The sequence below is a fragment of the Lotus japonicus genome, chromosome 1 (assembly GCF_012489685.1).
Source record: "Lotus japonicus ecotype B-129 chromosome 1, LjGifu_v1.2".
Classification (NCBI taxonomy): domain Eukaryota; kingdom Viridiplantae; phylum Streptophyta; class Magnoliopsida; order Fabales; family Fabaceae; genus Lotus; species Lotus japonicus.
The window spans coordinates 65,425,492-65,497,580 of record NC_080041.1 but is presented as its reverse complement, the minus strand read 5'-3'; the positions used below and the strand labels follow the sequence as shown (position 1 = coordinate 65,497,580).

The 72,089-nt window shown below is 41.2% G+C and overlaps 2 protein-coding genes, 1 long non-coding RNA gene and 1 pseudogene across 3 annotated transcripts in view; 3 read left to right on the top strand and 1 right to left on the bottom strand.

Annotated features, from left to right (window-relative positions):
• The window catches only part of LOC130739442 (chalcone synthase-like), a 3,710-nt gene extending 1,872 nt beyond the window's left edge, over positions 1-1,838 (top strand). Inside the window, exon 2 of the mRNA XM_057591736.1 lies at positions 712-1,838. Within this exon, the coding sequence (XP_057447719.1) occupies positions 712-1,715 (1,004 nt within the window). The 3' untranslated portion in view covers positions 1,716-1,838. The remainder of the gene's footprint in view (positions 1-711) is intronic.
• A 2,194-nt stretch (positions 1,839-4,032) lies between these two features.
• On the bottom strand, positions 4,033-4,999 carry LOC130739452 (uncharacterized). The gene is made up of 3 exons (XR_009019869.1): positions 4,883-4,999; positions 4,741-4,780; positions 4,033-4,236 (listed from the first exon to the last, which is right to left on the bottom strand). It is a non-coding gene; the product is annotated as an uncharacterized LOC130739452 (long non-coding RNA).
• A 34,181-nt stretch (positions 5,000-39,180) lies between these two features.
• Positions 39,181-59,703, top strand: LOC130742788 (chalcone synthase 6-like; annotated as a pseudogene).
• Positions 59,704-65,926: 6,223 nt separating this feature from the next.
• LOC130739332 (BTB/POZ domain-containing protein At4g08455) lies at positions 65,927-69,808 on the top strand. The gene is made up of 2 exons (XM_057591606.1): positions 65,927-66,306; positions 69,116-69,808. Exons 1-2 carry the CDS (start codon positions 66,058-66,060, stop codon positions 69,578-69,580), a joined length of 714 nt encoding a protein of 237 aa, XP_057447589.1. The 5' UTR covers positions 65,927-66,057; the 3' UTR covers positions 69,581-69,808.
• The last annotated feature ends 2,281 nt before the right edge of the window (positions 69,809-72,089 follow it).

Sequence of the window (72,089 nt, the reverse complement as noted above, 5' to 3'; positions counted from 1 at the left end):
AATTGGCTATTTTGTCATTCCTTAAGAAAAATGATTTTACTTTTGAAAAAATAATTGATTTCATTTTAGATCTCTTCATTTTAAGTGATTTTTTTGAAAAGCTGAAATTTATTTAAGTTTGTCAACAAATATAATAAGTGTGTTTCACTTTAAGAAGTGATTTAAAATATTTGGATATAAAATATTTCAAATATAAAATATTTCAAATATAAAATATAGACATTTTTTCCACATAAATTTTTTAAAAGAGTGTTTCGTTCCGTTTTCTTCCGTTCTATACAAAACTAAAGTGTTTTGTTACAGGAATTTTTTGCCATATTCTGTTCCATCCTAAAACATGACAAACACAGTTTCATTCCCACCATCTACCAAAAGCTGCCTTATCCTTCAAGCCAATCCCACCACATTTAACAAAAGGCCATAAATCCAGCGAACATCACCAAGAAAATAATCACAGCCTTAACCTCTTCACACGTGACATTTCCTTAAAACCACACAACCTACAACCGAAACCACAAAGCCCCATATTATTAAAATCACGCATTTGATTAAGATCTTTTATCTTTAAACACTGATAAAATTACTAAAGTACTTGATAAAATTATATACATGAATAAGGTATCAACATGTATAGAAGCAAATCATAGGTAATTTGGTTTTGAAATTCTTTAGTTACATTGACTATGACTTTTTTCGTGCCCTTAACGACAGGTGACAATTCGATGATAAGGAAACGTTATATACATCTAACTGAAGAATTCCTCCAAGAACATCCTAACATACTAACTTATAAGGAATCATCCTTGGATGCACGCCAAGACATGTTGGTGGAGGAGGTACCAAAGCTTGGAGAGAAAGCAGCATCTAAAGCCATCAAGGAATGGGGAAGGCCCAAGTCAGAGATCACTCATCTCATATTTTGCTCCACCTCAGGCGTAGACATGCCCGGAGCTGATTATCAACTTGTCAAACTCTTAGGCCTCAAACCATCCACAAAAAGATTCATGTTATACAACCTAGGTTGTTACGGTGGAGGCACAGTGCTTCGTTTAGCCAAAGATCTCGCTGAGAATAACTCGGGTGCTCGTGTGCTTGTGGTTTGTACTGAAATCACAGCCGTTGCATTTCGTGGACCCTCCGAGACACACTTGGACTCGTTAGTGGGACAAGCAATCTTTGGTGATGGTGCTTCAGCTGTGATCGTTGGTTCCAACCCTGACACATGCATTGAACGACCATTGTTTTACCTTGTACTAGCCTGCGAGACAATCTTGCCAAACTCCGAAGGTGCCATTGAAGGACACTTGCGTGAGGTGGGGCTCACGTTCCATCTCAACGAAAACGTTCCCCTGTTGATTGGAGAGAACATAGCGAAAAACATTGAAGAAGCCTTTCGCCCACTTGGAATCACTGATTGGAACTCGTTGTTTTGGATAACTCATCCGGGTGGCCCTGCGATCTTGAGGCAAATTGAAGTAACACTAGGGTTGAATCCAGATAAGCTAAGGGCAACAAAACATGTTTTGAGTGAGTATGGGAACATGTCGAGTGCATCTGTTATTTTCGTGTTGGATGAGATGAGAAAGAGGTCCGCAGAGGAAGGGAAAGCCACTACTGGTGGAGGACTGAAGTGGGGTGTTTTACATGGATTTGGCCCTGGCTTGACCATGGAGACAATAGTTTTACACAGCGCCACCATGGACATAGACAACTAGCTTTATATTATGGTCGTGTGGGAATATAATGTCAAACATATATTAACAATATAACAATTCTTGTTGTAATGGGTTATGTTCCCCATTAATAAATATTTTGCATAAATGCATAAATACTTGCTTGTTAAAAATGAAACTGATGAAGGTGTGAAATAAAGATGTGTTTGGTGAATAGGCTAGATTAAAAACTCTGAAGAATGGGATCTGAATCGGGTGGAGAGCAGATTGATGAAAGAACTTGGTGCTTATTTATTGAAAGTCCTAGTGATGAATGAATCCCTAATTAATGTACCAAAATCTAAAATTAAGTAGGTTATGGAAGGCGATGTGAATACTATATTTTTCCACTCTACTGCAAATTGGAGACAAAAGGTAAACTCTATGAAGGAATGAATATAGATGGGGTGTGGGTTGAGGACCTCACTGTTGTGAAAAAGGGAACTAAGGGGTACTTTACTAACGGTTGTCTTTCATTGGTATATGGCAAATATCTTGTAGTGCCAAAGCTATATGGGTCTATTTTGGAGGAATTCCTTGTGATGATAATCCTTCTCTTGCAACCTGTTTTGAACTGAATAAAATAAAAGAGGTTGTATGAAATTATGAAGGGGATAAGAGCTCAGGTTCGGAAGGGTTCAACTTCATGTTCATTAATTCATTCTTGCACCTTCTCCAAAATGATGTTATGAAGGTCATTGATGATTTCCATTCCAATGAAGTGTGAATGAGAGGGTCTAGTGCCTCATTCATTTCAGTAGTACCTAACATTGACTCACCTCATAATTTGAGTGACTATAGACCGATTTCTCTGGTTGGTTAAGCACAAGAAGCTCCCAACTCTAACGTTCAAAGCTGAACTATGAGAAAGCATACCACATAGTGAAGTGGGTGTTTCTATTTTATATGTTGAAGAGACACTACACCAAAAAGCACTATTTCGCGGCGGTTGGAATTTTATATAGCGGCGGTTTAAACCGCCGCAAAAACAATCTCCCGTCGGTTGTCCAACCGTCACAGTTTTTAGCGCCGCGAGTCACCTTAACGTCGTTTTTTAGCAACCGTCGGAATAACCGCCGCTAAATTTTTAGCGGCGGTTTAAACCGCCGCTAAGGATCAACTAAAACATAACGTCGGTTGCAACCGACGTGAGTTAATAAAGCATTTTATCTCATAATTTTTTGGCGGTTTAAACCGCTGCAACTTGTTCTGCATTTATAGCGTCGGTTTAAACCGCCGCGATAACCTCATCATTTTTTTTTTGGAATTTCTACTTTCGACTTTTATTTAATAAAAGCATAATGACTTTTATCTAGTGCCCTAGCATATTTCCTAGACATATGATATATATTTATCAATCCCAAATACATAATAACATTTTCACAAAGGTTTGGACACAAGTAACCAAAGTTTTCACTTTCAAGAAACCAAAGGTGTCTTAGATGTGATCTAAGCAATAGAAAAAATGGCAATCAAGTTTCCAAAATTTCTTATTCTAACTGTGCAAACCATGTGTGCATGTGAATATTGAAAGGGAGAAAAGGGAATAAAGAGAAAAATAAATGTTTTTTTATATAAGAAGTGGCAGTTGGTGGGTTCAGACTATGATTGATCAAGTGCACCATTTTCCCCTATTTCCTTCTGTTTGCGATTCCTTATTAATTATCCTTTCTTATTAACTGGTCCTTAATTTCATCTATTACTAGCTTCTTCATCTAAAAGGACATATATACATTATCCAATTGTATACTATCAATTTTGACTCTCACGTAATAACAAATAGTTGGTGCAAATATTACATGTTTGATTCTAAATTATAAATCAATAGAAGTTCATTTTGACACCACAATTGATAGCTTTTTAAATTATAAATCAAATTTCTTTTAGATTATTAAAAATAGAAGGCATTTTAAAATATGACTACTTTTTAAGAATATACAATAGAGTGTAAAGACAAGCTACTCATTTTATTATATTACTTTTAAGAATTTTTGATAAATTCATACCATGATCACAATATTCAGAACCAAAACCTGTAACCTGCAATAGAACAATTGCAAGAGGAACATCTTATATTACAAATAAGGAAAGCAAAGATAAAAAATACCAAATAAAAAAAAGCAACATGTAGTTGGACAATATTCTCCACTGGTAGGATCATCTTATATTACAAATAAGGAAGCTCTAATCCCAAATCCACATGTTTACTTCATAGTTATTTTTGAGCATTAATGAGTTACTCAAATAAAACTAACTAAGATTCGATGCATTCAATTGGCATGCTCACACGCACTAAATTCAACAATCCACAGCAAACCTACAAGTGATCATGTAAGATAACTGGAAAGGATCACATCATAACAAATATATCAAGCAACATGGTCTCATCCATTGCCCTTGAAGACTACAATTAAACATGAAGCAGAATCTATACACAGACCAAAGTTCACTCAGAGTTTGTGTTTTATTCCCCATGTTTATTTCCTACAAGTGATCTTGACAGCAACTCAGCTCCTCCAGGTTTCTACAAACATAAATAGAAGAATGTGTTAAACTGTGCTAGAATGAATTGGACAGAAATTCTATATTCTATGTTTCTCAAAACTTGGATGAGAATCTAGATGAACTATACAGAAGCAGCTACTGGTGTGGTTAACATTACTATGCCTATGTTTGATTCAGTGTTTCAAATAATTAGAATAACGTATTTTTACTAAAATCTATTAACAGTTACTTCTTCAGCAGAATGTCATTCTAATCTAAATAGATTCAAAAGCTCTAAGGACAACTGAATAGCAATGATCACAGATCTGATCATTGTTCGTCAGAGAAAATAAGCAGGGGAGAAGATTCATTTTCATGAAAAACACCAACACTCATTTTACTTTTCCTATATATTAGTTAAACCAAATCAAAACTTGGAAGAGAATCCAGATGAACTATACAGAAGCATCTACTGGTTGCTCCTACAGACACAAGTCAATAGAATAAGCATTATTAATTGCCACGACAAAGAGCTATGTTATACCTTTTCTTTACTTTGATTGGTGATGACTAGGAGATTGTTGCTGCAAAAAATATAAAAGAGCAGTTTATTAATATTGTAAACACATCAAAGAAAAGTATGAAAGGCATTTATCATAATACATGTATTGACAAGTATAGCTTACAATGTTATCTAGCCCATTGGCTAGATCCGGTGGAATGGAAATTGAAGCATTCGAAAGAACATGAGCAAGTAACATCTCTATTTTGCTCAATTTTTCATCCCTTGCTTTGGATAAAAGTCTTTCTTGTTTGAGTTCATTTTCTAATTGAGTAATACGGTTATGGTCAATTGGATTACTAGAAGAACCATTAAATCGCTGGTATTTAGCCCACATACGACGTTCTGTCACTTCTCCATTCAAATCTGTAAAAATGAAAGTGTTAACTGTTTAATATAAAATGAATCAATTAATACATGAACAAACTTTGTAATGAAATGCAAAAAATTAAATGTCATACTTCTGATTTGGACCAACCAGCCTTGTCGTTTTGGATCATCAGTTGCATCCGATGTCTCATTCTCAGTATCCTCAAAATTCTCACCATCCTCAAACTCATCGTGTAGAAAAGAACCATCATTTTGAAACTCATCCTCAAACATGCCAGACTCCATAGTATAAGGACCTTCTAATCATCCTCAAAATGTCATTTATAGATTCAAAACATAAAGAAACAGCAGCATATTGACTTAAAAAAAGAAGTTAATTACTAACTAACAACATGGAGAAACAAGAACAATTTCTAAGCTCAATCAAATTCCACAAGTACTCCAGGCCTGAATAATTGATCTTCGATGTTATCATCTGACCAATGCATGTCACTTTGTTGATGATATGGCTCACTCTCATAAGTTGTACCCTCAGAAGAACTGTGTTCAAAGGCAAAGTCTAAAAAACCATTTAATCCTCGATGATACTCAAGTGTGTTGCGTGGCTTTTTAATCCATGATTTATCCATCACACCAAGAATCTTCAGATAGAAGAGGAAGGTCAGGAAAGTATCAGAAGCAAAGAAAGCATGAAAATTACTCTTATGTGTGTCAAAACTAATCCAGATTCCACTAACAACACTAAAGCATTCACTAATCCTCATTAGCTTCCTATGTAATTGATAATATAATACTTAATTTACAATCATATTGTATGATTATTAGAAAAATCTGTATAGTCATTGTGTTGACTGGAGAAAAATACAGTCAACACTGATTCAACAATTATAATGCAATTAACATGTGGCTTTGAACTACAACATTTCAGTATTAGCATGTATAGACTCAACCCTATATATTACCTTTATTCATCCTACAAAAACCATAAACACTACAACTATCAACCTATAAAACTATAGACCATGCATCTCAGCATAGCTAAGAGTCGTTAAAACCAGACTACACACAACCCTAGATTTTCAGATTTGAAATCAAAGTGAAGAGATCAATGATTTTCAGATTTGAAATCAAAGTAAAGAGTTATCTCAGATTTGCAATCGAAGAAAACAAAGATGATTGAATAAAACTCGCCTTGCCAAAGAGCGGAGAACAGCGACGGTGGGGAACGATGGCGGAGATCGAATAGATCGGAGGTGGCGGAGAACAATGGTGCCGAGGGAGAGGGACGATTGCCAAAGAGCGGAGAACGGCGACGGCGGAGAACGGTGGCGAAGAACGGTGTCGGGGCACGGTGGTGGAGAACGGTGGTGGAGGACAGTGAGAGAGAATGAACAGAGAGAGAATGAATGAGTGAAGAGTGAGGTTGAGGAGTGAGGTGCGATTTGGATCTGAAATAATAGGTTTAGTTTTTTTAGTTTTTTTTTTTAACTATAAATAATTTTCTGACGGTTTCAACCGCCAGTAAGTTAAAACAACCGACTCCATTTCCCATCGGTTGCCCAACCGCCTCAAAGTAAAACATTTAGCGGCGGTTTCAATAAACCGCCGCTATTCAACCGCCGCTAAATCCCGTGTTTTCTAGTAGTGAGAATGAACTTATTTGATAAATGGATTGGATGGACGAGAGCTTGTTTGGAGTCAACTTCTATGTCGTCTTAGTAAATGGTACCATGTGTGATGAATTTAGGGTGGGTAAGGGATTAAGGAAAGGAGGCCCATTAATTAGCTCCTTTTTTATTCTTAATAATAGGTAAAGGTCTAAACGGTTTTCATAGGAAAGTTGTCCATCTCTAACAATCCCCTTTCAAATTGAGGAAGAATAGAAGCATTCAAATTTCGATGCTTCAGTTCACTAATGGTAAAATGTTTATAGGGGACGCAGTTGTCGAAAACATGTTGTCTTTAAAAGGTATTCATTGGTGTTTTGAGCTAATTTCAGGTTTGAAAGTCAATTTTTTCAAGAGCAAGTTGGCTCATGTAGCTGTGGAGACTGATTTTCTAAGGAGATTGGATGCATTGCTTCAATATTGCAGAACTATGTGTTTACACTGATTTTTGGTAAACAAACAGAATCCAAAAGCAATTTAAGGACCGGATTCGGAGTCCTTTCTGGGTTCTTTAGTGAAGACGTTTTAAATGTCAAAGTTGGGTTTTTGTGAAGAACGGTATGAACAAAAGGGAAAAAAGAGTAGAGGATCGAAAGGAAAAAGGGGAACAAAAAGTAAAAGGAAATCAAAATGGCAAAGGAAATGAAATTGCATTGAAAATTAAAGGTGAGAATCACAGCACACTCTTAGTCTCTTTGTAGCCATATGTCACATGAAACTTGGAGGCATCCATGGAGAGTTTTGAGTAGTTGTGTGAGTCTGAGTAATTTTACAATCACATTTGCTACTTATAGAGCAAGAAATGAAACTGCTACTAGATCCTACGGTAGAGATTACATCTTAGAAAATAACTCCCTATACTAGAGCCATACACTTGGCATAAGTACAAATATAATAACTTGCAGCCACATTTTCCACTACTCCGCTTCAATAGCCAACTTGTAACATCCACTTAATATCACTAATATCTTCCACTAACTGCTCCATACATGATTCCATCTTGTTGAGAAACTGCCACATTATGCTGCCACTAAGATTTGCCACTACTATCGGCCACGTGCCTTTGAATTGATCTCGTGCACATCCATTAACATGTTTAAAATTAAACTGGTCAAATACTAGCAAAAGTTTCCACTTAATACTTTTGCATTTTCTCCTTGTTGAAGTCCTATGGTCGAGAAATATATATACATGGCATTACTTTGGCATTAGAATGGTGCCATCAACATATAATTTGGAACTCAAAACCAAAGCCATATTTTGACTTGGAAATCAAGTTGGTATATGATTTTGACCAAGGAAATGTTGCAATAATCTCGACTCAGTAAGCTAAAATTCGACCAATATATGCAATGGATAATAATTTGGCATTAAAGTAGAAAATACACTGAAATATACCATGCATCCATATACACCATATCTTAATATTTAATTTCCAAACCTGTAAATTTTGGTGTTAACACTATGTCTTTGCTTTTTATCTATTTGGGGATACCAGTGGGCGGTAATCCGTGAAGGCTGGATATGTGGGCTCTGGTATTCAGTCAAAATAGGCACAAGCAATCAAATTAGAGAAGAAGGTCATTATCCTTTGGAGGTTAAATTTGTTTGATTAAAAGTGTGCTCTCAGCTCTACCTCTATACAACCTGTATTTCTTCTAAGTACAACCTAAAATTGTTAAATGTAGCAAGGAAATTATGAAGGATTTTTTGTGGGGATATGGAGGGGAGAGAATAAAATTATGTGGGTGTTAAGCCAAAATTACAAGTACTACAATTCTCGACACCATGGTGCAAAAGTGGTTTCTCGACAGAAAGGGTTTGGCGAAGCCGGCAACTCAGCACACGATGTCCCTCAAAGACAAGTTAGTAAAAGCCATAACTCGACACACTCAGAAGATGAAGAAATCTCGATCATCTTAATGGAAGAGGCAGTTACCGAATAACAAGCAACTACAAGCACGTGCGTACACCCACGATGCCACGAATAGCAACGGTTGCCCACGACTCGGAACCATCCACGTGGCAATAGAGTCACGTGCGCGAAGACCATCGGCTAAGCGTGGGGTATGGCGCCAAATTTCAAAACCCACGAAGCCATCGTGCATCCAAGAAAAACCGCCAAGAACATGGGCAGAAAGAACACTATAAATAGAGGAAGCAGCAGCAGAAGAAGAGGTTCCCAACTAAAAACTCTGAAAATTCACCAAAAGCTCTAAACGTCCGCATCAATGAGACTTCGAGAGCAAAATGTGATGATGGAGGAGTATGTTGCAGAACCAACGCTTTAGTTTCCCTGCATTTCAGTTTGTTGATTTCCAGTTCTTGTGTGTAGCTTGTTTTGTCGAAATTTGCTTTCATGTTATTTTAGTTTGCTTGACTGTTTTGTAATCGACTCGTATTCAATAAAGTCCAGTTTCGTTTGAGTTGTTTATTGTTGTCGAGAATACACTCGTTCACACACTACACTTTGGCAAAGCGTTTTCTCAAAAGGACCCCGAATCTAAACTTCCTTTAGTCGAACTAAGAGGATATTTGTTTACCAAAAATCCGTGTAAACAAATTGGCACGCCCAGTGGGACCGTTTTTGTGAAAACTAAGTTTTACAGAAGCATTTTGTGTGTTTGGGTTTATTGCATGCTATTTGGTATTTGCTACTTGCCTTGATTGTGATTTATATGCACCTGAGAAGTGGTAAGACTTTGAGTATGGCAAGTAATCGAGGAAGAACCTCCCCTCAAGGATCTAACGTGGGTAATCAGAGTAGCCCTGGGGGAAGTAGCGGTAACAATAATGAAGAAGTTTCTACTGGAATGGGGCATGGCACCAGTATGCCAACCCAGAACGTGGCAATTTCTGCAGTTGCAGAAATGCCTGTATCTACATCAGTACAGGCACAAATCGTTCCAACGATTACGAGGGACATGCCTTATGGTATGCCTACATCTATGATGCAAGGCATACAAGGCACGTATTCGACGTTCCCTGAAAATGTTCCCCCATTCAGCATACCCTCTTTTGGGGCAAATGGAACAATGCTAAACTTGGGAAGTCGAGTTAGTCCCCCTATTCCTGGATCTAGTTCACAAATTTATTTGTCTACAGGTATGAATACTGGTTCACTTCAAGTAGATGATAGTAACCATGAAATGGTTAACATGTTATCTCGACAGATAGGTGAGCTAATCAACCCTGTGCTCCAAAATAATAATGCCAATAATCAGCATTTGGCACGACAGATGGATCGTTTGGCGACAGCCCTGGGGGCACCAGTCGAAATCCAACCGGCACCAGGGATTAACCAAATCCCGTTGCCTAACCATGTCCCTGCCCCGGTGCGCTATCAGGCGCCGCAACACCAAGAGATGAGGGCAAACCCTTTGTACGAGGCAGTGCAGCCACCATTGCAAAATGTGTATATGGTAAACAGGGAAGAACACGCTGATGGTGTGCTAGAAAGAATTCGACACCAGAACGCTGGGGGGCAACAAAATGTTGCTGCTGTGGTGGAGCAATTGTTGAACCAACATGGTTTCAACGTGGGTTTCGCGAATAGACCCCATTTTGTGTCAGCCTTTACAGAGGAGGTTCTCGAATCAGAACTTCCTCGAGGCTGGAAGGTCCCCAAATTCACTAAGTTCTCGGGGGATTCAGGAGAGTCCACGGTAGAACACATAGCCAGGTACCAAATCGAAGCAGGAGACTTAGCCATCAATGAAAATTTAAAAATGAAGTACTTCCCGAGTTCTTTAACCAAAAATGCATTTACCTGGTTCACCACCCTCGCTCCTAGGTCAGTCCATACATGGGCCCAGTTGGAAAGAATTTTCCATGAACAGTTCTTTAGGGGAGAGTGCAAAGTAAGTTTGAAGGACCTGGCTAGTGTTAAAAGAAAGCCAGCAGAGCCTATTGATGACTACCTAAACAGGTTTAGGATGCTTAAATCTCGATGTTTCACCCATGTCCCCGAACACGAGCTAGTTGTCTTAGCCGCTGGTGGTCTAGAGTATTCTATTAGAAAGAAGATCGACACTCAGTATATTCGAGATATGTCTTTGCTCGCAGATAGAGTGAGGCACATCGAATTGCTAAAGGCCGAAAAGTCAGAGGAAAGGGCCAAGACTACTAAGTGGCCAAAGAAGGAGAAGGTAGCGTACATAGATGCGGATTCAGTAGGTCAGAGCCCATGTGTCTATCGAGAAGTCCCTGCGGACGTCGATTTGAATGACGTCAATCTGGCTGAACTTCAGCCAGGGGATCCTTATGTTTGTAAAGCATTGAAACCACGTGAAAACAAACTTGGGGAGGAAAACCCCAAGAACACGATTCCTGCTGTGAAAACTTATACTTTTGATGTGGCCAAATGCGATGCAATCTATGATATACTTGTGTCTGATGGTTTGCTTGTGGTCCCTAAAGACCAAAAACTTCCTTCTCCTGAACAAAGGAAAGGGAAGAAATATTGCAAATATCACAACTTTTTTGGTCATTGGACCTCACAATGTGTTCGTTTCAGGGACCTTGTGCAGGGGGCATTGGACTCAGGAAGACTCAAGTATGATGAAAAAGCCAAAAGTCAAATGAAGATCGACTCTGATCCACTGCAGATAGCTGAGGCCAACTATGTAGAGCCTTTCTACATTGGCATGGTCGACATTTCCGAAAAGCTGGGTTTTGGTTTGACGCTGGGAGAAGTAAGAGAAGAAAACATAGCTGTCGAAGAACCAGAGGTTGAGAAAGAAGTGAACTTGGAAGAGGTTTACCCCAAGGCTGGAGAAACCCTTGTCGAGTTTCTATCCCGCAGCAAAAATGGCGAGAAAGAAGTTATGTTGTGCCCTCGATGCAGCGCTGTTTTCGACAAATCCGCAGCCAAGGCCTATCAAGATTCAGAAATGAAAAGGCATTATCAGAGGAAGGCTCCTGTATCCAGGAGACTGAAGTACCCTCACGAGGAGTGGGTCGAGAGAGACCAAGAACTCGATGGCCATAAAGGCTAGAAAGCAAGCAATAAAGACAAAACTTACCTCCCCAATGCTGGATTGCCAAGAAACCAATGGTTCGGGCCAGCGCCTCCAAGGCCAAAACCATACCCTAAGTGGCAGAAAATCGACTTAGGCCAGGGATCCTCTTACATCAACAATTCCCGTGTGTCACGAAGCTACTCCTACGGCTCTGGGAACTACTATGCTCCTGAACAAATGACCAGGACTCAGTTCAGGCGTTTTTTGAGGAAAAGGAAAGCTGAGAGGGAAAGAGGTGGCAAGTTCCGTTCACTATGGGACATAAAGCCAGAAGACAACTCTCGCAATGAACCTAGTGTGGCGTCGATTATCAACCAGCTGGACCACGCCATCAAACAAGGAACAACCGTACCACCAAATCCAGCTAAGGAAAAAGGGAAGGATGTTGTCGAAGATGAGGATGAAGACATGCTCGAAGATTTCGACGACAGCGACGGAGAAGAGCTTAACATCATCTGCATCGTGTCCATCCTACCTGCAGAATTCGATAGAATCTCAGAGGTCACTGAAAGCGAGGAAGACTACTATGTCGACGACGAACCAGATGACAATCCTTTGTGTTATTATGTGATGCAGAGAGGATCTGTCGAAGATGAAAGAGCTATCTTCCAAAGGCCAACCGAGCAAATGAAAAGCCATTTGAAACCGTTATTTGTTTGGGCCAAAGTCGAGGAGAAGGGTGTTAACAAAGTCCTTGTCGACGGGGGAGCTGCAATCAACCTCATGCCCGGATTCATGCTCAGGTAGATAGGTAAAACTGAAGCGGATCTAATCTCACATGACATGGTGCTTTCTGATTATGAAGGAAAGACAGGTTCTTCCCTAGGGGCAATCATGTTGAACATAACCGTAGGAACAGTAGCCCGTTCCACATTGTTCATTGTGGTCCCTTCAAAGGCCAATTACAATTTGCTGCTGGGAAGAGAATGGATTCATGGCGTGGGGGCAGTGCCTTCGACCTTACACCAATGTATATCCATTTGGAAAGCTGATGGAGTTGTCGAAAATGTACAAGTAGATCAAAGCTACTATTTAGCAGAAACAAGCTACGTTGATAAGAAGAATTTCGAGAAGAGTTTAGCCACAATTGCTCCTTTAGACACAGTGGCTAACCAATACTTCAACCCCTACTCAGAGTACTCAGTAACGTTGGATCCCATCCGGGGCCTAAACCTCAATGAAGCATGCAAACCTGATGCCATGAGTGGATGGCACAGTGATGAAGAGAAAGATGCCACTGTTGGGTGGCAAGCCAATGATAAAGATGATTAATTCGAGCATGGCTCGAATTTCGGCTTACGCAGCCGAAAACAAAATAAGAACGGCCTTGGAGGCCGAGAGGATGGCCAAAGAAATGGCTATAGATGAAGCTAGTGTCTCAATCCTGCCCGTCGAATTGACACCCCAGGAGGAGGCAACAACAAATAAGGATGACACGTGCATAGAAGAAAACGAACAAGGTGCCGAGGAATGCGGATTCGAGGACCTTTGCAATCTGAGGCTAGATTGCATCTATGATGACGGCCCATTGGGCTTCGAGAAGCCAGTGGTCGATTTTTCCAAGAAAATGGAAGCGCAAGATCCTTTAGAAGAAGTGGACCTGGGTGATGGCTTAGAAAAGAGGCCAACGTACATCAGTGCTCTCATTGACCCGGAGCTAAAAGACAGGATGGTGAAATTACTCAAGGAATTCAAAGACTGTTTCGCTTGGGATTACGATGAAATGCCTGGCCTCAGTCGAGAAGTGGTGGAATTGAAGTTACCCATCAAAGAAGACAAGAAACCAGTCAAGCAATTGCCCAGGAGGTTCCATCCAGACGTGTTGGTGAAAATCAAGGAAGAAATCGAAAGACTCCTCAGGTGTAAATTTATCAGAACAGCTCGATATGTGGACTGGTTAGCCAACGTGGTTCCAGTAATCAAGAAGAATGGAAAGATGAGAGTTTGCATAGATTTCCGAGATCTTAACGCTGCCACTCCAAAAGACGAGTATCACATGCCTATTGCTGAGATGATGGTGGATTCAGCTGCTGGTCACGAGTACTTAAGCTTGTTGGATGGTTACTCAGGCTACAACCAAATCTTCATAGCAGAAGAGGACGTGTCGAAAACAGCTTTTCGATGTCCTGGTGCCTTGGGGACATACGAGTGGGTGGTCATGCCATTTGGGTTGAAAAACGCTGGCGCGACCTACCAAAGGGTAATGAATACCATTTTTCATGATTTTATAGAAACCTTCATGCAGGTTTATATTGATGACATTGTGGTGAAATCCCCATCAAGGGATGACCATTTGTTGCATCTAAGGAAATCCTTTGAGAGGATGAGAAAATATGGCTTGAAGATGAATCCCCTTAAATGTGCCTTTGGTGTTATTGCAGGTGATTTTTTGGGTTTTGTGGTGCATAAAAAGGGCATCGAGATCAACAAGAACAAAGCTAAAGCCATTCTCGACACTAGTCCACCAACCAGCAAGAAACAACTGCAATCACTATTAGGAAAGATTAACTTCCTAAGGAGATTCATTGCTAACCTCAGTGAGAAGACCAAGTCATTTTCCCCACTTCTTCGACTTAAAAAGGAAGATGCGTTCCGCTGGGAAGCAGAGCATCAAAAAGCGTTCGATGAACTCAAAGTGTACTTGTCTAGCCCACCTATAATGGCACCACCTATAAGAGGAAAGCCAATGAAGCTGTACATCTCTGCCACGGATGGAACCATCGGAAGCATGTTGGCTCAAGAAGATGAAGATAGCAAAGAAAGAGCCATATTTTACTTAAGCAGGGTGTTAAATGATGCAGAAACTCGATACACCATGATCGAGAAATTGTGTTTATGCTTGTACTTCTCTTGTGTAAAGCTGAAATATTATATAAAGCCAATCGATGTAATGGTTTTTTCTCATTATGATATAATAAAGCACATGTTATCCAAACCTATCTTGCATAGTCGAATTGGTAAATGGGCTTTAGCCCTAACCGAGTATTCACTAACTTATGCCCCACTAAAGGCAGTTAAGGGACAAGCAATTGCTGACTTCCTGGCAGACCATACTTTGCCTCAAGAAATCATAACTTACGTAGGCATCCAACCTTGGAAGCTATTTTTCGACGGTTCTAGCCATAAGAATGGCACTGGGATCGGGATGTTCATAGTATCCCCAAGGGGCATCCCCACGAAATTCAAGTTTAGGATTAAGAGTAACTGCTCAAACAATGAGGATGAGTATGAGGCATTAACATCAGGCCTCGAGATCCTGATAGCCCTTGGGGCAAAGAATGTCGTCGTAAAAGGGGACTCTGAGTTGGTAATAAAGCAACTTACCAAGGAATACAAGTGCATCAGTGAAAATCTAGCTAGGTATTACACGAAAGCTAGCAATTTGTTGGCCAAATTCGACGAAGCTAGGCTAGGTCACGTTTCCAGAGTGGACAATCAAGAAGCCAATGAATTGGCACAAATCGCGTCAGGATATATGGTCGATAAATGTAGGTTAAAAGAGCTTATCGAGGTCAAAGAAAAACTAAACCCCTCTGACCTCGACATCCTGGTCATTGACAATATGGCACCTAATGATTGGAGAAAGCCAATTGTCGATTACTTGCAAAATCCTGTGGGTACTACAGATAGAAAGACAAAATACAGGGCAATGAGCTATGTCATCATGGGAAACGAGCTATTCAAGAAAAACGTCGACGGAACACTACTGAAGTGTTTAAGTGAAGACGACGCGTTCATAGCGATCTCGGCCGTTCACGACGGGCTATGTGGTGCCCACCAGGCAGGAATCAAGATGAAATGGATCCTATTTCGACAAGGGATGTATTGGCCTACTATTATGAAAGATTGTATGGAGTATGCCAAGAGGTGCCAAGATTGTCAGAGACACGCGGGGATACAACATGTGCCAGCAAGTGAATTACACTCGATCATTAAGCCTTGGCCATTCAGGGGTTGGGCTTTAGACCTAATTGGCGAAATTAACCCATGTTCTTCTAGGCAGCATAAGTACATCATAGTGGCTATAGATTACTTTACCAAGTGGGTAGAGGCAATTCCTCTACAAAATGTGACCCAGGACACGGTGATCGAGTTCATTCAGAATCACATAGTGTACCGCTTTGGGCTACCTGAGTCACTTACTACAGACCAAGGCACAGTGTTTGTAGGCCAAAAGGTGGCATCATTCGCAGAATCTTGGGGTATAAAACTCCTAACCTCGACCCCCTATTATGCTCAAGCGAATGGTCAAGTAGAAGCGGCCAACAAAACGTTGATCTCCTTGATTAAAAAACATGTTGGTCGAAAACCTAAAAACTGGCATCAAACGTTAGGCCAAGTGCTTTGGGCTTACTGGAATTCACCTAAGGAATCTACCGGAGCAACGCCTTTTCGACTAGCATATGGTCAAGAAGCGGTATTACCAGTAGAAGTATATTTACAGTCATGCAGAATTCAAAGGCAAGAGGAAATTCCAAGTGAAGATTATTGGAATATGATGCTTGACGAATTAGTCAATCTCGACGAAGAAAGACTATTGGTGTTGGATACCTTAACCAGGCAAAAGGATCGCATTGCTAAAGCTTATAACAAAAAGGTTAGAGCTAAATCTTTCATGCTTGGTGATTACGTATGGAAGGTCGTCTTACCAATTGATAAAAAAGATAAACGTTACGGAAAGTGGGCCCCAAACTGGGAAGGCCCTTTTACAGTCGAGAAAGTACTTTTAAACAACGCTTATTCGATTAAGGAATTAGGAGGTAATCGACAAATGACGATAAATGGCAAATATTTAAAAACGTATAAGCCAACATTGCATGAGATAAACATCGAATAAGGAAGTAAAAGAAAATAAATTGCCAAACGCGAGTGTTTTATTGAGTAGAATAGAGCATTACAACTATGGCAAAGAAATTTTAAAAGGGAGGGTTGGCCCTACAACTATTGTATCTGGCCCTAAGAGGCTCTATGCGCCTCAAGACATCCTCTTGTTGGGATTCCAGTCGCGATTTCTCCTGTCGAATATCCAGCTCTTCACGGGCAGTAGAAGAAAGCTTGTCCACCAAGGTTTTCAGAGCTCCCACACTCCCCTCGGGGTCCGCCTGGCTAAGAGCAGCCTTCAACTCTTCAAATTCCTCCATCTTCTCGTCAATCTGGTGTTCAGCAAAGAACACTCGAGCAGTAAGCTCCTGGTGTTCTTCATATAGAGGTACAGCTTCATGCAGGAGGCTCAAGAACTCCTGAAGAGGAATTCTTACCGAGGCAATAATATTCCTCGAAAGAAGTTGGTCAATGAGCCCCGTAAGCTCTTCAGCCAAAGGAAGGAAAGAGTGCAACTCCCAGAATAAGTCTTGATCAAAAGCCAAGTTCCGGATCTGGTTGAGAACACGACGGTTAGCCATGGCTGAAGGGATTTATGAAAGCAGGAAAAGAGTTCTGGAAAAGAAACAAGGGAGAGTTTGGAGAAGTTACTGAAAAGAAGTAACCAAAAACGCTCTATTTATAGGGTAACAACCAAGGAATGCATTAATTAATGGCAATCAGTTGCCAACTCTTCATCTTATGGTTAAAGGCCATGCAAATTACCACCACCATCGTGAATAGCTTTGGCTTTTAATGAACAAAGACTTGCATTGAATCAAGAAAACGTGGTATAAGACTGCAATAAATTGGTTCATTCCCCAGAAACAAAGCGACGACTATGTAAGGGGGCGCAAGGAAGTTTGAACGGTGCAACAGTAAATGAATAGCCGTCAAAATAAATGCGTAGTGGAAACTGAAAAGACTTGGCAAATTAAACGTCAAATTATATGGCTTAGGTGCCAAAACCATTATCGAAATATTACACGCAAATTGGCATCGAAAGCCATGGTTAGAATAGTGCCATCATTACATATTAATAAAAGAAAGTCCTACAACAGGGTTTTAAAAGAGTTCAAACAATCAGCAAAGGTGGCAATCTTGGCATCGAGACCCTTCTTCACAGCCTGATCAATCTCCAATTCCTTGATAACCTCTTTTGTCGAGATGATCAGAGCCTTGGAGTCCTTAGTAAGCACATCCAACTGATCCTTCACAGCAGGGCCTTCCTCGACCAAATCAGCTCGCTTTTTCTCCAGTTTGGTAATCTCTCGATGCAGCTCTTCAAGTTTGATGTCGACTTCAGAGATTTCATCTGCGATCAAAACCTTCCTAGCAGTGAACTTCTTGAAGTCCTCTTTCATTGCTGCAACTTGAGCTTTACCAGCAGAGACTTTTGCTTCCTTAAAGCTGACAGCTTGACCAACGTCCTTGACTTGATGAAAGGTGGCTGAAGCATCCACTAAAAAAGATTGAAGGTTAGCCAAAGCACCAGCCTGTTGAGAATCGAGTTTTTGGCCAAGAAGGAAGACAAGCAATTCCTTAGCAGCATGGCTCGCTTGAGGATCAGCTTGGATCTGGTCGAGAAACCCATTGGCGAAGACAATAGCCTTCAGCCGACCCATACTCTCCTCGATCTGCTGAGAATTGGCTACCCCACTAGATTGAGCAGTCTCAGCAGTGGCATCAGCTTGACGGGGTGGAGAGTCCCATTCCAAGGTGCCATCGAGGAAGCTATCCAAAGCTGCCAGCGGGTCCTCCTCAAATAAAGTGTCGAGCTTTTCACTAGACACATGAGATGAAGAGCCACCCTTGGTTTGAGGCGAAGGTTGCACAGTGGCAGTCGATTTTGGAGGAGGCATAGGGCTGTCATCCTTGCCTGGAAGAGGCTCTGTTTCGCGGATGGGAGAAGTTGCACCCTGAGTTTCCTGCAAGAAAAACCTCTTTAATGCCCTTTCGATAAAGTAAAACGCATATTAGAGGAGTCAACAAAACATGAAAAGTATAAAGATACCTGGCAAGCAGAGTCCTTAGAAGGGCTCGAGTTGGTGGAGCTTCTGGAACGGCGAGGAGACTTATGGCGAGATTTGCTCCTGACCTTCCTCCTTCCCTCAGATGTGGAGGTCTTTTTAGCTGAGGATGCGGCCTTGGGAGGTTTCTCGACACCTTCAGTTTTGGATTTTGCAGGAATGGGAGCTGGGGAATTCTCACGGGATGGAGGATTGGAAGTAGAGTGCTCATGAACATCAGTCTAAAGGAAACAAAACAAACAAGAGATGACTCAGATTAGGAAACCACGGGTTAAAAATGTCACAAGGTACCCTCGAGAATGGAGAACATACCTGAATGGCGGCGCCGCCACCACCCTCTTTGTCATCGACTTCTGTTTGAGCATCAGATGCCAGCTTAGAAGCCCCACTAGGGGTGGAAACACCAACCCCCTTGGCCCTCTTCTGACTGGCCGAAGCAACAGGCTTAGGTTTCCGTTTTCGACTCTGTCGAAAAATACGTCAGCCCATAATCCAAGGAAATCGAAAAAGAAAAGGTAAAAGCATGAGGAAAGTACCTTGAGCTTGTCAGCAAGACTGACATCATCATCCTCATCATCATCATCATCATCCTCAATCACGACTGGCTTGTCCTTGGAAGAATGAGCCACTGGGGAAATAACTTGAGGAGCTGGTCGAATAATGACTTCAGCTGCAAACAAAAGAAAAATTAAGAAGTAAAACAGGAAAACCAAGGCCAAATCGAAGTATTACCTTGACCAATACGCATGTTCAGCGATATGTGGTTGAAGATTTCGACGGGCACATGATACGGAAAGTTCCATAGGTGGTACTTAGTCCAAGTCATTCACTTTCGAGGAGGTAGAGCTTGATTGGCCAACACATTTATGTTTACATGGTCAACCCATTTAGGCAAGACCGGTGGAAAAGCCAATGCAAACTTACTCGTAGGCAAAGACGGGAACCTAAAGCCAGTTTTTCGAATAACAAAAGATAGACCTTCCTCACCAGGAGGAACCACTAACTTGGATTTCTTGGCTTTAAGTTCCCATTTTTGCCTTAATACTTGGGCTGCTTGCGCAACTGTATCTCGAAGGCGAAGAGTTGGGTAATATACCACACCAAAGAACTCTTGAAAAGATCGAATTTCTGCCAGGTGCATACCTTTGGTCTTCTTCGGATCCTGCTTCTGCAAAAGAAAAGCATCTGTCATGCATTGCAGACAATCGACGAGGGGCTTCGAAATTTGAGCCCAATACTCAGACCACCAGGCTTTGAAAGCATTAGTGGCATAATATGAAGGAGCATAAGTGAAGGGGCTCAGGTTGAGGAGTCTCTTGTTATAAAACTGAACAGTCGTGTCGAAAACAGAAGCCCTCTTAATAGTTCCGGGGTACAGGACTAGACTCTTGTCAAATAAAGTGTTGGGTAGAACTTGGCTAAGCCCAAACTGTCGAGAAACCAATTGAGGGTTGTAGCCACATAGAGTGTAGTCACTGCTAGCAAAGCCCACAGTTAAAACCCTAGGAGATAAGAGGGTCCTCCAAAGTGTGATGTGGTGCTCCTTGGGCAATGCAGAATCAGAAGCATTAGGATAAGAATTCCTCAGCCAGAAAGGGCCACGAATAGCCTTGCTGTAAGGAGAGAAACTGGAACGGTAGTGCTTCAGCTCGAGAAACATGGTAAAGTACTTCCTGAAATCAACTTCGAAACTCGACGCATCATAAGCAGGGGTCAGGGTCTCGAGCCTATGGGCATCAATCCTGGTGTTAGAAACAGTTAGAGGATTATCTTGTACCGGCAGAAGAGATTCGAGGACTGCATTCAACCAAAGTTGAAACAGCCAAAGTGGTCCAGCCGCATTCAGAGAGACGGTCTTAGTATTCCGGATATCCTCGACAGCTTCATTCAGCATTTGATACAGGTTGCCAAGGACGAGCCTAGCCATAGCAAGTTGTCGACCCTCGTGAAGCAGATTGGCTAAAGGCAAAAGCTTGGCAGGAATGCGCAAAGATTTGGTGCAAAAGACATAAGCAGACAGCCAATACAGCAAGAAAGCGACATGTTCAGCATCAGACACCTCACCACTCTCGACATAATGGTCCTTAATGAATCGACTAAAAGAAATGTTGTCAGTAGGAATCGAGATGGGTTTAACAGGAGCAGGTGCAGAGTGATAATCATCACCAATGGGCCACAATCCGGTGATAGCAGCAACATCCAAGAGGGTGGGGGTGATCATACCAAAGGGAACATGAAGGCAATTAGTGGACCTCTCCCAGAAATAAAGTGCACTCAACAGCATAGCAGGGTTATACGAGATTGGAGATCTCGACAGCTGAATCAAGTCGAGAATCCCTACATCCTTCCAGTGTTGTCTCTTATCTCCCTCAACCCTATCTAACCATTTGAGGTAGGCCTTGTCGTTAGCAGAAGGGTTAGGAGGGGCTGAACGAAAGGCTCGTTTTGGGTCAGAAAGAAATGGCATACGGTAAGAGGGTTGAAATGCCAAAATGAGCTCCTCTCCCCTAACGCTAGGGTGAAATGATTCATGTTCTTCAGGGAGACTATTGGGCCTATCATGCTTCACTACTTTCAAAGGACCCAAAATGGCGCGTAAAGTACCATTAACAGAGAAAGGAATGAGTACCTGGGATTTCCAGATAGCTCTCTTCTCTGCTTCGTTGGGAGGCTCTGGGATTGCCACGCGCTTGGACTCATCCAGCTTAAGCTCAGTGGCCAACGGAATGGTTTGCTCAGGATTGGAAGCCATTGAAAGACGCAGTAAGTATTTCAGAGAAGACGGAAGAAGATGAAGTGATGAAGTCTGGAAGAAGAAGTTGAAGGTTGGAGGAAAGAGTAAAGCTTGAACAAGGAATACCAAGAGGGTATTTATAAACAGAAGGGAAAACGGAACCCAAGCCGCATTGAGCAGCAATTTATAAAAATTTGGGGTCCAAGCGATTATTTTATTAGTTAATTCATGTTACCTCTCAGCTTTTTGGCATAGGTGAAATCATGGCCCTAAAAAGGCTATAACTGTCAGCTAGTGGAGAAGTCATCAGACGTTATGGCTGCTGATTGGACTTGAAGATCGAATGGTCGAGAGCACAAAGCATTTGAATCGTTGGAATCGAACGGCTGCGATAAAAAATGCTTGGTGTCTTCGAGCTAAAGCAGTCGACAACCAACATTTTTGGGGGGCAACTGTTAAGCCAAAATTACAAGTACTACAATTCTCGACACCATGGTGCAAAAGTGGTTTCTCGACAGAAAGGGTTTGGCGAAGCCGGCAACTCAGCACACGATGTCCCTCAAAGACAAGTTAGTAAAAGCCATAACTCGACACACTCAGAAGATGAAGAAATCTCGATCATCTTAATGGAAGAGGCAGTTACCGAATAACAAGCAACTACAAGCACATGCGTACACCCACGATGCCACGAATAGCAACGGTTGCCCACGACTCGGAACCATCCACGTGGCAATAGAGTCACGTGCGCGAAGACCATCGGCTAAGCGTGGGGTATGGCGCCAAAATTCAAAACCCACGAAGCCATCGTGCATCCAAGAAAAACCGCCAAGAACATGGGCAGAAAGAACACTATAAATAGAGGAAGCAGCAGCAGAAGAAGAGGTTCCCAACTAAAAACTCTGAAAATTCACCAAAAGCTCTAAACGTCCGCATCAATGAGACTTCGAGAGCAAAACGTGATGATGGAGGAGTATGTTGCAGAACCAACGCTTTAGTTTCCCTGCATTTCAGTTTGTTGATTTCCAGTTCTTGTGTGTAGCTTGTTTTGTCGAAATTTGCTTTCATGTTATTTTAGTTTGCTTGACTGTTTTGTAATCGACTCGTATTCAATAAAGTCCAGTTTCGTTTGAGTTGTTTATTGTTGTCGAGAATACACTCATTCACACACTACACTTTGGCAAAGCGTTTTCTCAAAAGGACCCCGAATCTAAACTTCCTTTAGTCAAACTAAGAGGATATTTGTTTACCAAAAATCCGTGTAAACAGTGGGTCAAGTGGGAGAAAGTTTACAGGCCATGCCAAATGAGGTACTGGGCTAGGTGTAAAGGATTGAGAACTATTTAATTAGTCATTGTTAGGAAAGTGGAGGTGGAGAATATTACATGGAAAGGAAACTTTATGGTATAAGCTTCTCCGAGAAAAGTACCTTGATTGAGCAGGATATAAACATTCCATTTTGCAATTGGTGGACACATCTTTAGAATAGTTGCTTTAATGAACCTTTGGGCAGCTAGTTTGATGCTTTCTTGAAGAGGAAAGTGGCGGAAGAGGGTAATGAGGTGCTACTTTGGGAAGATAATTTATTAGGAGAAGGGAATTCGAGTGAGAAATTCAGCCAGATATTTAATTTATCTACTCATAAAAATTACACAGTGCAAAATATGGGAAGATGATCAAATGGTACTTGGAATTGGAAGCTTATTAGGAGAAAAGACCTCTTCGGGAGAATAACAATAATGGTAGATGAATAAATTCTTTCAATTAATTTATTCAGACCATCTATAAGAGAACAAGATCAATGAAAGTCGACCAAAACTAAGGAGGGTTGTTATACAGTTCATTCTGCGAATACTCGCTTACAAGGAGACATAGTAGAAGTAGAGGATGGTGTTTTCAAAAGCATGTGATCGATCCAGACTCCTTCTAATGTGAAGAAGAGACGAGTAGTTAGGGAGAGTTGGAAGTCGCTTGCCTGATTTGCTTGAGAGGGTAGGAATGTGCTGGTCACCTCTTCTTTTATATGACAATCATGAAATGGTTTGATATTTTTTATGTTTTCCACATGGAGAGGGGAAGACACTTGACTCAATTCTCCATACACAGCATATAAATCAATCACAGAGATGAGGTGCTTGGCTGATTTGGGAAAAAGATTCATAGACATATAAATAGTAAAAACACCCCAAACACCCCTTTTTCCTGCGGATTTGGCCAAATAATACACTGAACTAACCACCTAAATACACATGACTAACCATAAATAAGGAATTTCAAGTTTACACGGTTTTGTGCTTTATGGTTAGTCATGTGTATTTAGGTGGTTAGTTCAGTGTATTATTTGGCCAAATTCCTAATTTAGGGAATTTCAACTTTACACGGTTCTGTGCTTTATGGTTAGTCATGTGTATTTAGGTGGTTAGTTCAGTGTATTATTTGGCCAAATCCCTAATTTAGGAATTTCAACTTTACAAGGTTATGTGCTTTATGGTTAGTCATGTGTATTTAGGTGGTTAGTTCAGTGTATTATTTGGCCAAATCCGCAGGAAAAAGGGGTGTTTGGGGTGTTTTTACTGTAGTTATGTCTATGAATCATTATTGGCTGATTTGGGTACCAACAATATGGTGTATTTGGGATTATGGGAAAAACTTAATATTTAGAGATATATTGGAGCAACACCATTCAATATATTGGTGCATATCCAATTCAAATTGTGGTCCTAGCTAATGGCTAAGGTGAGAGGGTTTAGTTTCTCTTTCTATGAGTGGGTGGTAAACCCAACCTTATGAATTAGAGATTTATTGGTGATCTCTGTTTCCAAAATTGTGACTCATTCAAGATAGGTGGCTATGCTAGAAGGTACTGCTACACTTAGATAATATTAAAGTTTCTTTAGAAGTTGGCTACAGATTTGGAAGGGTGAATTATTGTATGATGTCGGGTATTATTTGTTGGATTCCATATGTTATTCCTGAAACAACATTGTCATTTAATTTGTTATCTTGTTGATTCGTTTTTTTAGACATTTTTTTTTAATGAGTAGGGGCACCCCTTGTGCTCTTCATAAATTTAATTTATTTGGTCTATAAAAAAAAATCGTTATGGAATAGAGAACAATAAGGACGAGTCTAAATCCAAAGCCCTAACGGAGGCAAGGCCTTGTAATAATCACCAAAATTAGACCTTCCCTTTTACAGTTGGAGATAAGAAAAAAAGGCTTAATCGCAATTTTTGTCATTCACTTATCACGATTTGACAGTTCGGGTACCTTAAGGAATTTATTAGCCTGCAACGTCCCTCACGTTTACTAAGTGTTGCAGTTTTGATTTTTCGTCAACTTTCATCCAATATTTAATGAAAACATTCACTCCATTGTTTCTACTTTGTCGTCATTCACTCCATTGTTTCTACTTCGTCATCAACTTCCATCCAAAATGTGTTTCTTAATGGAAATAATGTGGAGTCGAATTTATATTACGATGATTGAGCTCTACCCCCTACATGATTAAGCCAAACCTCTTTTCTCCCATGTTCTAAAAAGAACGAAGTGTACAAACTAAAATCAAAATCGAGGAGTTGATTGAACTCTTGATCCACAAGATGCGTCTTATGTCGCTCAATGGACCCATTAGAGATAAAATTTATGCGAAAGAACCACATAGAACGGGCGACGTTGGCATTAGAGGGACGAGGAACTAACACCCATGTATTATTCACAAAGAGTGCAAGGATTTCATTATCCATAGCAATAAGCCATTTTGGTTTCTAGACGCAGATTTGAAACGTTTTGCCTTAGTAGTGGGAACAAGAGTATAGAACATGCCCAAAGAATTGAAAGTGGCAAGATCCACTACATGTTAAGGTCAGAAAATTCCAGCCTTGGCGCGCATCACCATCTGATGGTCGGAGGTTGCTAGAGTCAGATGTACTGCGCTAGCAATTCGAGTTTCCAGAATAGGCGGAGACGCTGCCGTAGTGGAAAGCGTACATCTGAAGCATAATTTAACTCACCATCATTATCAAGACAAAATCCAAAAAGATCGGGTTGGGAAGGCCCAACAAGTGTAGCAACGGACCGAGGAAGATGGGCTGAGTTGACTTGTGCGCATCAGACCCAAAAGATGATGAAGTTGTTGTATTGGGCTCCCATAAATCTGAAATTTCAAAATGAAAATGTATGCTCCATACCATTTTTCAGCATATCTAAATACATGTTCACCAAATTAAATGTGGACGTAACAAGATATGGTTGACATCATTACAAGATTTTGTGCACCACGCCTAAAGAGTGATGTGGGGCGTGGGTGTGTTTTTCTTTATTTTTGGAATAGAATAATCGGTTTAAATAGTATGAGATATTATCATAAAAGGGATTAGATAAATAGATGATAAGGAAAAGATTTAATTAGTTTTCAGATGAAGCAAAAAAAAAGATTTAATTATAAATAGACGATAAGAGCATGTATATTTAACTGTAGATTGATTAGTCCTAAAATATCATATAAATATAACCAAGGAATGAAATTTTAATGGTAGATGATTCATATCTCATCTTATCATGGCCGCGGGCCTGAGGGGAGAGAATGAAAAATTTCTAAGTTGAAAGCTTGGTTTTTGGGTTGATGATTTGTCATAAAATTAATGAAGATTGCAAAACAATTTTTGAGAATAAAACTTTGATGGTCAATGCCTTTTGGTCGAGGGCTTAATTGAAGGGAAAAGATGGGGAAAAAAATTCATTTTTGAAGCTTTAATTATTGTGTGTTTAAATTGTTTAAGGTATGAACAAGTTTTCTTGAATAAAATACGTAAGTGTTTGGTGGAACTTTGAACTTATGTCCTTTTATAACCAAGCCATAGTTTAGTAGAATTTATTTTTGGGGAAATAGATAGATTAGTTTAGTCTTGTCAAAAAATTAATTAAGTTAATGTCCTGGTGAAGGTGTAAGCGAAGCGTGTGAATGAGAACACGTAACTTGGAAAGAAAGCGTCTGAAATAAGGACATATTCGAGTTTTGGATAACATGGGTATGAATATGTATATGTATATAAATATTGCGCGTTGATCTACTTGTTTGATGATTAATGCAAAGTTGCAAGTAATACCTTGAGTGTATATTGATGACTGATTCAATGTTGTAAGTAATTCCATTAGTGTATAATTGATGAAATGTGATGATTTTATCTAGGAAAACATGGTTATTGATTTGCTTTGGTTGCTGAAATTTATGACTACATGTTTTTTATGAGATGTTATATCAACTATTTGTTAAATATGAAAATGTCTTGGAATGAAAGTTTACTTGATATGAGACAACTCGACGCGGTCACTTAGTGGAGGGTGAACACATTTAGATGATGAGCTACACGTCGAGGAAGAATTTCATTTATATGACTAACTTTGGTAACATGTCATGCACTCATTGATTCTCAGCAAGGTCTGGTGATGTTTGTTACCGTCATGACTAGCTAGAGAGTGAACCAACGAGGTCTGGTGACTATTTAGAGTACCAAGCTAGAGATTGGGAATAATTAGGACGACATTGAGGTCGTACCTATAAGTGGCATTCACCAACGAGATTAATGAACGAGGCTACTTAACAAGAGATTGGGTGATATCCCGGCTGTCATTTTGAAGTTGGCGTTATATCTAGATTGTAGATGAAATTACATGAACATTGCATATTGACTGACTTAGTAGGAGATGGATTTTTTTGTTGAATTGATTGTGTTATGATGTGTGATGAATTTTGTTGAATTATATTATGTTATGCTACTTGTATTACCGCCATTATCTTGTGATGAACTCTACTTCGAGACAGTGACCCTTGCACCTTTCTTTCTTTGTGGATGTATCTTGGGCATCTCCACCAGAGTCCGATGCTTCCATGGGCCAAATTCTAACTCGCATGGAGCACCTGTTTTAACCTCTTGGATGAGGTTAATGAAGTGGCATGGTAGGTAGACTGTCTCTCCCGATGCGTATGATATATTGGGCTAGTCATTGAGAATGACATGGATGCGTGTGGCGGGGGTTGATTAACAGATCTTACTATAGGAGGACTATCTAGTGGCCTCTACCTCCCTAAGCTACCTTTGCGATTGCAGAGCTTCTACGTTGGGTATTATGATTGCACCTGAGACTCTTGTAGTTGAGGTGGAGCCTGACACGCCTATGAAGAAGGAGTTGACTACCTCTCCCCTCCTCTTTCTACACACCGTCGTCCCCTTTTGTGTGTTATCATCTAGAGTACCTTATAATGGTTTAGGAGAAGGAGGTGATCGTGATCGATGATTCTGACAGTGAGGAGGAAGATTCGGAGGAGATAACGTTCATGGGTTTGAACGAGTAGTGTCGTGTGAGGATCCATATCCAATGGTGTTCATTGTCGTTGTGTTTATCCTTATTGCTTCTGTTGGTTTTAAGTAGGTCTCTTTTATGTGCTATCGTGTGGTCTTCTTACATGGGACTGCAAAGATTTTTCCCTTGAGTTGTTTGTTACCTAAGAGTTTTGTGAGTATTTGATTCATTATTTTTAGAAAAATTAAATTTATCTACATTTTTTAGAGAAAGGTACATTGTAATCCTTGAAAAACGGGGTATTACTCTCTAAGTGCGGTGTGATTCGGGGGTGGACCAAGCAAAAGTTGGTAGACATGTGACAACCAGGGCCCGAGGGCGGGGAGTGAGATCGCTGATGCAATGAGAAGGAACCGACAAGTTGCGGCTCTTAGCAGATGTTCCGGTCAAGAACATAGAATCAAGGCATGGTGCTTAGAGTGTGTGGAGTGTGATCGGAAATCTTAGAGAGATGAACTCTTAACTGTTTAGAGAGAGAAAATATAACTGAATTTCAATGTTGTTATTGCCAAATGAGCTAAGAGTCCCTTTCAATTGGTACTTCCCCTCTATTTATAGGAGCTGAGTTGGGCCTGTACGCCTTTAATCTGCCTAGATGGGCCAGTTGGGCCTCGGGGTGCGAGGCCCAAAAGACCTGGGTCTGTCTCGTGCTTAAGTGCGAGCATCCTGGGCGAGGGACCATGGGGTCTCACCCAGTCCACAAGACATCGAGCTCGAAGCATGAGAGCTGAGTGTGTCTTTAAACAGGAAAATCCACGGCGAAGACCATAAAAGGCTAAACAATGCCAAAACTTAACAGAATGAAAAAGCAGTTGCCAACATGGCCAAGAGAATAAAGTCGAAAATATACGTATTTCAAACTTTTCGTTGCACCATCTCCTCCTCAAGCAAATTGAGTCCACAAGCAGTCTCACGGCGATGACATCCGACCCACTCGCCTCGCCAGCCCTGTGCACGTGCCTCGAATCATGATACCTTGACAAGTGTCATGCGTTCGCCACGCGTTGCGCCCTGAGGTGATGCTTAAGTCAGCAAATCTACTGAATCTCAACTGTCACTTTTTGAAATGTCTTTTCAGATCATTTCAGAACCTGTCAGTTTGAATTTGAGCCAATCAACGTCCTTGATTACAGCTTTTCTCTTAATGCATCCTTCTCACTCCTCAAAATCTCGCAACCACTCTTACGTCTTTTCCTGATGACATGGGGCACGACACCCCTCTTCATGCCCCTACCCTTGACACGTTACCTCCCGCTTCTAGAACCATTCCTTCATAAATCCTAACCTTCTCAAAAAGCTCAAACCTTTAGTGTTCTACTTTTTCTCCCTTCCAATTGCCACTGTGACCTTCACACTTCACCATCTTCCTGTAAAGATGCCGAAACGTCAGACCAAGAACTCCAATCGTGACGTTACCTTCGCTACTCCCCTTCGATATGTTCCTCCTCCGGGGGGCGCTCCTCTTGAAGAAAAAGACATTGGTTATTTCCGGATAAAAACCTGGGAATCCCTGAAGGCCTATATCCAGGTAGCTCTCCCCGGCGAAACAATGCCCAATCAGCGATCCAGCATAGAGCAGGAATCATCCATTTGGGAGATTTCCTCGAAATCTAGTGGATTCTGCCACGAAAAGCCCCTTGACAGTCTTATGCGCTTTAGCGCTTGTTCGCCCACTGAACGCCCTTGGCTTCACCCCTCGGATCGCTTCGTGGGTGCCCCTCACTTCTTTTATACCTACGAGTATATGTTCACAAGCTTGAGAATCAAATTTCCCTTTTCCCCCTTCATTTGTTCAGTTCTCCAGAGCATCAACGTCGCCCTTAGCCAACTTCACCCCAACAGTTGGGCCTTCTTGCGTTGCTTCGAAATTCTGTGTGACGCAATTCAGCAAGAGGCTGAACCTTCCCAATTCTTCTACTTCTACCACTTGCCTGTCCAGCCCCCTTCCCCGCGTAGTTGGGTTTCTCTGGAAGCCAGGACCGGCCGGCAGCGTTTCAACCCCTTTTGGCCCAACATTCTTGTCGACATGGCTCAAAAGTTCTTCAAAGTTATGGTTTCCCATGAATATCCCGAGGTTTTTACTCATAGAGACAGGGTTGCCCGATTCCCGCTTTACTGGACCCAAGAAGTACACCAGGTGATAGACCCGCCCGAGGACTCCTTGACTTCTGTTAATAAAGCAGTTATCAGCTTCTTAGCCAAACTTCCGGTTTCGGATTGTGCCCGCGTAATTGGTGAACTTTTCTTCCTTTCTTCTACTTTACGTTTTATTTTTTTTTAAAACTGCCTCACCCTCGCTCTTTTTATCCCAGGAGAAATGCACAAAGTCAGTGGGGAGATCTTAGGTTTGTTCAAGAATCAGAAAAAAATTTCCTTTCCTCCCCGAGTAAATATGAACGGTGACAAGGCATCCATGCCGAAAATCCAGGCGGGCGAGAACCGACCTCTTGGCTTGGAATCTCATCGCCCTTCCCTCAAAAAACTACAGCCTTCCATTAGCTTAACCCGCCCTAACGAATCTTCGCGGGTAATGCTAGTTTCCCCTCCAAATTCTCAAAGTATATCTGTGGATAGGGCCTGCTCCCAGCCAACAGTTGTCCCGCCGTCCCATGGTCAAGGCGCGGCATCGGCCGGCGAAACTCCTCCGCCGCCGTCGAATGCTCCCTCTTCGAGCTCTGAGAGTCGAGGGCTGCCACACTCCATATCCCTTACGCCTGCCCAGGTGGCTAAGATGAATGAGAGGGTTCAAGAGCACGGAATAGGCAGAGTGTCCGAAGGCGCGTTGGCGACGGTTCTCCACACTTTTCACTGCTATAGTCGCTCCGCCCGAGACGCCGACGCGTTGCGATCTGAGGTATCTCGCCTCCACACCCTCAACGCCCAACTTGCCAAGGAACGTGAGGCACTCACTGCTCAGCTGTTCGCCAAGGAGACATCCTTTTCCAAAGAGCTAAACGAGCAGTCCTCCCGTGCTGAAGTCAGCTTGGAGTTCCGTGATAGGAATATTTCTGAATTGGAGAGGAAACTTTCCGAACTACAGCAAGAGGTGCGGCTGGAATCAAATGCGAGGGCCGATCTATTAGCTTCGATGGACGCTGACCTTGAGAATCTCCGCTCTGAACTGGCAAGTAAAGACAATGAATTGGCGAGGAAAGGTGATGAGCTGGCGAAGAAGGACGAGGAACTGGCAAAGAAAGACGAGGCCCTGTCCCTGGCGAAGACCTTGGCCCCTTTCGACGCAGAAGCTTTACAGGCAAAAATCAGGTCCAAAGCTGTTACCGCTGCCCTTTTCGAACGCGACCGAGGTTTTTTCCCCGCCAAGGCTCAAATCGAGCATCTCCATCCTCGGATTGATCTAAGCCAGATGGGGGCGTTCAAAAAGGTTACTCCTGCAGGGCTAATTGGGGATCCCGACCCTCCAGGCTTCTCTGCCGAGCATTTCCTATCAAACGAAGATGTAGAACGACCATGAAAATGTTAATAAATTTTGTTGTATTAATGCCTCATCCTCATACTTTTTGAATGGGAATCTTTCGCGCTCTTCTCTCTTCCTTTTTTTTATTTTTACTGCTTTGAACACGTTCCTTAAATCAAACACGTTACTCAAATCCCAACAGTCTATCGCTGACCACCGTCCTTGGGCATTTAAGCCTTTCAACACAAATTGCACCTCCTTCCAAGGCAAACTCCTCGTAAAACTGCTTCATTATTAACTCTCCAGAGATAAAACTGAATCTATAAATGGAGTCTAACCGCCGAGTAAAGCTCATATCTCCTCATCTTCCTGAAACATCAAACTCCATCTTTCTTTCAAACATCAAACGCCACAGGAAATGGCATGTTACATCGCTTGTTTGGAAGAGCTCGGGAAAAAAGCTTTTGATGAAGATCTCTTCATCAACGTCAGACAGCCAAAAGATCCCAATGTCTACGACTTGACCAACAAACTGTTGGGAATGGATCTGAGCCCTGAAATGGACGCCATCCTCCGAGATTTTCTCTCTTTCGTGGAAGAGATTCAAGAGCTCTGCCAGCGAGAGCTGGATCTGCTGGAGGAGAAGGAAACGGTGATAACAGCTCTGGAGGCGCTAGAAGAAGGTCCTGAGAAGGAGGAGTTAAGCCGGAAACTTTGTAACTTGGGGTACAGGCAACACCGGTTGGAGCTCGAGAGAATAGAGCAGTGCAAAGAATGTAGGAGAATGAAGAGAGACCCTCCCTTCTAAATGTACTAAGTCGAGTATTTGAATAAAAGTTTGTGCCCCGAATTGTTTTGTCGTGCACTAATAAGGTCATCCGAGCAAACAAATAATTGAGTTAGGAAATCATAACGACGTAAACAAATCAATGAAGGAAGAAATGAATATTTAAATGAACAAAAAGTAATTATGCGGGCGAGGTGAGCGGCCCGCGACTTATCTCCGCCTTTCGTTTTTGTCGTTTAGCACGTGTTATCAGTGCTCAATTGCGAGCTTTCCGTGAGTAGTCGTTCGAGAGTGTGCTGCATATAACTAGGACTTTCGCTCGGTATTTGACCAAGGCTTTCGTTCACACACATATTTCCCGTAAGATCAGGTGTGGCCCCCCGCTATATTAGGTGGGGACTTACAATTGCTCAGGGCCCAATTGCCATATGAGTTTACCCGAGACTTTCAGCCTAGTTAAAAATGCTTCCCGCGTTTCAGGAAGACTTGACTCGCCCATATTTCGGGGAGGTTCTTTGGATAAGGAGCTTATTCACGCACGCCGCCAACAAGTGGCGACGGGAAGCTCATCCGCACACGTCCCCTGCATGGAGTATTGCTTAGAATATCCTTTTGTACTTGATTTGTTTGAATTTTTACATCGAGGGATGCCTCGTTAAAAAACTCCCGTGACAGAGAAAAAGAGTGCATCTTTATTTTTAGTCCTAGCTTTTTGATTGCCTTCTCATCTTGTTTCCCTCCCAATAGCTATTTCCTTAATCAGAGTATCACCCCCAGCACTTCGCCGTCGCCGCCCATATCAACAATCCTGTAGTAGAAAGGGATTTGAGCATGCTCGCCTTTTGGTCCAGTATAACGGGCTAACTTTGCTGGCCTCTTACCCTCATCCGTTAAGTGTTCGCATTTCCTCTTTCTTTGACGACTCTTCTTCTGTTTGTCCTTTCCCTTAGCTTTCCGAGAGGGCCGGTGAGACGTGAACAGCCCCCTGGAAATTTCCCCACTTAGTTCCCAATTAAAGAGGTCGGCATTTTCCCCTACCAACTCGTTTAAGCGTCGCTCTTGTTCCACGGTGAGCCTGGGCTCGATCGCCAATAGACCTCCGGTGGTTGCACTTGTGTCCCGTTTCTCGCCGCGCCACTCGCTATCTGTTTGAGCAACGGGCACGCTCTTCTTTTCCTCCCGGAGTCCCTCTCCCTGACTCTTTCTTGACTTCGCCCCTTTTCCGCTTTTGCCAACTTGTCCCCCTTGTCCATCCGAGTCACTCTGGCTCCGTGTTGCCAGACGTTCCTGTTTACCTGCAATTATCCTGATCTAATGACACCTGTGTCTATCGCCAGCCCCTCTCCTGCCATACAAGGTACTACAATGATCATGGCATTTCCTCGCCCTCCTTTGGTCTATCTCTATTTTCCCTATTCTTCCGCAGATTAGTGGGTACTTCACCGCGAGGTGGGCCGTAGATATTACGGCTTGCAGGCGATTCAAAGTGCCTCGCCCTATGATGACATTATAAGCTGCTACAACCTGTAGGACTAGGTATCTTATCCTCAAAAGCTTGGCGTCTTCGCCTATCCCAAAGACTGTGTCCAACTCCACATAGCCGCGTACCCGAACTTGCTTTCCCGAAAAGCCTGCCAAGTGTCCTGTGCATGGCTTCAAATCTTTGTCTGTTAACCCTAACTGTTCGAACGCATCCCCGTAGATTATGTTTGTCGAGCTGCCTTGATCCAGGAGCACCCTCTGCACATTGAAACCGTTAATTCTTACCATTACTACCAGCGGATCATCTGCATGAGGCTTGATTCCCTCAAAATCTGCGCTTGATACCACTATATCCGGGTGTGGGCACCCAAATTGCGCTGGGTACACCTGTATCAATGTTGTCTCCCCCGCTTGTCTTCGTCCCATGTGACACCCGGGGCTGACGAGGGCGGGGAGTGATCGCCGGTGTAGTGAGGCACGGACAAGGAGCATCTCCTGGCAGGCTTCTAGGCGGAGGGTCACAGGAATGAGCCGATCTCACACCCGAACAAGAGGTATTCCGAGACTGTGTAGGGATGGACTATACAGTTGAGGAAGGCATAAAAGATTTGATTGGTACTACTCATGACAACAAGTTGCAACTTCTTTTCGGGAGCCCAACTGATAAGAACTTCATGGTTAAGTGTGCTTGCCTTGGAGCAATATCGTGGTGGGTGACCTCCTGGGAAGTTTTCCCCAGAAGTGCGCGAGTGAGGACAAAGTGCACTGAAAAGACTCGTGTTGTTACCGTGAGGCCAGTCGTCAGATCGGGATGTTACATCCCGCTATTGATATGTCGTCGCCATCCTCGCATTCTACAGCAATTACGTTAGCCGTTTCCATCATTCCTTCATCCTTCTCGCTGTCAGACCCCTCAGTCTTTTTCCTCCTCGTCGCCTGCGGTTGCCTCGCCCTGATTAGCTGCTTGATTTGACCCTTAAGCCTAAAACAGTCGGTGGTGTCGTGGCCTTCTAAGTTGTGGTATTCACACCACTTGAACTGATCATCTGCCCTACACTCTGGGTCCATGCTGCGATCATCTTCCCTGTCTAAGTCTTCGATTCCTGCTTTCAAGAGTTGTTCCGTCAATTCCTTATCTGAGCGCCCTCTCGGCCTTGCTCGCCGGCCCACTCTAGCCGTTCGCCAAGAACTCCGGTATCCGACATCTTCTCTCCCCGCACTGGGTTGCCCTTCCTCGCCTTTCCTAACAAGCCAGTCAGCTTTTCTAACCTTCTGCCCGTGGCTCGCTTCCTCACCCTGTATCCGCTTTCTTGCCAGCGTCGCCCTCTCTTGCTTCCTCTTGTGTACTTCAGTTTCTTCTTCCAGGATATAGCCTTCCGCTCGAGCTCAGACTTCCGCCATTGAGCACGCCCACTCCCTACGTAATTCGCAACTAAACTCCGCTTGGGATAAACCGCTTTTGAAAGCGCACACGCACATGCGTGGCTTCAGTTCCTCAAACCTCGCGGATGCGGCACTGTATCGCTTCATATACTGCTTCAAGGTTTCCCGCTCGCGCTGTCGAATATCAAACAAGTCATCAACCGTTCTTGCGGAGAAATGGTTAAGGAATTTTGATGAGAAGTCACGGAACTTGGCTAGGGATCCTTGAGGGAAGAACATAAACCAGTCCATAGCCACTCCTCGTAATGTGGATGAAAACATTTTACATCTCACTGCGTCAGAGACCGCGCTCATCACCATCTCCGCATTAAAATGAAGCAAATGATCTTGTGGATCAGTGTTCCCATCGTACGTTCTCAACGCGACGTGTGTCATACCGTCCGGCACAGTCACCTCTCGCACTGCCGCCGAGAAAGGTTTGACCTCAGCAGCGGCCTCAGCTTCCTCTTCTTCTTGATTCCACTGTCGAAGGTGATAGTACCTCAATTTCTCCTGGAGGCACTCATTTTGCAACTGTAAATCACTGCTTAAGGCACAGCGTGTCTCTGTACGGCGATGCCTATCCAATCTCGCAGTGCGCGGGGAAGAAATGTAGCCTCGCTCCGGCTCCTTACCATGCTGCTGACGAGAAGGCTCCATCAGGCTCCGCTGCCTAACCGAGAATTCAATAGCAAGTACCTGAATCGCTCAAGTTTCCACAGAAAATTGAACTTCTCCCAATCAAATTACGAGTCACGCAGGGTCTATATCATGATCTTCCAAGAAAGCTGAAAAGGAAATCGTAATAGAGTAACGAGCTTCGCGTAACCAAATCGCGATCCATGTGGTCTGGGAATCGAAATCTACCGATCCCCACAGACGGCGGCAATGTTCCGGTCAAGAACATAGAATCAAGGCATGGTGCCTAGAATGTGTGGAGTGTGATCGGAAATCTTAGAGAGATGAACTCTTAACTGTTTAGAGAGAGAAAATATAACTGAATTTCAATGTTGTTATTGCCAAATGAGCTAAGAGTCCCTTACAATTGGTACTTCTCCTCTATTTATAGGAGCTGAGTTGGGCCTATACGCCTTTAATCTGCCTAGATGGGCCAGTTGGGCCTCGGGGTGCGAGGCCCAAAAGACCTGCGTCTGTCTCGTGCTTAAGTGTGAGCATCCAAGGCGAGGGACCATGGGGTCTTGCCCAGTCCAACAGATTTGTAGGCAAAAGGACACTTGAATGAACTCATCTCACACTCGGATGAGAGGTATTATGAGGTTGTATATGTATAAGACAATAAGACTGCGGAGGACATAAAATATTTGAATGATACTACTTATGACAACGTGTGCGCGTGTTTGCGTGTTTAGTGCCTCGCTGATTTTTTTAAAATTTGTCCTCACGATTATAGCAAGTTTGCCCTTGTCCTTGCTTGAGAGCGTTGCTCCAACAAAGTAGCTAAGTAGCAGGCAAACGCTAATGTGGCTTTATCCACGTCATTCTTAATTAAATTTTAACTCCACATATAAAATTAATAATTAAAATTAAAAAAATGAAAAACTAGAAAATCATTAATCACTAAATTAAATAATTCACACCTCAAATGATTGAACTATGGACCAGCGAAGCTTACAGCTCACTGTTTAACTCCATTGCTACAAATTATTGAATCACTAGAGAAAAAGAAACAATAACTATTCTTAAAGTTGTGCTTAAAGGAACTTAAGTTTTCTTCACCTTAGTAATTGTATATGAATAAGTCATCTTGGGTCACTTGGTGAGTTAAGGGAATGAAGGGATTTGCAGTGTGAAGGGCCAAGGTTCGAATCCTGGCGAAGGAACTAATTTACTAACAATTACTCCCTTCGTTCCTTATTAACTGTCCACTTTGAAGAAATTTTTTTGTTCCTATATAACTGTCCACTTAGAGTTTCAAGAGAGCATTAATTGATGTTTTTCCAAGAAATGTCCTTACATAAGCAATAAATGAAGAAAGATAAAATACATTATAAAGGGTGATATTGGAAAACAAATAATACTTTTATGAAAATCAACACAATTGATTGCTTTCCCTAATTTGTGTGAAACTTCTCTTCCTGGACAGAAAAATAGGAACGGAGGAAGTAACAACTAACATTGATCTATAAAAAAAAAAAGTCATCTTCATCTACCAGATTTCCAGAAAACAAAATTTTCAGAACACAAAACTCAATTTCCACCCATCTACAAAACCATCACAAACCACGAAACACAAATCAATTTCCAAAAAACCAAACATTTTTTTTTCAAATATACAAATTAACTTCTACAACAAGCTCAAGATAAATCAACATCAACTTCGAATACAAACACAAAACCAAAAACATTAACCATCTTCTCAGTCACCCTCTCTCCTCAACCCCGCCAAAGACACCACCACTTCAGAAAAACATAACCCTCAAACCCACAGCCACCAAAAACCTTTTGAATCTCGTGAGAGAGAAGCTATACTATCATTGGGTCGTAGATATAGATCTGAATTACGTCGTCGTTCCAGCCCTGAAAATTGACAAATCTCCCAACCAAAAGATACAAAGATTGAAGCTCTTCTGCTTTAGGTGACCTTAGACATTCACCCCAATGTCACAAAGGTCACCTGAAATCGTAGTTTTATGACCATCATCGTCCCCTTCGCACCACCGCTAGCACCCAAAAAAGTTAAATCAGAGCAATGCAACGAAATAGCAACAAACTCGAGACGACGGTCGCGGTGGCATTCTAACTCGAGATTTGAACTAGATGTGGAGAGGTTGGCGTGTTCCCATCATCCTTTCGGGTCGATTTGCGTTTGATAGCTATGGTAGGGTGACAAATTTTGGTTTTTCGCTTTTGATTTTTCTTCTTCTCATCTTCTTGATCTCCATCCTTCTTTTGAGTGGGACTTTTGGGAGTGAAATTTGGGTTTTGGGAGTTGGGGAATGGAATTGGAGGTTGGATTCGGAATCAGTGATCGCTTAAAAAATAGGAACTGAAATCAGACATGAAGATGAAGATGAAATGAAAGATTGGGTTCAAAAATTAGGATAAAGGTTTATTTATAATTTTATTTGTTAATTATTAATTTTAATTATTTATTTGATATTTTTATAAGCCAAAGCATTGCATTCAAAACAACATAAGGGGTGCTAACTCAAATACAATGGGTAGTTGATCACTCAAAGAAGACTAGAACCAACTAGAAGAGAAGAAATAAAATACAGTAAATAACATGAACAAATGACACATACCACCCGCCAGGATTTAACAATAACCAATCCTTTGACAACGATCCTCGCGAGCCCCAAATTTATAAAGCTTTTAAACAGCAATTAGGATTTGTATTCCATTCGAAGATAGATACAGAGAAATCCCTATTATTTGCTTTCAGCCACAACCAAGATATGAACTGAGCCAATGCCACCCCCCTTTCTACCTCCACCACTTCACCCCGAAACACCACACTATTTCGGAAGAACCATATAGAACCAATTACAACAATCCATGTCGAAAAAATAGCTCTTATAAAATCCCTCCCGCCATCAAACAGTGACCAAATTGCATAAAATGGACCCCCGCCTCGTTTGGAAGAACCTAATTTAAGCCAAGCCACGAGCAGATTTTAGACCACACCCTCCAAGCCACATGAAAAACAAAAAACTAAATGAGACCCATTTTCCACCTCCGTTGAGCACAACACACAGTCTACCTCGGAGTTAGGCGGAAATGTGTTCCTGCGAGCCAAATCAGATTTAGATTGGATTTTGTTAAGCAAGACTCGCCATGCTAAGGCTATAAAACTAGAGAGAGCTTTTGTAGGGCAGAACTTACTAAAAATGTTCCCTTCCACTTCCTGAGATTCCCCTAAGAGAAGCTCATAAGCTGATTTAACATTGTATATTCCTGAACGATCATCCAAGCTCAGGAATCACAGACACCAGCTTTAGGTTAAAAGCTTCTGATTAAACCTTTGAGCTCATTCTCACGCATAATCTCTCTATCAAACAGCTCTCGGGTCCAAGAAAAATTCCAGGACCAGCCACCTTCGCCCCACATCCACATATCAGAGATAGAGGCCCTCTTATGAGAAAAGAATAAATAGTCTCAGAAACAGAACCTTCAAAGGCCCAACACCCCACCATTCATCTTCCTAAACAGAAACTCCCTTCCATCCCCAATTATCCTACTTATTGCATCCCCAAACCAACCCTTTGATCTGGCTCTGGGCATACAGACAATAAATCTCGCCAGCTATACAATAGTGATTTATTTGATATGTGGATTTAAAATTTAGTTAAGAATGATGTGGGTAAATCCGGAATGATTGCATCCCAAAAAGAATCTATGTTTCAAGAGATTCAACTTAATCCTCGTTGCTTTTCTATATTACATTAATGAGAAAAATAAAACGACATAAGAGGAGTACATATAATTTGGGGTATGATGTGGAAAAATAAAAAGACCTAAGTCAGAGATCACTCATCTTGTTTTTTTTTTCGACCTCGGGCGTAGACATGCCTGGTACAGACTATCAACTTGTCAAGCTCTTAGGCCTCAAACCATCCACCAAAAGGTTCATGTTATACCACCAGGGTTGCTTTGCTGGGGGCACGGTACTTCGTCATGCCAAATACCTTGCTGAAAACAATGTCGACGCTCGTGTACTTGTGGTTTGTCAGAGATCACAGTAGTCACATTCCATGGACCCTCCGAGACACACTTGGACTCCTTCGTGGGACAAGCACTCTTTGGTGATGGTGCATCATGTAAGACCTCGTTTTAGGGCATATTATTTAAATAATATTATTTAATAATATTTGATGAATTACTTGTGTTATATGTGATGCCTTTATAAAAGATGATTTCTTATTAGAGGAAATATTAGGTCTTAGTAATGTCTGGACATCGATGTACGCGGCATACGAGCGTTTTGACTGTAATATTGCTAGGGTTCTGCGACGGCGGCCTTTAGGTCAAAATCGGCCCGACAAAGGCGATAAGTTGGCGAAACGAGTCGACGAAGACTATTTCGTGGGACACACCTCAAGGGGAGGTGCTGGGCATATTTCTTAAAATATTCCATGAGGGAATATTCCTTTCTTCTATTTTTTGAGGGTTTTATTTAAATAAAAACCTTTTTTATTTAAATAAAATGTATTTAATTATTTTAAACCTATGGTTTATTAAATAAATAATTTTGTAAATATTTTTGGAGCCTTAATGAAGGCTTGCTCGAATTTTTTGAGATGTAAAAGATGAAGAGGTTTTGAAATTCAAATTTGAGGTTTTATGGTGCATTAAGAGGGAAAACATGGTGGTTAATGCACTTAATCACATGTCCTTGACTTGGTTTTGTGTTGAATGAGTTTTTGAGAGAAACATCTGAAGGGAAGAATTGAATGGGCGGCCAATAGGAGTGAGGAAGAAAGGTGAGGTCTTGTTCATGTTTTTAAGGTGATTTATGGTGTTTATGGAGGAGGAGAAAATCAAGGAATGGAGGCTTTCATGGAGGGACTTGTCTTTGAATGTTTTGATTTTAAAATGACTATTTTAAAAATAAAGATTCCTTCATTTAAAGTCAGCAAGGACTTGTTTTTGAATGCCTAAAATTTGAGGCTTTAATTTCAATTAAATGGAGGATTAAAGCATGGTTTTAAAGGGAGTTTTCGACTAGAAAATAATTTGCAAAGAGGCCCTTGGTTTGACCAAGCTTTGGCCGAATTTTTCAAGTGTTTTGGAGGAAAAAATGCATTCAATTACCCCTTCAATGCCTTGTCCCCTCCTCTCTAGTATAAATAGACCCTCTCCCCGTCTCATTTTCCTCACACCAAGCTCACTTGCTCCTCTTTGCTAGCCGAAATTTCCAAGTGTAGACCTAGCTTCAAGGAACAACCCGAGACTTCTAGAAAAGCATACCTTTGAGGTAAGGCACTTCGGCTACGGCCTAGAATTCTTGATTGTGATTGCATGACTATCAAATGTTAAGGACATTAAGCTAGTTGAATATGCTAGTAAGGGCACTTCGGCCTCGGCCTAGATAAATTGTTTGTGGTTGTGAATGTTAGAAAGCATGATGCTAGAACTATCGATGATATATGTGCTAGATATGCAATATGATAATAATGCCATAAATGTTAGATAATGTTATAATGAACATGTCTATATGCCTAGGGTGTTACCTACATTTATTGATATGCATGCAAGTTACTATGTTATGATATTTTGTTCATACAAGATGAACGCACTAGGCTTAGGGTCTAGTGATGATGACTGACTTGCATGACATGCATTGTAGACCAAGTGACCTGGCCCGGGCTAGGTTGGCCACGGCTAGTGACCTGGATTGGGCTAGTCGATGGTAACATTTAGGGGAGGCCCTGAATAAGGACGAACGTGAAACGACAGTGCGTTGGAGAGGTCCAACCTTGATCATCAAGCTGTTGGGCAGCGGTGCGTTGGAGAGGTCCAGCCCCGATCGTGGAGTTGTGTTCGTCCAGCCTTTCCAAGAGGGATTGACTTATGGATTGGACTAGGCGAGACCCTAGGGTCGCTCGCCCAGGCACGCTAGCCTAGGGCGACGTACAAGCTAGGAAATTGGGCCTTCTCCCGGGAGGCCCAACTAGCTCATTAAGAGAAGTTAGGGGCGCCAAGCCCAACCCCCAAATCTATAAATAGGGGACGGTTACCAATTGTAAAGGACTCTTAGCTCATTGGAGAAATAGCAAGATTGAAATTCGGTTACTTTCTCTCTCCAAGCGGTTACGCTCTTACTCTCTCTAGATTCTCACATCACGATCCTTTCACTCTAGGTACTATACCTCATCTCTATGTTCTTGGATAGAACATTTGACGCCGTCTGTGGGGATCGGTAGATTTCGATTCCCGGACTACGTGGATTGTGATTTAGTTGAGAGAAGTTCGATTTTCTGTGTAATTCTCTTCGCTTTTTGGATTTTTGGTTGAATTCTTGGTTCGCTAGTGAAGTCTGATGGAGACACGTCGTCGACGACGCGATGGAGAGTAGGAGCAGCGGCGCGGCTCGCCACCGCGTCGCGTGAGAGGCAGGCCGCGACGCGAACAGGTCCGTCGCGAGGAATCTGAGCAATTGACTCCTCCTCCGCCTCCACCTCCTCCTTCTCCAACACCTCTGCTACCTTCTCCGCCGTCCTCACCGGAGCAACAGAGGTCACTGGCGCACTCGCCGGGAGCCTCAGGGGAAGGAACACTGCCACCGCAGGCTCCAATCACCGGTCGAGATTGGAGGCGTCTGATCCGCAGTGTCGATGATATACGGCAGCGGAACGATTACTTACAGGAGCAGTTAGAGTATTATCGCTTCGAGCAGCAAGACAAAGGGGAGCGTGAAGTAGAGGCTGTGGCGGAGTTTGAGCCGTTCTCAGCGGCGGTGAGGGAGGTGGCTATCCCGGACAACATGAAGAATATCGTTCTTGAAACGTATAGCGGAAAGACTGATCCAAAGGAGCACCTGCTTTATTTCAACACGAAAATGGTAATTAGCGCTGCTTCTGACGCGGTGAAATGCAGGATGTTCCCATCGACGTTTAAAGGCACAGCCATGGCTTGGTTTACGACTCTATCTCGGGGATCTATCACAAATGTTCGCAACTTCTCATCGAAGTTCCTCGTCCAGTTCACCGCGAGCAAAACCAAGCAGATAACGATCGATGATCTATACAATGTCCGCCAATCAGAGGGTGAAACTTTGAAACAGTATGTGAAGCGATTCAGTGCGGCGTCTGTTAAAATTAAGGAGTCAGAACCACATGCTTGCGCGCGCGCTTTCAAGAACGGGCTGCAGCCAGGAAAACTGAACAGTAAGTTGAGCCGTAAGCCGGCTCGGTCGATGGCAGAGATTCGGGCGCGGGCAAACACTTACATCTTGGACAAGGAGGATGATGCTTTCAAAAGAAAGCGTGCAAAAATGGAAAAGGATGGCGATCAGAGGGACGCATCGTCAGAAGGCAAACAAAGTAAAGAAAAAAGAGGAGGCGGTAAGCGGCGAGATAAGAAGGTAAAGTCAGGAGAGAAGGCCGCGAAGGTACCGTTGTACCCTAGGAAGGAAAGCTTCGAGCGCCGTCGCCCGTGGTATCAGGCCGACTCCCGCCGAAGAGAAGAGTCGGGGAAAATTTTAAGTGCGTATTTGATGGAGCTACTTTGGGAGGTCAAGGCGACACATGCGGTTGAGGAAGGCGAGAAGGAGACCGACCCGCCTCGAGTGGCGATGGATAAAACAAAGTGGTGCGAGTACCATCGCTCGGCGGGCCACGACACTGGGGATTGTTTCACCTTAAAGAACAAGATTGAAAGGCTCATCCGGGCGGGACGCTCACAGTTAAATGACCGAGGGGACCGCTGACACGGCGAACGACAGAAAGGAAATCGGTAGAAAGGAGGTCGTCAGCAGGATGATCGCAGGAGGGACGATCGTCGTTGTACGCTGACCACTGACAAGAAGGAAACGCTGGCAACGAGGAAGAAGGGGGCAGAAGAAACCTTCAACAAAGATCTCGAACCACCAGTTGGGACGATAAATACAATCGTCGGTGGCTTTGGTGGAGGCGGCGACACAGCCTCGGCGAGACGAAGGCATGTAAGGGCGGTGACATCAGTGCAAGAGTGTGAAACCCCATTCGGTTTTCATCACCCAGATATCGTGATATCGTCAGCAAATTTCGAGGGAATCAAGACGCATAAAGATGATCCTGTGGTAGTAATGGTAAGGATCAATAGCTTTAACGTGCGAAGAGTTCTTTTGGACCAGGGAAGTTCTGCAGACATTATCTATGGCGATGCGTTCGATCAGTTGGGATTAACAGACAAGGACTTGATGCCATACACTAGGACTCTGGTAGGCTTTTCAGGAGAGCAGGTATGGGTGCGTGGCTACCTGGATTTAGACACGGTTTTTGGTGTTGATGAGAACGCCAAGCTTCTGCGTGTAAGGTATTTGGTATTGCAGGTCGTGGCATCATACAATGTCATCATCGGACGGAACACGCTCAATCGTCTCTGTGCAGTGATTTCAACGGCTCACATATCCACTAATCTGCGGAAATGTGGGAAAAATTGTGGTCGATCAGAGGAGGGCGAGAGAGTGCTATAACAGCTGCCTTAGTTTGTATGGAAAGAAGGGAGTCGGCGAGGGACACGGGCGCCACGAGATTGAGGTCTTAGAAGGTGATCAAGATGGGCAGGGCGTGCAGGATCAGAGGCGAAACGGACCAGGAAGATTGGAGAAAATGATTGATCGAAAGATAGAAAGCTTGAGGAACAGCCAAGGTCAGGGAAGGTTAGATGGCAGAACAGGAAGAGACGGACAATTCACGGATGCACATGCAGAGGAGCGCTGGGAGAACGTAATAGAGGGTTTCGAGATGTATAAATTCAGCAGAGGAGTGCTAGCGATCGAGCCAGGCTCACGACCAGTCAAGAAAGGTGCCTAGAGAAGCTAGTAGAGGACAATTTTGACCTCTTTAGTTGGAGTCAGAAGGATGCGACGCTTTAGGGGCTGCCAAGATTCAGGAAGCCGACTCTCTCGGGTACGGGCCAAGAAGAGAGAAAGGAAAAAGGGGCAGTGGTACAAGGAATGGATCAGCGGAGCCTCCAGCGCGGTGGCGGCAAACGAAGCGGTCACAAGGTACTTGAGCGACCTCGAGACAAGCCAAGGGCAGGGAAAAGGAGCCCAGCGTGCCGCCGCGCAGGTAAGGGAAAAGGAAAGGCAGGATATTGGAAACCAGTGGGGTCGGCAATTTGTAAACCTGGGGCAGCTAGGCGCGGAAAGCAGAGAAGCGAGTTAAGTGAAGTCCCTCGCTACTGTGGGGCGAGTTGGCGAAAGGATCAACCTCGCAACGACAACGAGTGGGAGGCAAGCACATCGGGTTTAAAGGACGAAGTTCTCGGCATGGTGCTCTGATCTAGGGGGCTGAAGACAACAGCAAGGACGCGTCGAGGGAACTGAAGAACTAGGACAAAAATAAAGATGCACTCTTTTTCTCCACCACGGGAGTTTTTTTAACGAGGCATCCCTCGAATGTAAAATCTTTTTATAAATCAAATACAAAAGGATATTCCCAGCAATACTCCTAGCTCGAATAAATTATTACGATCCCCCGGTGGGAAAAATTCCTTGAAGGTGGCGATCCCAACCCGACCTTGATGTCTGGGGATCGCTCCGGAGAGTCTGGCGCGAACCGCCGCTGCTCAATTAGCAACTCAACTAAAATGTCACGGTCGCCTGGTGGGAAAAATTCCCTGAAGGTGGCGATCCCAACACGACCTTGATGTCTGGGGATCGCTCCGGAATTTCCGGCGCGAACCGCTGATTACTCGTTGGCGATGTGTGCGGATAAGTTACTTATCCCAAAAGCCTCCCCGAAATATGGGCGAGCAAAACCTCCCCGAAATATGGGCAAGAACACAAAGCTAGGCTAAGTCTCGGGAAACCCACATGGCCATTGGGACCCCAACAACTGTAAGTCCTCGCTAGGACAAAACTGGCAAGGCCACACCTGATCTTACGAGAAATATGGTGTGAAGAAAGCGGTTCAAAACTGAGCAAAATTCCTAGTTTTCTTTGGCACACATTCAAAATCGCTACACGAAATCTAGACCTAAAGGCGTAAAACGAACACGTGGAGAAAATATGGCAGGGCGGTGAAGAAAAGAAGATGGACGAAACTGCAACAAAATTCTATTCATTAACATAGAGAAATATTAATTACCAAAGGGTAAGGAAAAATCAATACAAAGTAATCAGACTGCATTAACATTTTCTGCTTTCCTTGCGTTTTCAGCAGCCGCAAAGTATGCAGCGTCGAAGCCTGGAGGATAATCAGGGCCGACCAAACCCTCGGGGTGACCTTCTTGAAGGCTCCCATCCCGCTGAGATCTATTCCCTCATAAAGGTATTAGACCTGGGCTTTAGTGAGGAAGAAGCCGCAACCGCACTCTTCCACAGCCTCAGCAACAGCTTCGACCTCCAACCTCGCTCGAAGGGTTTTGGCTTCAGAGGCCGCCCGGGTTTCCGCCTCCGCAACAGCTTTGGTTTTTGCTTCGAGTTGGGTCCTCACCTCGGCGAGAGACTCGTTCGACAATGCCAAATCGCTACGCAGGGACGCAATCTCCTTGTCTTTGGCGATACAAGCTGCCTACTCACGGTAATTGCCTCGGCCCTCATCTCCAACTCCTTCTGCAAGTCGTCCAGCTTGTCCTCCAAGTCCTCCACTCTCTCTTCACAAGCGGATAAGTCAGCCTCGCAACCCTCATCTCGATACCCAGGTTGTTCAGCTTAATTACCTGGGCCGCCACCTGAGTCAACAACTTGTCACGCTCGCCGTACGCTTCATGCGTGGCAAGACGATAACTCTCAGCCTTCTGACGGAGCTCTTCAACTTCAGCGGCAGAGGCCGAATCCTGGGATAACTTGGCGAAGAGACACCCCGCGCGCAGGAGACTCGAGATGGCTTCTTGTGCCACACCATCAAGGTCAGGATTCTCAACTCCTTTCATACTACCAAAGAAAGGATCAGTCAGCATAAAGTCGACAGGAGTGGGTTGCTGGTTTGAAGGAGAACTCTCCTTCTCGTCAGCGTTCAGATGACCGACGGCGGGAGAAGAAGGGCGAGGGGAAGGTGAGACGGCAGGAGCTTGATCCTCATCACTACGACTCGCTGTGTGGACTGGGGAGGCCCTGGTGAGCCTACCCCAGCTTTTTGGGATGGATGGTCAGAAGAGAGGATTGTTTGGGGGACATCAGAAGCAGCGCCCTCAGGAGCACTTTTACCAATAAGAGTCTCCTTGGGAAGGGGCGAGGATCCCGCCTCGCCCTTGGGGTTTGGTTCATCCTCGCCCACCATGCCTTGGCGAGGAACAGATGACTTGCCGGTTTTTGTTCCTTTGGCTTTCTTCTTTTTCTTTTTCAGCGGAGGGATCGCTGCTTTGGTCCCTCCATCCGTGCCAGGATCAGCCTCTTTGGATTTGCGGGATTCCTTCATTAGGGAAGGGAGAGCGGTGTTGTTGGTAGGACCCGGCGCCGGCTCGTCAATCTCCGGAGGAATGACAGCGTCAGGCGTTGGCTCGCTGGAACCAGGAGCAGCAATGTCTGGCGTTGTCCCGCCAACCTCAGGAGAGGCAGTATCGATTGTAGATCCTGACGTAAGCTCAACCGATGTGGACCTTCTGGCCCGTTTCTTTGGGGGAGGGATGGTGGTCTCAGCGTTAGCATCCACAACAACGCGCCTTCTCTTACTTCCGCTAGTATTGAAGACGGGAGGAAACTCGAACCTTTGGCGGCCAGGGCACGCTCCACTTCGACCTTAGTGAAATTCATTCCTCCTAGGAATGAACCGAGGGTGTTCTTGCGAGCGGCTTCGAGCAACTGTGAGCACTCGAGGACCGGAAGCCCAGCAAGAAAGCTAAGGATGATTTTATCTTCATCACTCAGCAACGCATCTGATGGCAACTGAACAACGCGGGGGCTCCTGGTCTAGTAGAAAGGAAACAGGGCAGTCCCATCCCGAAGGGTGAAAGCCTCAGGGTAAGTGGGATGCACGGTTATGCGAAAGTACCGGCGCCCGGCTCCATCTTGACGTTGCTCTTGTAGGGGTAAAGACGTTGTCGGCCCGTGCGCGATTTTAGAGAAACCCACCCTGGGGTTTGGGTTTTTAAAGACTTTGGCTCCACGGCGTAGAAGTAAAAGAAGTGGGCGGTTTTTGGTTCAAGACCAACAGCGTTGCAAAGAATCTCAAAACACCGAATGAAGGCCTATGCATTCTGATGGAGTTGGCATGGGGCCACATTGATTTCCCTCATAACTTGGCAAAGGAAGGGGGAGAAAGGCAGTTTGATTCCCAGGTTGAGGAATAAATACTCGTAGACGTAAAAGAAGTGGGGTCTCTTCACGCCATGATCAACCGCACGGTGCTGCCAGGGCCGGCGAATCTTTGGGCACCTCCCGGTGACAAGAATGTCTTCAAGAGACTTCTCGTAACAAAGCCCACCGGCCTGGCGGGCCGTCTCAGTAACGGACTCATGAGAGGACTGCTCAGAAGGCTGACAAATGGCCTCCTGAACGGGGGTTTTATCTGTGGACTTGGGAAGGGTGGCAAACACCCGGCGCCAGAAGGCGTCGATTTCCCCCTCGCCAAGGGGAAGTCCTCCGGAGGGAGGAAGGTCAACCGGAGGCGGAGATGCGGGAGCAGTGCTTCAGGATTGGGAATATTTTTTAGTACGGCGTGGGGAAGTCATTCTTGCCAAGGTAAAAAGTGAGAACGTAGATGGAAGAAGGTGCTAGGGTGTCAATTTTAGCGGGTTATGAGGATTCCATAAGTGGTGAATGATGGAGCAAGGGGGAATTTAAAATTTAGGGTAAGTAGCAGTTGGGAAATCGTGTCTCATCGTGGCAAGATGAAATGATTACTCAAGGGAGCGTGACGCGGATTTTGGGGAACGGGAATGGCACATTAAATGAAAAGTTACAACGGCAGAAGCTCATTGGATTGAATTCAAATTGACAGGCTTTATTATGATTTGAAGGGATATTTCGGAGAGAGCGGTTGAGATTCTACAGATTCGTTGACCTTTGTGTTATTTCAGTACATTACATGTGGCTTACACGCGTCAAGCCACCATGGTCCATGGCGATTAGGGGTGTCCACCGGTCGGGTTCGGTCGGTTTCGGGCCCAAAAAGCTCCACTGACCGAACCCGCATGGCATAAAACTGGGCCCGTAACCGACCATGAGATGTGTCGGTTTGGATCGGTTTCGGGTTGGTCGGGTAACGGGCGGGTCGGGTCGGTTTCACCGGGTTTTGCAGAGACCCTATTTTCATGAACATAGAACCCTAATTTCAGTAAGATGAACATAGTCAGAACCCTAATTTTTCAGTAAGATGAACATAGAACCCTAATTTTTCAGTAAGATGAACATAAACCAAACCAAGAACAAAATCGATGTCAGATCAGATCCGGAGAGAACGATTCCATTGCTTTCCTCATGCGAAATAGATTGTTCACTTCGTCCTTGCGATTTCACATCAGAATCGATGGTAACGAAGATGAACAGACTATTTCGGATCAGAGAAGCATGGAGGATGAAGCATGCAGGTGCACTGTGGTGGTGGAGTGGCTAGGGTTTGAGATATGTGAGGAGATTCTGAGATGTGTGATGGAGATTTCGAAGTGGCGGCAGAGAGGAGGAGGAGGAGAAGGGTGGTGGCGGGAGGATGAGGAGAAGCGTGGTGGCGGCGCAGTGGATGGCGGCGCAGAGGATGAGGAGAAGGGTGGTGGCGGTGCAGAGGATGAGGTCATGGGGAGAAGGGTGGTGGCGGAGCAGAGGAGCGGCGAGAAGGTAGGGTTTGGAGAGAAGAAGAAGAGGAGAAAGGTGGTGGCGGCGGGGAGAACTAGGGTAAGGGAAGAAGAAGAAATGAAGAAGTGAAGAATGGAGAGTGAAAGAGAGAGGAGCCGGGTTAATACTAGGGTTTGGGTTTGGGGCTTTGCGGTTGGGCTGAATTTTTTTGGGCCGGCTGAATTTTTTTTTTTATATTAGGTTCGGTCGGTTCGGTCAGACTGGGCTCCAAACCGTGACCGACCGAACCAAACCAACCAGAGCCGGTTTTTTTTAATCCTCAACCCGCCACCCGACCCGCCCGAACCGAGGAGGCCTTTTTTTGTAACGGGCCGGTCGGGTTCGGTCGGTTCAAAAAATTTTGGACAGGCCTAATGGCGATCACTGCTGAAGCGGGACGAGGGAGCCGAGCACTGTCACCGCAAGCCCACTTGTGGACTCGTGGGACCGAAGGGACTTGCTAGGGAAACCAAAAAATTAGTCTTAGGCTTTAGTTACCGAGCCATGTTGGCAATTGTCTAAGTCATTAGGCTTTAGCGTTAGTTAGTCTTCTCATGATCGTCGCCTCAGGTTTCTTCTTAAAGATACACTCAACTCTCATGCTTCGAGCTCGGTGTCTTGTGGACTTGTGGACTAGGCGAGACCCTAGGGTCCCTTGCCCAGGCACGCTAGCCTAGGGCGACGTGCAAGCCAGGAAATTGGGCCTTCTCCCGGGAGGCCCAACTGGCCCATTAAGAGAAGTTAGGGGCGCCAAGCCCAACCCCCAAATCTATAAATAGGGGACGGTTACCAATTGTAAATGACTATTAGCTCATTGGAGAAATAACAAGATTCAAAATTCGGTTACTTTCTCTCTCCAAGCGGTTACGCTCTTACTCTCTCTAAATTCTCACATCACGATCCTTTCACTCTAGGTACCGTACCTCATCTCTATGTTCTTGGATAGAACATGGATATCCAAAGCGTCTGCATGCATGTGCACGAGCATTGACTAACAATAACTTAGAACTATGAGATAGTTCCCTATACCTGTGAAACTTAGAACTTAATATAGTTCCCCTACTTGTGAATGTTAGCTTAGGGAAGAACTTGATATTGATAGGGTAGTATACCCTACTTATGATGTGTGTGTGTGTTAGAAGTTGACCCTTGCTTGTTTGTTGTTTGTTGTTTGGGGCGCTTAACGCCTAGACAGCAAGCATGCGTGTGATCAGTCGAGATGCGGCCCTATACCTGCTTGACGTGGACGGCGGCAAGGCTCGAGACAGCGACCGCGCGACTGATGGTTCAGCTATGGGATTGGCGAGAGCAGAGGATGCAAGCGTCGTAGGAGTCCTTGGAGGGCATGCGACCTATTGAGTCTGTACTTGGGGGTGAGCCGAGTTTGTTTATAGGGTTCGAACCTGACCTAGAGACCTTCTTGTTGTGTTGGCTCGGGGGCGATCGAACACTAGTTTAATCATTATGTTTTAATTTGAAAGAATCATTGTACGCTTCCAAAGCTTTTATTAATAAAATGAATTATTTAGTCTATTTCTCCAATTACTATTTCTCTATTTGTAAGCTATGTTCGAAAAGGTTTTTATTTCGGCTAAAATTTACCCACGTTTTCGAAAAAGATTAATAAAGTGACCCCCGAGATTTAGGGATGTTACACATCAGCTGTGATTGTTGGTTCCAACCCTAACACATGCATTGAACGACCATTGTTTTACCTTGTGTCCGCCTCTGAGACAATCCTTTCAAACCTAGAAGGTGTGATTGAGGGACACTTGCGTGAGGTGGGACTCACATTCCACCTCAAGGAAAATGTTCCCCAATTGATTGGAGAGAACATAGAAAAAAGCCTTGAAGAAGCATCTGATTTCACCCACTTGGAATCACTGATTGGAACTCGTTGTTTTGGATAACCCACCCGGGTGGCCCTGCTATCTTGAGGAAAATTGAAGCAACACTGGGGTTGGATTAAAAAAAGTTAAGCGCAAAAAAACGTATTCTAAGTGAGTATGGAAACATGTCGAGTCGGGGGCGGACCCACTGCATAGTGAGGGGTTTAGTTGAACCCCCTGAAAAATAGAAAATTTTCACTTACCCCCTTGTATAGTTTTTATTTTGAACCCCCTGAGAGTTTTAATTTGCACCAAAGACCCCATTTACTCCTCTTTCTTTCTCTCACACACGTACAGACTCACTCATCCTCACCCTCTTTCTCTCGCACTCTCACTTCGCTACCCAGGTCTGCGACTCTTCCTCTCTATCTCTGTTGCAGCGTTTCGATTTCTCATGCTTTGGATTGTTGTTGAGAAAATTTTCCTTTCCCTGCTGTGTTTGATATATACGGCTCAAATTTTGGGGCTAATTCATCAATGTTAATTTTTTGAAATAAAAGATTGAAATTTAAGGTTTAGTTGTTGAACTTGGAACTTGAGTTGCAGTGCTTGGTTGAATTTTGGACTTTGGTGCGTCAATCTACTAGGGCAGTGGACAAAACAACATTTGAATATATTACTTGATACAGAATTTAGGGTTGAGAATTGGGACTTTGATTGTGTGTGTCAATCTAATTGGGGGGAATAGAAAAAAAAAAACAATGCAATAAGGAATTAGGAATATTCTTGATATAGAATTTGGGATTGAAACTTGAAACTTTGATCATTGTGGGTTGTGATTGTGATTGATCAAATACCAAAATGCTTGTGCTTGATCAATAGTAATGAAAATTAGTCAAGTTACATTTTTCTCTATGGATTTAGTTATTTTCAGATCTTGGAACTGGTTACGGTGCAGGGGGAAGGATTTCAAGTATTCAGCATATGAATGGACAAACAATCCTAGTTTGTGCCTGGCTAGAATATTTTAAAGTTTAAACGGTTGCTTTACTGTAGCTGTTTGGACAAGATATTGAGATATTGGTCCAAACTTAAGTGGAACATTTTTTGTGCCTTGGCAGAGAATGTTAGCTAGTGGAGTTGGCCTTGTCTCAGAGAGGAACGATTTTGAACCTGCATCAGGTCATGTGAACCAATTGTTCCATTATTTAGACCATGGCTTTGATTTCTTAATGAAGGGTCTGCTACATTTCATCTAAGGAGAAGTCACTATTGGGACTGTTATAGCTAATAGCTACTTGCTATCTGTGGTGGCTCTAATTTTGCTTTAGAGGGATGATTTAGATTTCATCGTGGCTTAATTGCACTTTTCATCCCTGATGTTAGGCCTTTGTGCAATTTCAATCCCCTTTGTTTAAAAGGAGCAATTTTGGTACACAGAAGATTAATTTGTGACAATTGGGTCCTTCTGTCAGATTCCAGTTAGTTTCAAACGGATTTTACATAGGTGTCACTCATTAATGACGTGGCCTGACACATTTTACCACTTAGATGCCACTGGACTCCATGTAATTAAAAATAAAATAAGTTTTTTTTACGTTAAAAATAAAATAAGTTAAAATTTTAAAAGTACAAAAATTATAATTTATTTAACTTCATTGCTAATCAAATCATTTATCTCTATCTGGAAATAAAATACAGAAGCAACAAAACAACAAAAATAAATTCCATAAACAAAAATCAAGTTTTCTCTTTCCTTCACCTAAATCCAAAACAACAAAAAAGAATAATCCAGAAAGAACAACAAATCTAATATCAATCATGATCTTCATCTTCATCCCCAAAACACCAAAAACCTCTTCCCTTTACCCAGAAACCAACCTGATATACCGCTGCCCTTTACTCAGATGGCAACAACCCAAACAAAACAAGCATAGATGTCCAGTAAGGCAAAGAGGAAAAGAAAAAGAAAAATGCACACGCATGTGCTTAGGGGAGACTAGAAGAACAAATCCAGTTCTACCATTAGGAGAATCATCAAGTTGGAGCCATAAATTACCGCTCCACTCCGCCGTCACAGGACCTTCGAAGCCCTATTCGCATCAATCGCTCTGCATGCAGACCCTTTCCCCTCTTCTTGTTCTCTTTCTTCGATCTAGCTTTCTCTCAATCTGGAGACGCGCCACCGTTCCAGAGACAACATGGATCTGCCTTTCTCTCGATCTGGAGGCGCATCACCGTTCCAAAGATAACCTCGATCTAAAATTCTCTCGATCTGGATTCCTCTCTTCGTGTGTGAAGATGAAGGGGAGGAAGATGATGGTGCTCAAAGGAAAATATCAGTGTGGATTATGGAGAGCATGCGAGGTCATGTCCGGTGTGGCTTGATGTGTTGGGTTGAGGATTCAGGAAAGTTTGGACGGATGGTGGCTGTAGCCTGTAGGCTGCCATGAAGGTTCAGATGTGAGATGTTAAAAATTTGGGATTAGGGTTCAATTGGTTTTAATTTTATTTTTTAATTAAATTGTTTTATTTTTCATTTTTCTTTTATTTATTTATTTACTGATGTGTCATCCATGGTGGTGTAATTAGTAAAAAAGAATCTAAATAAGAATATTCTGTTTGAAATTTAATGGCAACTGACAGAAGGACCTAATTGCCACAAATTGATCTTTTATGTACCAAAATTGCTCCTTTTAAACAAAGGGGATTCAAATTGCACAAGGACCTAACATCAGGGATGAAAAGTGCAATTAAGCCTTTCATATTTTATCCTTCTTCCTTTTGTATTCCTTTATTTTATATAATGTTGATCAATTTGTAACGGTTTGGGGCATCCCATTAATTTATTTTGGCCTTTCAAAAATAAAATAAAAAAATATGTGCTACATTTGAGTGAAATGTGTGTTGATGTGATTTTTTATCTCCCTTGGTATAAGAATTTTGATTATGGTCTGTTTTTAATTTTAAGAAGGTCATGGACTCTGAGCTTATTGTTCAACGATTTCAGAATATGAAATCGCGTAGACAACTATGACTTGTATAATTTCTTATTTATGAACATATTAAAGTTATTTTTTATTATATTTTTATCGATGTGTTCATTTGAAAAATTTGAACCCCCTGATCCTGGGGTCCTGGATTCGCCACTGTGTCGAGTGCATGTGTTATTTTCATTCTAGATGAGATGAGAAGGAGGTCCATGGAGGAAGGAAAAGCCACCACCGGTGAAGGACTGAAATGGGGTGTTTTACATGGATTTAGCCCTGGCTTGACCATGGAGGCAATAGCTTTGCAAAGCGCCACTATAGACATGGATAACTAGTATATACTATATATGGCCGTGTGAGAATACAATATAAAGTATAAAGAATAAAACAAAAAACTATGTATACCTTGTTTGTGTGTGTTCTTAATTACCATAGCTAAGTTCAAAAAAAAAAATTACCATAGCTTGGTGTTTAGTGCTTATTTTTACGTATGATATATAGTAGAAAGTTTGATATTTATACCTGATATTTTATCATTGGTTTTAGTCTAAACAAAGAAGATGAACATGTTAAAATGTATTTCTTTTCTTATTTATTCACAAAATAAGAAGGTAACATGAGAAACATTTGCACTTTATCTGAACAACCAAAAAGGATTTATATTGCTAATCATGAAAATGCGGTCAAAACAAGTTTTAGCTTACATATGAACTTTTATATATTGCTAATATAAGCCCATAAAACCTTCCCTCAATTACAACCCTATTTAATCCTTATTTGGGCATTTCAGTATGGGATTATAGGTGACCAACAGAACCGCTACAATTATCGGTATTACCGATTATAATTATCGGTATAACTTGTATTACCACTATACAATAAATGGAATGCTTAAGGCCTTGAGTATTACTCCCTATGCTCAACAAAGATTGTTTTTAAGATTGTGACACAAAGTGTAAGATGACAATTATTGACGGTATAATGATTTTACTAGTATCATGTGTATCTATTAAATTCTACTTGGATATAAAAGAATGTAGTTAATAGATAAGAGCTGTAGTTGGTTGAAATGAAAGGTATATATGAAAATTATTCGAAAAAAATGTATTGATTTTATAAAACAACAAACATTTTGAAATATTGAAAATAAAAAATACTCAAAACTGACAATTTTTCTGGAACGAAGGAGTATTATCCAAACAACTAATTTAATTTTATTGCAAGTCCAAACACACTGTTTAGGGGTATTGCTCTTCTCATAGTAACAGCGCGCAACTAAACTACTCCCATCTATACCTTTAAAACCTTCAAATTGTTGCAATCACCATAAGCATTGATGAGCTCTTGCCAATGGAGTTCTTTATAAGTTCATTTTACCCAATTCTCTTAGATTAAGAAAAGTAGTTACAAGTAATAAATTTGTAAAAGAATTTATTCACTTTCCTAGATTAACCTTATTTAATTTCTTATAAATTTTTCTCTCCAAGTTATTATTTCAAAATCTCATTATCTCTTTCATATTAAATATGATTATAGTTTTGGGAAAAAATAATTAATGCTTCATTGATATTGTAAATGGACTTATATTTAGGAACAAGAAAAACACTCAAAATTGGTCTTATAATAAGTAACGGAGAGAGTACCTCATAACTATCTGATTTGAGAATCTTCGATATGTAACAGTCACCATATATATGCATTGAGCTCTTGCCTCTTGAGTTCTTTAATGCCTAATAACTCTCTCATTTGAAAAGCATTGATCGTAAAGTAATCAGTCCCTCGGCACCGCTCAACCTGTTTCGAGCGCCTTCTGTGTTAATAAAGCAATCAATAAAGAATAATTATATCTTCACATCTCATTTTTGAGGTGTAGAGAGGTGGAGGAAGAAAGAGATATGAAGAAAAGAAAGAGAAAGTAAAGATGCGATATGTGATTTGATTGATAGAGAAAAGCAAAATAAATAGAAAATGAAGGTGAAATAGGAGTGAAGAAGTGTATATATATCATAACTCATCAATAAAAAATTGTTAAAAAAATGTTAAAGTGAGTTTCCTTTGACACGCACACGCGAGCTTTCTATTTCATGGGCTTCCTTTAGCACATTCCTTAATGGCGAATAAGCATGGCTACTTGCAGGCCCATTAATCAGCAATGCACCGTGTCCCTTTGAAGGGCTTGATGACCATGCACCTCGTCACCTCCTCTTGTTGGTTGGGATAGGTTTCGTTATTTAATTTGGAGCAACTAGTTAATGCAGCCAGCATTACAGCTTATAAATAAGATTTCTTTTGTTCTGAAAATATGAAGGAGAAAGCACTTTAATTAATTTCAGCCTTAAAAAATATAGCAGTGCTATATGACACGACTGATTTCTGTCGTGTCATGCACGAAATACATTTTTTGGCGGTTTCAAACCGCCAGAAACGCATAAGTGCCACAAATTGCGAAAACCCAACTCGCAATTTCTGGCGGTTTTAACACTACAAGCGGCTTATAACCGCCACAAATTGACTTCGTGCATTACACGAGAAATCTGTCTCGTGCACTATGGCATTTTCCTAAAAAATATCTATTTTGGGTAAGAATTAAATTCAACATGAGTAACCAAATGGAGAAGGTAGGAGAAGTACAAAATTCCAAGAGTGTGGGTGTGGCCACTATCCTAGCCATTGGCACAGCAATTCCACCCAATCCCATCCTTCAGGCAGATTATCCTGATTTCTACTTCCGGGTCACCAATGCTGATCATCTACACAGCTTGAAGCTAAAGTTCAAGCGCATATGTATTTTTTCTTACTCGCTATTTTGATAAGGATTTAATTTATAAAAATGGAATTACTCAAATCTAATTCGGTAACTGTAAGACTTTTTTTAAATTTACAGGCTACAGCAGTGCATAACAAATCAGCTCATTTTTTAATTATAATTTTTTTGAAATGTAAATTATAATTAAATGAGATCTACCTGAAGGCGTTAAAAGAAATATATTAATATATGTATCTTTTGTAAATTTTTCATTGAAGTTTTGTAAACAAAATTGATCTCTAAAATAAGTAAGTACAGTGTTTATTTTGGATCTTAACTCGTATATCTATTAGAGTAAAATTGCTTTTTTCCGTATGTAACAAAAAAAAATTGCAATATGTTTAGTACAATTGTACAAATGAATATTGTAGTGTTTTTCTTAGAATATATACACTTTGGATTAGTTCAAAAATATACACTTTTGATTCATTAACTTTGATCTCTTCCTAATTACATCAATTATTATGTCCCTTTCTTCTTTCCCATTTAATCATATCTCTTTAGGTATCAGATGGAAATGGAGTATGATCAAGAGATTATTTTACGTGCATATTCGTTGTCACATGACATGTACGTATACATGCCGGTGAAAACACAAAGATAGAGAAACGGCATATTGTCCTCAAAGAAGAGTTTCTGAAGGAGAACACAGACACGGGAACATACGAGGATCTTCCATTGGAGAAAAGACTACAACAACCAACTGAAGAGGTAATCAAACTCGGCGAAGAAGCTGCAATGAAGGCCATAAATGAATGGAGCCAATCCTCATCAACAATCACACATCTTATCTTCTACACCTCCTCGTGCTATGGCAGCGTTCCAGGTCCGGATTGTCATCTCAGCAAACTTCTTGGTCTCGGGCCTACTGTCAACAGGCTCATGATGTTCGCTCACGGCTGTCATGCTGGCGGCACTGTTTTACGCGTTGCCAAAGACATTGCAGAGAACAACCCTGGTAATAGAATTTGGGGTTAATTAATGGTTAAATTAATCTTTAACTTTGTATGTGAGTTTGATTTTATTCCATCGACGGAAAAATAAATTAGTCATTTTTCTGCCGAATGACTAAAATCAAACTCGTTTACAAAATCAGGTACTAATTTAACCATTAACCCTGGAATTTCTATATAACTCCACAACTAGTTCTTAAGTAAGAGCATTTTTCTTCTAAAATGATTTTAACTGGGATTATAATGTTTGTTTCCTTACCATTTTAATGTAGGGTCACGCGTGCTTGTCGTGTGTGCTGAGACCACATTCGCCTCATTTCAAACTCCTAGTGCTTCCCATGTTGATGGTCTTATAGGGCATGCTCTTTTCGGGGATGGTGCAGCTGCTATGATAATTGGCACAAATCCTAATCCTTCCACTGAACATCCAATCTTTGATCTCGTTTTAGCTTCACAAACAACCATACCTGACACTCAGAATGCAATCAGAGGACATTCACACGATATGGGTCTAGTTTACTATTTAGATAAAGAAATTCCAAATATCATATCTAGCAATGTTAAGAAATGCTTGATTGATGAACTGGGTTCAGCAGGTTTCGTGGACAGTATTGATTTGAACAAGTTTTTTTACGCAATCCATCCAGGTGGACCAGTTGTGCTGAGTAAGGTTGAAGAGGAGCTAGGGTTGAGTAAAGAGAAGTTGTGGGCGAGTTGGCATGTGTTGAGGCATTATGGAAACATGTGGAGCACAACGGTGATTTTTGTATTGGATGAGGTGAGGAAGAGGTCTAAGGCTGAAGGGAAGACCACAACCGGTGAAGGGTTAGAGTGGGGAGTTTTATTAGGTTTTGGTCCTGGTTTGGCAGTGGAGACAGTTGTGTTGCGTAGTGTGTATCTTGAGGAATAGTAACATTATATTAAGGTTAGGATATAATACCCTCGATGAGGTGTACCAACAGAAACTTGTTATGATATAATTAAGTCAGCAGTTCCCTTTTTACTTAAATATTTAGTTTTTGTAAATTAAACCTTATTTTTATTTTCATTAGTTATTAAGTAGTCCCTCAGTTATTGTAGCCAGTGTTTTAAGACTCGGACCGGCCGGTCCGACCGGGACTCGATGACCTGACCGGTCCGAGCCACACTTCAGACCGGTTAAGCAAGCCACTCGGCTGGAACCGCTTTAAACCGGCCGGTTTAATGATCAAACCGGTGACTCGGCCGGTTTTTTGATTGAACCGGCGAGTCACCTTTTTTTTTTTGGTCAATGCCAGTCCCCTTTTCATGTTTTTTTAATTTTTTTTTAAGTTTGTTGACGTTGGGCCATTCAAATTGTTTTTTTGGAAGCCCGTTTACCTAATTATTTAATATATTGGGCCATTCAAATTGTTTTTTTTATCCAGTTGCAAACATTATGTATGTAGTAGACAAAAAACGCAATATTATGTTTAAAACTGCTGCCAAGAGGAATCGAACTCAAGCCATAAAGGAGATATGGAGGAACCTAACCACTGCACCATCACTTTGTTATTGATTAGATACGTGTTTTATTAAATATATATTATATATATATATTGCATTGGATTTTAAAACACTGATTGTAGCTATGTAACTTAACTCAGTAAATATTTTTAATGTTTTGACCATAAATTTTCCTCTTGCTTGAAACTGTATATGCAAGACTATTTCTTCATCTTCCTTGTCAATTCTTCCTCCTTTCCCCTTACCCCATAACACTCATTATAGTAAGAGAGCCCCATGGAGAGGTCCGCTAGCATCTCATCAAGAGGATGAGCCCCATGGAGAGCCCCATGCCCCCTCCAAGGATGCAGCAAACTTAATAAAAAAAGTAGGCATGTAGCCTCTGCCAAGTCTAAGACAGAGAGAAATTCATGATGCATCATCAATCAAAGGATTTAGCTCATACATATGATCACAAATAGATCAAGAGTTGAATTTCAGGCTGCAACCATGTACTATCGCATTATAAACCTTAACTAGCACATTACACACTCCCAAATGAAGCTTCCACAAAATTCCTATGTCAGTAGCAAGGGCAATAATGCAGAACTAGCTTTTAACAGAAATGATAATTAAATGTTGAAAATTCTTAACCACCGGAAAACATTATTCTCTTGATTTTCAAAATAATAGGAATTGATCATTCAAATTGAATGGAATATTGACTTGCAATATACCAACCTGAAATACAATACTCTGCATGAAACTGCCAAAATAGCAGATTATAACTCACGTAAAACACCTCTATATATACTACAGTTTCTGACCTGCTTATGCTTACAGAAAGCACTTACAACAGTTTCTGATGATGCCTTCAGCTTTTTACCCTCTATAGTTGTGTCTTTCTATGTCATGTATACAAAAGTTAGGAAGATATCTACCAGTTTTACAGCCTACCACCACCTAAAAAATGCACCAAATGTGAAATAATTGAGTATTAACAGTAAAAAACTGCAAAGTTAAAGCCATTACTAACACTGGGAGGACCCCAAAGCTCTGTAAACAATTTATGCTCTCTGCAACTCAGTCCCAGTTGTGGCCTTTCAAAACTCAGAGCATTGGCTGCAGTTAATAGCAAGTCCCGGTTGCGGCCATTCAAAATTGGTTGCCACCTCAATGTTAGGATCGGAATGGTCTTCTATTCCAAAATTTAATTTAACATGCACTACGCCAGGAAACAGGACACATGAAAAGCACTTTTTAGTTAAATCATTTTATAAAAAAAACGAAAAGCAAATATATAAATTGCAAACATGAAAAGCAGTCTTGATCCACATAAATAAATAAAGAACCATGTCTTAAATTTAGCTCATATGAATAAAAACGAAAGGAAACAGGACACATGAAAAGCAAATTTAGATGATGAGCTTATAAACAGTATTGGGCAGCAGACAGAAACGAACTCATATATTGAGATCAAGAGAGCACGAAAGGATATCACTCAACATTTAGACAACATTGAGATCAAGAGAGGCAAAGAATTATATGAGAATAGTATCCACGTGAATGATAAAAATCGTACACATGCTTTCAGAATCCAATAATGGATATAGTAGATTTATGCAATAGATCACAGGATTTGTGAATGCAAGGCTTATAAATAAATCTGTAGCATTAATTTTTTATTCAAAGATGATGACGAGAATTTTACGAATATCTCACCATAATCTCATTCTCCACCATAATCTCATTCTCCACCATGAAATCATCAGAGAAACAGTCAAAAAGTTTCTTCCAAAATACAGAAAAAATGAGAAAGACTTACTGGCAAGAAAGATTCAAGTTGGACAACCCCATGGGGAAGCACATGAATAACAGCTACTGTCTGCAAGCAAAAGTACAAAAATGTGATTAAAAATCAGCAATAAATGTTTCATAGCAAATCGTGAAGCATAATGAAAATCACAAACCTGCATTCCAGCTGAAAATTGGTGATGCAACACTGTACATACCTAAAAAGAACACACCAATAAAGAGAAATTAAAATGAAGTTCATCTACTTCAAGCATTGAACCATCCAAAGAATATTTATTCATGTGTCTTCACCCAACAGCTTAAAGATTTTGGAATAATTGGTTCATGACAATATTAATTAGCATTCATTGTGACCACAACAGTCATTACATTATAACAATTTTAATATAAAATAGGTATTATAAATGGAGGCAAGATTTTACAATTATTTCTTTGCCTTACTACCAAAGGTCAAAAAGAAACCATGACACTCATCACAAACAGTTCATGCATTCTTCACAAGAACAGATTATAGAACTCCATATAACACTTGAAGCAAACGATCAACTACATACATCTAGTGGATTTGTTAAAAAGAATCCACTGATGATTTCCTAAAAATGCTGCCCGTCCAACGGTCCAAGTTTCCTGGATAACATAACTAAGTGAGATGAGAATGACAAAGAAAGCGCTGGAAATTAGGACCTGATGAATGAGGAAAAAGAGAAGAAAAGAAAGAACCAACCCTTCACCAGTGATATTGACTGAATTATTCTCCACCGTTTTATTAATCAATGAACAGACTCTATCCTCCTCCTGATTCCGGAAACTAGCATCCTTCCCCATCTCGGTAGGGAAAATTAGAAGTCAGAACAATATGTTGAGGGAAAGGAGATGATGAAGGTTCAGAGTGGCAATCTTCCCAGATTAACAGCCTGCCAACTGCCAAGTCTAACATACTCAGTTAGCTCAAACAAATATTAAACAGACAACAATCAGGGCATAAAGTCAAAAGCATCATATTTCAAAGACAATTTGCCTGCTTAGAGTACACAGTGTGAAAGCAAATAGATTCATATATTCAAACAACAAAAACCAAGAAGGTTTACATGAAATTAAGGACAAGTCAATAAAGTAAAGCCTGAATTTTTTTTCATTTATTATTTTTCAAGTTCTGGATGTAAAACATATATATATTAGAATGAAGCTCAAAATCTGTAAACATTGATTTTAGTTTCCTTCTCCTGATTGCTTTGGAGAATTAACTAAAATATTAGATTCAGGGAGCTTATTAACATGGTAATTACAATTAAGGGTGCAGTTCAATTCAGCTCAAAAGTTAAACTGATTTTTGAGCCGAGTCACAAATGATTAGCATTACATAGATATAAATCAGCAGATTACCGGTGATGATTGCTCCAGCAGCGATAGATACAGTGGAAGACCGAAGCTCGTGAACCCTAAGTTATTCTGGTGATAGCGCAGTCACGGAAGAAAGTGATGGCGCTGCAAATGCTCATGCTGGTGCTCGGGGTCTCCAGCACCGCTCGAACTCGGAGTCGCCGCCGCAGGAGGAGGAGCGGCGCGAGGCATCGTCCGATTCGCGAACCCGCAACAGATCCCACCCTCTGAATCTCGAAAGGAATCGCAGAGATAGAATCAAGGTTTTGAGGCCCCTTCCCTGAAACACGAGGGAAGAACACGAATTCACGATACCAGGGGGAAATGGAAAACAAAAATGAGAATCGGCTTTTTGTTATTTTTTCGAATTAGCGACGATTAGCGCTTTCTACTTGAAAGCGTTGTAAATGTAGGTCCTGTTTGGGACACAACCCATGATCCTAAGCGTTTATAAGAGAAGTGTTTAATCATAAGTTATTTAAAAAATGTATTGAAAATAAGCTACTATTTTTTATAAACGGTTTGCATAAGCTCTTATTAATCGTAATATATATTAAATCGCTCTTCTGAAAAGTGCTTTAAAATATTTATGTACTTTTTAAAACTATTAAGTGCTTTCAAATATGCCCTATAATATGTATTTTCTGCCTAGTGTTAATATTTTTTTGAAGGTATGTGGAATTTAATTATAATTTTTTTTAAGCAATATATATAATAACATTGAAAAGTAATTCTTCTCAACTATGGAAAAGAGCAACCACCAACAGTAACCAGTAGTGTCAATGGATACTTGACCACCTTCAAACCTGCAGTAACAACCTCAGATCTGAGCAGATATCAAATGGTCCGACGTGCGAGAAAGCCTGAGACAATGATGGAAAGGCTCGCCGGTGACGACGAACACAACCTCAAGGAAATGAATCAGAGAGCCCCACTAAGAAGCCCTGGTAGAAACGCCCTCCACCTAGCCTAACTACGAATGCTGGAGGATCAAAAGGAGAGGCCAGAAGCTACAAAAATTGTAGTCGCAGGATCTCGAAATCAAGACAAATGAAGAAGAGAAATTTGGTGGAAATGGAAAAGGAAGAACGAAAGGGGATTGTTGTCGTGCATTAATGTATACCCCATCCAGGTTAAATCCCACATGGGAAAAACTACACCATTTTAACAAATACTTTTTAAGTAAATCAATTTACTTTATTTTGACAAATATTTTATTTTTTTTCTTTATTAAAAAAAATGTCAATCAATTCCCTATAAACAACAATAGCTTTTCATGTAATAAGTACACAACTAAAGAGTAAAAAATCGGGAATAGTACATGCAATCATGATAGAGATGTATCTCATTAACAATATCATATTTATTTTGTTGTCGTGCAGAATCTTAGAAGCTTGATGTTTCAATTTATTTTATAGGCAACTTGATGTTACATGATCATGATCTTTGTTAACACACTTGAAAAGATACTTCATTGATCTTGGTGGATTAACCCATTCAACAATAATGTGTGCATTGTACTTCAATAATAAATACTTATTCTATGATACCACTAAACATTTATTGCTATTATTCATTGAAAATACTTCATGTTCATAATTCCTAGCATTTCTCTTACATTCTATTGTAAAAATATTCCATGAGCTATTGAGCTTGTTCTAAAAAAATTGATTGCTCATTCATCGAGTTTAAACAAGTCAAAGGAGTTAGTTAAAAAACTTATAAATAAGTTATAATTAATACACATTGTGGACAGTTTAGGACGCCAGGCGTCACAACTTGTGAGAAAAGAAGTGAAACTTTGCGAGCGTAAATAAATACACACTTCCTCTTCATGCTTCATATTTGATGTCTAGGGAGCCACGTCCTAAAGTTGGTGCCCCAACCTTGCTGGGTCTTTAGATTATAGGCCGAATGTGGGGGAGATATGGGAGTCTATGGGCTAACACTGAAGACTACCAAGAGAACCTGATGTCACATTTTTACCAAAAACCTTAAAGCATTGAGTACCTCACCCATTCTTAACTAATGTGACAGCTGAATTCTCAACATTTTCCCCCTCAAGTGTGAGTTACCACTAAATTATCATGCTCCCCCTCCGCGAAAGCTATCCACACTTGCACTATTGTTCGTTTCACCATGTCAACGAGACACGCCGCCTAGCCACATTGCTAGAAAGATTGTCGACACAAGAAGTCGTAACCATGACTACACCAGCCATCATCGACTCTGATACCACTTGTTGGGGAGATAAGGGAGCCCATTGACCAACACCGAAGACCACCAAAATAACCTGACGCCAAATCTTTAACCAAAAACTTAAGGCATTGAAATTTATGGGTCATACCTCTTTTAAAGTCTTCATCTCGCGCATTCTTAACCAATGTGAGACTTCAGGTCACACTTGAATTCTCAATATTCTTGTTGGGGGGTAATACAAACGAATTGCACTTGCAGATCTCAAATCCAGTTCCTCCACTTATCGGCATCCATCTTGGAAGTATTTCCATTCAACGGTTTATGTAATCCTGATTGTATCAGCACATCCTTTACTTGTGTTTTCCACAAGTCAAAGTTGATTCTTCCATCAAACTTCTCTATGTTAAACTTCATAGAACTTGAATAAGACGTAGCAATTGTATGCATATTGTAAACCGTGCACCAGATAGGTTTCCAGGAAAAGGAGGTAGGTCACAATAGACACGCTTAAATACCAAGCAATTCATAATCAGAACCTTTCTAAATAGCACTTCCACAATAACACTCTTCTTCAACACCTTCAAAATATTATACTTCTTTTCTAGTGTGGAGGATTAGAGACTACTATAACCATAGAGCACACTCAAAATGTGATATCCATCAAATCGTAGGCTCTTGGAACCACTGTTGGGGAGACAAGGGGAGCCCATTGGCCAACACCAAAGACCACCAAGAGGACTCAACGAGCTTAGATAAAGACACACTTCATATGCATCTTCATGCTTCAGACTTGACTGGCTAGGGCTCTACATCCTAAAGCTAGTGCCCCAGCCTTGCATGGTCTTCAGATAATGGGGCGAGTTCCCTTAAGATCTGGGTAACATGTAGTATTTGAGCCAGACTTGATGACGGATGAGCCTATTAGACAATTGTAAGGCCCATGATGTAATAACGTAGGATTAGGATTTAACTCCAATATAAAAGGCTAGACTCTCCATTCAATAAGACATGTTCTCTCTTTTTCTCACAAGCGAAAGTGTTTGAAATCTCTAATTCATTACGATAACAAATTGTAACATAAAAAGTTTTACATAAACAACTCATTAAAACTATTTTATTTTCTTTGTTACAAAAGTATTTTTAGTTTAGATAAAATTGTGGATTTTTTTTATGTATAAAATGAAGACCTTTTTTTCTTTCCTTTTTCAAAAAATAGGGCTTTATATAAAGCTCAGTTCCCGTTAGACAGTGTCACAAAACACAAGAAAAAGACAGCCTGAAGCAAAATGCCTCCGCGGCGTGTCCCGATGATGTAAGCGCCGCCGGTGTTGCTGAGTGGCAGCGATTCCGACTCCGACGACCACCACTTCCATTTCATGGCGCGGTGCGTTTCCTGCAATGATGAGTACGACCCAAACGACGACGCCGGAACCTGCAAGGAGTGCTACGAGGAGGCCAACGAGACGGAGCAGGAGATGAAGGAGCAGATCGAAGAATTGAAGGCGAAATCCTCCTTCCTCGCACTCGCTTCCCCCATCGGCGCTCCTTCCTCCACCACCGATGTCATCCTTGTTGCTTCCGCTGACGCTGCCTCTCGCCCTGTTCCCGCTCACAAGGCTGTTCTGGTTAGTATACACCCCATTCATCTTTTCTCTCTGTGTTTGTTTCCCTTTGTTTTTCAATATAGATGAAGAATTTACATGTGGGGGGCATTGTTTGTTGTGTAAGTAAATTGTGTAATTTAGCGTGTTATGAGCAAATCGGATCATGAAATTGATAATTTTATCGCATAAATTTAGGAAATTTAGATTTTTTGTTCCATGAGGACTAAACCCTAGTTCACATGGCTTTTTTTGTATTTTTGTAGTGTAAGGACTGATATGGAAAATTATTTTATGTTCTTGGCCCAAAATATTGTTTTCTCTGATCTCATTTTTCATGAATTGAAATGATGAGTTACTCTTACTGTTAGCTGGAGCTCCTAGGTTTTTGAGCTTGAGTAGTTTGCTAACAATAACATCATCAATGTTGTTAGTGATGGACTATGGCGTAGAGCCAAAAACCCGCCACATTTGACAAATAATGATGGTGGATTATGGCGGGATATCAGCCAAGGTGGAGAGGCAAAAACCCGCGATGAGCCGCCATTTGATAACACTGAATATCATGCTGGTGAAAGTTATTAGTTTAAATGTTTGCTTTTAGGAAATTAGTTATGCGGCGGATTGATGTTATTTTACTTCAATAGAACCCCAAAATTAGTTCACAACAGCCTATATTTGAATAGTAGTTATGAAACTGGATTGTCCGGTTGGACCGGAAGCCAAATCCTTGGCTGTTCTGGTCAAAGGTATGGATCGGATATGCAGTGAAACCGGACCGAGTTTCGTCCGAGAATCCAGACCAGTAGATTACCCGCTGCACTAACTGGGGAAAAATCCCAAATGCGGCCGAATGAGGTTTCGAACCCTGTGACATGTGCAGCACTAGGTTGTAAACACTATGACCCCACATCTGTTTAATACATATATTACTTATGTTAATATATAGTGCGTATTCGGAAACCGGTTAGGTTTTTGTGTTTAGGGCTTTGGGGAAGAGGTGATTCTGGAAGAATCTATTAGGATTTAGGAGCAGCTTTTATGAAGTGAGCTGTGATTCTTGGAGGATGAAAAGTGAATTTAAACATGCTGATAGTTGTTTGTAAAGTAAATTAACAACGAATTTGAAAAAATACCTAGAAGGTGTCAAACACAGGTTCTTTGCTATATAAAGCACAGCTTTAACCACCAGGATACGCATGTTGAACAATGCAATCTAGCCCTATTTATTATATATACTTATATATCATTAATAATAGTTGGTTCAACTAGTGACTCATTGACTAAGTACTTTGAGCGAGTTGATAACCGTTCTGAGTTATATTATATTGATTTCAATAGTGTTCTTAAAGTTTATTCTTCAGCTCAAGGACCAATTTGAAGTTGGTGGTAAATGTTAAGAACTAATTTGGGATATTACTCCTTCTCTTCTGTAGTATAATAATGCTTATAGATAATTTGCACCAAGATAAAGGTATATTTGGGAGAAAGGAATATGGGTGAGGTATTTGGAAAAACATACGTCACTCCTCAATTTTCCACCTCCCTGTTCTCCCTTCTACCAAGTTTGCCACTGAAAAAGATTAATTCAGAACTATATTCTCTTCTCTCAGGAATAAATGATTATAATGTGCTGACGCCTGACAATAAAGATCAATCCATAAGTATGCTCCTGAATGCTTTATTAGGAATCTATTTTATTCTGTTTGATAACTTGGATCATACAAGTGTTTGTTTAGTTTGGCTAACCACATTCTGTTTTTATTAGTGAAAACAGAAATATAAAAAGGAATTGTTTTCACAAACTAAATAGGCCCTTAGGTTTTAAGACTATTAGGTGGAGCATACACTTCCTTTATGTTTTTCCAATTTTCTTTGAGAAATCCTTGACAAGGGCCTATGAGCATAGTACTCAAAATCAGGGCAATGACCTTAGTCGGAGAGGGGGAAATTAATCTTAAATTGCGTAATCCTTAGATTTAGTAAATTTGCTATTTATTTATTTATGTGCATATAAATTTATATATATATATAATAACAATAATTAAAATTTATTTAAATAACTAAAAACAAAAATAAAATTATACTCAGAACTTTTATAAAAAATAGGCCAACTAGGTGCTATAAAACTCTCGCTATGTGCGAGGTCCAGAAAGATAGAACTGAAGATCTGTGACTGAGAGGACGGAACTGAGAAAAGGGGGCAAGATAAAAAAACTCAGAAATGGTCGTCGTGGCCGCCGTCGCAGCCATTACCGTTGCAGTCGCAGCCGCCGCTGTCGCAGGTGCTCGTTGTCGTGGATCGCTGCTGGACAAGGTGAGATGGTCCCGATCTTAGGGTTTTTTAGTTTTTATCTGAATGAGTTTCTCACAAAACAGGTCAAACCCAGGAAGATCTGGATCCTCCAAAAACCCTGATTAAGCTCAGATTATTGCTGAAAGTGATATTGGGTGTGATTTTAATCGCTCAGGGGGTCACTGATTGCATAATCGTTTCGTATGATTATGCGATTAAAGTCCTGATTTTGACTACCATGCCTAATTGCCTATGAGTTTACTCTTGTGCTGTAACCAGATCAGACTCCACATTCTTGTGATCAATAATACATGAAGTCTTTCTTGGACTTAATCCCTGCATGTAAATCAGTAATCAAAGTTTAACATGGTACTCTCTATTTTGCTGTCTGCTGTTGTTAGGATCATAGGATGTATAATGGACAAATAAGGTTGAATCCATGATGCAATTTACTATATTAGTGTACTCTATCATGTTATTATGATTTCTACTTTATTTGGCTGTTCATAACTAATAATATCTTATGACATTGAATAGGTTAGCCGCTCTCCAGTTTTTAGAGCCATGCTTGAAAATGACATGGAAGAAAGCCGGAGTGGCACCATCAGGATTACTGATATATCATATGATACTCTTTGTTCTTTTGTTAACTATTTATACACTGCTGAAGCAATAGCATCATCCCTTGATAGCCAAATGGCCTGTAACCTATTAGCTTTGGCAGAAAAGTATCAGGTGAATCATCTTAAAACATTCTGTGAGAAGTACTTGATCAGCAAACTGAATTGGGAGAAAGCTCTTGCATTATATTCCTTTGCAAACCAACATAATGCAAACCAATTGCAAGATGCAGCCTTGGAATTTATTATCAATGACAACATGGCAGGCCTCGCTGCACATGAAGATTATCAGGATCTGGTGGACAGTAATCCTCGTCTTGTTGTGGAAATATATGAAGCATATCTTACCAAACAGGTTAATACAGCTGTCCTTAATTTATAGGAACATAGCGTATGAAAGTAATATAGTCAACTTGTGGTTAAACTGGGGTGATACTTCAGTTTCGCTTATATTCTTGATTGGTGATTATTCTGTGGTAGTATTTTAAGTGTACATTATCATACACTGCTACTGCAGTTAAAGTGTACATTATCATACACTGCTACTGCAGTTAAACTTGCAAGTGCACCCGCTACCTCATCCAATTAAGTTGCACCCTGCAATTATTAATTTTAATTGCACTGGTTACCGAGGAAGATCCGTTATTGTTCCTCCTTTATGTTACTGCTGTTGAAAGGAGGCCACCTATAGTGCTTGTTTTGCAGACTTCCATATCAGCAGAAGATTTATGCTTTGTTTGGTTTAAGGAGAGAAGAGAGAATGAGAGGAGAGAAGAGAGAATATGAGTAGATAGAAAGAGGTGATTAAGGGAGTAGATTTTGTAGGTTGATTGGTATAATAAAAATAGGAGAGAAGAGAAATAATGATGTAGATACTCTCTTCTCTTGTCTGGTTGGGTAAAAAGGGGAAAGAGAGAAGATTACTTTTGTATAAAAATACATTTTTACACTATATTAAAATGATAGATTAAGGTTTATTGAGGGCACTAGTGTAAATTTTTAAAAATAACCACACTCTCCCACCTTTCTTCTAAAAAATGGAGACCAGAAAAAGGTGGTGTTAGACACTTTGCCTCTTCTCTCTGCGCTACAGGGCTTGCTATCAAACAAGACTAGATGACCTCTCTTCTCCCTAACTCTCTGACAACTCTCTCGATTCAAAGTCCCTTAAAACAGAGTGTTATGGAAAAGGAAAAAGCTAAGGAAACAAGATATACGTATAGTTGATGTTGCTAGTGAAATGTGGGAAAATAGGAATACGAGTGGATTTACAATTCTGGATATCATAAATCACAAGTTCACTAGCTATCTCACCTAACTACGGTTTCAAGATTATTAGTTATGGGTATGTCAAAAAAAAAAAGATTAGTAGTTATGGGTGTGTTTTGTTATTTGAGTCCATCTAATAGCATAAAAGTGTTTGGATAAGTTTATGAAAATAGTTTATGACATATACAAGTTAGTTTTTTATGAGCTAATTTTGACTAGTTTTTGTGATTATCTTATGAGTAGGTGATTATACTTACATATATGGTCTGAATAGGGTCTGTTTGATTGCAGTTTACAAAAACTGTACTTAAAACTATTTTTAGAATATGTTTTTCAAGAATAAAGTGTTCAAATTAGATATTTTCCAATATTTAAAAAATTGTAATCAAAACTTGAAACAGAAAACATCTTTTATCTTTATCTGTTCTGGTATTTTAATTTTAAAAACTGAAATTGAGAACTGGTTGTTTTGAAAACAGTTTTCCCAAACAAACAAGTTTTTAGAGTTATGATAATACACACCTCTACCCATTTTCCATTTTTATTTTCTATCTATTTCTCTCTTCTTTATCAATCAAATCATCTATCACATCTTTATTTTATCTCTCCTTTCTTCCTATCTCTCCCTTCTTCCACCTCTCTACACATAAAAAATGAGGTGTGAAACTATAATTACTCAAGTTTTTAAATTTTTCAGTTTAAAAAAAATTGTGTTATCAAACCGATCCATAAACTCGTTTGACCTTGTTTTTATAAGCCTCACAAATAAGCTTTTGAAAAAATTTCTTATGTGATTAGTGTTTGTTAACATCAACACTTAATTTAAATGTGTATAGCTCAAGTGGTAGGACTTGGGGGACATATGGGTTGGGTAGGGGAGGTTCAGGGATAGATTCCTGACAGGTACAATTTATCTTTCCGATGTAAAAAAAAATGTGTACACAAACGCATTGAAAGCATGTTTTGAAACCAATGGTGAATATTTTTTAGTCATAGGTTGAGAATTTGAGAAGGTAGTTAAGGTGTCGTCTAAGATAAACCAGCAGGTGGGTGGTGTACCTGTGAGTTGAACCTTGTAAAACCTTAATTTTAGTTCAAGAGTACTTTAGTAATTATATATTTTATTAAGTAATTATAAATTATTTGTCTTGGCTTGACATAAATTTATTTATTTATATATTTAATTTTAGAGGTTTTTGGTTTATTGGTGAAACAAATATTTTTTATCTGAATTGCTGTGATGTAATGCACACATATTTCCCTTAGGGAAAACTATTTGTTTGGGTTATTACTCTATGAATATACTATATGAATATACTATTTGAATATACTTTAATAAAATGAAAATAATTATGGTTAGAGTTATTTTAATTATTTTGGAGAAAAAAATTATTATTTGAATTATTTTAGGTTTTATTGATTAAAAATAGGGTTTTTCCTTGTTTTATAGAGAGAAAATAGAATAGAATTGTTTTTAGTTAAAATAAATTAAAAATATGAAAATCTGTTTGAAAATATTGATTCAGAGGTGATGTGGATTTTGGAATTATAATTTTTAGTATTTATTATTATGTATCAGTGTTAAATTCAACTTCTGAATAGATAAGGTTTAAAATTAAGAG

Excerpts from the sequence above, each read along its gene's own strand:
- LOC130739332 (XM_057591606.1), top strand. The coding sequence starts at position 66,058 with ATGGCGCGGTGCGTTTCCTGCAATGATGAGTACGACCCAAACGACGAC. Across the intron at positions 66,307-69,115 it reads CCGCTCACAAGGCTGTTCTG|GTTAGCCGCTCTCCAGTTTT; the intron begins GTTAGTATACAC and ends GACATTGAATAG.